Here is a 72,089-nt window from a genome sequence, read left to right on the forward strand (position 1 = left end):
TAGCACAAATGTAATGCTGTTCTGAGTGGATCTTTTTAAGACGTTCATCACCTTGTAGGCGCTCTAATAATTTCTCCGCCAAAACAAAAGGGTCTTGGTTTTTTTCATTTTTTTGAAACACAGAAGACACCGCCTTCAGTTGGTGCTCCAGCATGTACAACAATGGGATAGCTTTTCCCAAATTACAGTCCTCCATGCTGACTGCACGCGTGAAGACCTCAAAAGGACGAAGCATGTGTGTCAGGCTTTTAACTATTTCCCATTGCGCCGCATCCATCCTCAGGTGCTTGTGAGCTGTACCCACTGTGAAGAAATAGTGATCGAGTACTGTATACTGCTCATACAGACGCTCAAGCATGTAGAAGGTTGAGTTCCAACGTGTTGCCACCTCCTGGATGAGTGCTTTCACTGGCATTCGACGTTCATGTAGCAGGCTCCTCAGATGCTTCCGGGCCTTAAAAGAATGACAGAAATGGTTGCACATTTTTCGGCAGGTCTCAACTACCTCGTACGCTGGACTGTCTTTATCACTCAAGAATTTTTTAACAACCAGGTTTATACAGTGCGCCAAACACGGCACTCTGAAATAGTGACCCTGCTCCATGGCCTTAACTACATTGGCGCCATTATCCGTGGAAACATAACCAACCTGGCGTTTTTTTGGGGACAGCCAGTGAAGGACCTTTGTGTTAAACTCATCCAAAATGTTTTGTGCTGTGTGACGTTTCTCCAAGCGAAACATGGCTAGTGTTGCATGTTTCCGAGCAGCTTCAAAAACTTGGTCCGGGTCAACACCTGCGTTTAGCTTTGCTTTAACCCCTGAAAAAGAGACCCAGTGTGCAGTGATGCACATGTAATCAGGGCCTGCACCACTGGTCCACATGTCTGTTGTCAGATGTATAGTGTGAACAGCACTCTTCTGCAAAGCTGCCCCAATCACCTCCAGCACATCTTCATGTAGTGCTGGAACCGCAACTCTGGCAAAATAGAACCGGCTAGGAACCTTCCATTTAGGGCAGAGCGCTGCCACTAATTCTAGAAAACCAACCAGTTCTACAAAAGAAAAAGGGAGAAGGTCCAGAGCTAGCATTTTAGCCAGCTTAGTGTTATACAGACGTGTCAGTGGGTGGTTGCGTTCATATTGCGCTTCTGTAAACAACATCTTTTTAATGTTGCCCTGGACCAAGCATTTACGGGATGATGATGATGATTTCTTCGACCCAGTTAAGCTCGTTGATGAACTTTTTCGCATTGGTGTCTCACTCTCTCCCACACTCTTAGTGTGGCTCACATGGGGTGTGCTGCTGACAGGGGTACTGGGTGTAAATGAAGTGTTTGACACGTCTTCTTCCTCCTCGTCATCATCAGATGAAACATCAACGTTTTCATTACGTGCAATTCGGGCTTCCTTGATCGCCTGTAGGTGCGCAAACCATTGGACAGTGTGCTGTCTCCTAAGATGACCTCTCTGGCCTCCGGTACCATAGTTGGTACCAAACTTACCACGACTAACTGCAACCTTACAAATGCTACAAATGGCGAAGTTTTCCTTTTTTGGGCAAACACTAAAGAAGTCCCAAACTGCGAACTTGAAATGTCTTTGGGGGCCGGAGGAGGCGGCGATACTGGTGGTGGTGGTCCTGCTGCTAATGCCAGATGAAGTGGAGGATGTGGATTGCCGAACTTCAGTACGTTTTGCACTTTCACCACCACTAATTGAGGTCGAGGTGGATGGAGGTCCCTTCCGGCGAGTAAGAAATATGGAAGCGGTAGGTGTTGGTGTACTAGTTAACTCCAATGATTGTGGTGTTTCTTCCATTGCCTCCTCGTCGACAACATCATCACGCTCAGCAGCTTCTCGGGCTAGGGTCAAAATGTCTTTTTGCTGCATGCCCGCTGGGGCTGCAGTGACCTTTATGATGACTGGTTCGTCGTCGTGAGAGCCTTCATCAGCAGCAGTATCCGCCACTTCTTGTTGAGCCTCATCACACTCCATAACTATGAGTTTTTCGACGACCTTCCTTTTACGCTTAAGTACCTTTGTCAGATCATGGTGTGCCTCACTCTCAGACGGCCGTGGTGGTTCCCAATTTTCATCCATATCATCAGAAGGAGGTGGGCTTTAAGAAGATGTAGACCTCACCCTTTATCTCTTACTTGCTAGGGGTGTGGAAGACAATGAATGATCATCAGGAGGAGTGGCTTCCTCAAATGATACCTCGCCTTGATTGTCGATTTCCTGATGTGCCCCTACTTCGGGAGGAACAACTATTGTGGGCACTTGTGACCTTCCATGCACCTCTGCTTGCGCATCTCCTTGCGCTGCCTCTCCTTCCACATGTACTTGGGCTTGTACTTGCACATGTGGTTTTTGTTGCGGCTGTGGTTGTTCAACACTCGTCAGATTAGTTACAACAATCTGTGTTGATTCAGGGACATTGCTGCTACTTTCCTGCGATGAGCCAACATCACTGGTCGATGGTGATTGAACAACTAGACTAAGTGCCTCTGCAGCACTCAAGGGCTTGGACTTAAGCTGGCGTGGTGGTGGTGGCACTGAGTCCAATGGAGCGGGGGTGCTGCTCCCAGCTTGGTCCCCAGCAGATCCCGCTGCTGCTGCAGGCGTACTTTTTTTTTACTCCCAAAAAACGTGGCGGGCGGCACACCAGTCTCCTTGGTAACTTGCTTCTTCTGCTCCTTACTTGCAACTTTCTTGCTAGAGGAGCTACGGGGAACTTTTCTGGGGGCCATCTTCTTCAGAGCAGGTCAGAACAGCAGGCCGCAGTTGCACAAGTTGCAGAGTTGTCTGTGGCCAGACGTGACGTCGCGTGACGTTATGCTGCGCACAGTACCGCTGCAGGACTTCTTCCTGGCACTGGTGGTTCTCTTGAGTCTTGTGCACCTAAAAGCAATGGAAGACAGAGGAACATCAGTTCAGTTATACACCCCAAAAAAATTGAAAAAACACAGAAAAATCAGCACAATCCCATGCCCTTCATGATGTTTAAATTCAAGACACCCCACAGAAAGACTAGGCGCATGCACCACTCACTACCCCTGGTGAAAAGGGCCACAACAACAGCCCAAAAAAACGAAAATCACAGAAAAATCAGCACAATCCCAAGCCCTCCATGATGTTTAAATTCAAGACACCCCACAGAAAGACTAGGCCTATGCACCACTCAGTACCCCTGGGCATAAAGGTTGAAAGCTAGGCAAAATGGTTGCAGACCTAAGAACACTGCCTGCATTCAAAATGGCCCCCTCCCTCCCAGCACATGGCCAGGGCCTGTAGCAGCACTCAAAATGGCCCCCACCCACATGGCCTGTCCCCACTAACACCCCAAAAAATCGAAAAACACAGAAAAATCAGCACAATCCCATTCCATCCATGCCCTCCATGATGTTTAAATTCAAGACACCCCACAGAAAGACTAGGCCCATGCAACACTCACTACCCCTGGTGAAAAGGCCACAAGTACAGCCCAAAAAAACGAAAATCACTGAAAACTCAGCACAATCCCAAGCCATCCAGCCCCTCCATGATGTTTAAATTCAAGACACCCCACAGAAAGACTCAGTCTACCCACCACTGAGTACCCCTGGGCATAAAGGTTGAAAGCTAGGCAAAATGGTTGCAGACCTGAGGACACTGCCAGCATTCAAAATGGCCCCCTCCCTCCCAGCACATGGCCAGGGCCTGTAGCAGCACTCAAAATGGCCCCCACCCACATGGCCTGTCCCCACTAACACCCCAAAAAATCGAAAAACACAGAAAAATCAGCACAATCCCATTCCATCCATGCCCTCCATGATGTTTAAATTCAAGACACCCCACAGAAAGACTAGGCCCATGCAACACTCACTATCCCTGGTGAAAAGGCCACATGTACAGCCCAAAAAAATGAAAATCACTGAAAAATCAGCACAATCCCATTCCATCCATGCCCTCCATGATGTTTAAATTCAAGATACCCCACAGAAAGACTAGGCCCATGTAACACTCACTACCCCTGGTGAAAAGGCCCCAAGTACAGCCCAAAAAAACGAAAATCACTGAAAAATCAGCACAATCCCAAGCCATCCAACCCCTCCATGATGTTTAAATTCAAGACACCCCACAGAAAGACTCAGTCCACCCACCACTGAGTACCCCTGGGCAAAAGGCCCCAAAACAGCCCAAAAATCGAAAATTCCAAAATTGTAGTTGCAGCAACTGTAATGCCCCAAAAAAACTTAATTGTGAAATTTCTAATCCAAAAGTGATCCAAAGAAAGTCAAAAAGGCCTCAAATCCAAATATCCAGCAGCATCCACAAAAAGTAATCCTTCCAGCTCCAGATCCAAATAAAAAGTGACCAGGAGATGGACAAAGCACTGGGAGGAGCCTGCTGGACAGGAACAGCAAGTTGAAGACTGTGGGGCACTTCCTTCCTCCCCCCCCCTCCCCAAAATGGACTCCTCGCAAAAAAAGTGCAGGCAAATGTCAACCTGAGGAGTTATTCAGATAAAAATCATCATTTCCAGAAGGTTTATGCTGCTTGCTGGTGGATTTCTTGTGCAGAATTGCAAATTTTGTATTTTCGCGAGTGCGAGATTGTTACTGCTCGCCGCATCTCAAATCTCGCATCTACAAGGTCGCACTTGCGAAGTCCCGCGATACGTGATCACGGTGTACTCGCGTTGACAAACTCTCGCTGTGCAAGTTGGCAAGCCGCGATGACGTAATCGCGCTCGCCAAATTCCCACGGGATCCCGCAGCAAGATCCAAAATGGCGCAGCACTCGCAAAATATCGAGAAAAACAACTCGGCAAATGCTGAATGACGGTAAGTAAACGCCGCGCGGCGCAAAATTGTATCACCAAGAAAAAAAAATCCGCTGCGTGCGAATTTGCGGATTTTCGGTAAATTCACGAGCGTTCGCGGATTGCGACTTTACCGAAAATCCGCAAAATCCGCGAGCGAAACGTATTTTCCGCCCATGCTTACTTTTAACTTTAGCAAATGTGACATTTTTAGCATTTGTAATGCCACATGTTTTGTATTGACGTGACTTAGATGTATTACAAATAACAATGGCTTTTAATTTTTTTAAATAATTAATACTTAAATAAAAGTGATTGTAATTTATAATGGCAATGGTACGTTTTTGCCAGAGCTATTGGCTTTGGCAATGTATGTAAGCTATGTTCAAGAGCAGCTTGGCTGCTGTGATGCATGCCATAAAGTTATAATAAAAAAAGTGTTAAAAGCATTTTTGTTACCTTATTTATAACCAAGAAGACATAATGTAAAACTGAAAAATGTTTATGCAACTGAGTTGAGGCCTGTTAAACTACCCACAGGGTAGCGTTTTATCAGGGTTTGTGTGGTATTTGAGCAAAGTATTTCCTTTCTGTATAAGGTGATAATCAGTTTCACATTATCGTGTTTGATAATAAGATCAAGGAGTGAGAAAATGAAAAAGCATACGTAATGGTGGTGAAGATCACTGATATTGCGTGGCCAATGCGTGCAAGGGACTCAAAAGTGCAAGTGAAAAAACACGGGTTCTTAATCACGGTCCTAACGAGATTGTGAGGTAAACAAACGAATAATGTGTTCAGTGCCCAAAGGAAAAAAAACATGCAGGTTCTTAGTCACGGTCCTAATGAAGTTGTGAGGTAAACAAACGAATAATGTGTTCAGTGCCCAAAAGAAGAAAAAACAAATAGTCATGCCTCGCGGAGAATGGCGGTTCGCTGGATAACATGGTGCATTCAACAGTGGTAGAGACGATTTACCATGATATACGGGATAGTCCATTAACAAAGTGCAAAGCGCGTAAAGGAAAAACAATGTGGCAGCATGCATGCGTGAACACCGATGAAAGCTGGGTCCGTTACTGAAAATTCCAGCGAGTTGTCAATCTTACCGCATAAGTGGAAATCACAGGTCTAACGTTCCGATAGTAAACTCTGGTGTCATCACTCTGGAGAGTGTAACGTGCATGGGTGTCTGAAATGTTCGTAGCGTCAGGGTTGGAAAAAGCGAAAAAGGACTCATACATGGCGGCCATGTTGGAACGGGTGACAATGCACCGAATCCCAGTGTGCATAAAGTTTTGGTCGAGAAGAAAAATGTGTGGTGATGCAAGTAAGGGTGAAAGAGGTTAAAAAACTGAAAATTGTTACAGAGCACACAGGAAGGTACCAATGTAAAAAGTAAAAAATAAACAGAAAAATGAAAGAGAAGGGAACACGGCCTGGGGGAAGCTGGCTGGGGAGGGGGAGGAGAAATCCAAGTAAGGCTGTGTGCGGGGAGAGAGATGGGAGGTGCTGGAGCTGGGGAACAGATGGCCGTGAAAGTTTAAGGCCCAAAAGCGTGTGCCTGTGGCCACGTGAACTCGAAGAAAACCGCACCAAAAAACCCTTGGTTTCACGAGTATTTTGAGTACTTGAATTCTCTCCATTTCCCATTCCTTCGGAATGGAAAAGGCGAGGCCTAAAAAACTACAGAGATTATGTATTCCAGACACTCTGTTACTTCTGATGATTCAGATTCAGATTCAGATTAGCTTTATTCGATTTTTGAATTTAAAATCATAAAAGCAACAACAAAACATAGATAAATACAACAATATTTCATTGTATATCAATTTCTAAAACACGATTAAATTGATAAGAGAGGACAGCTAATCAATAGAAAAACAATTTAAAACAATACCCTGTCAAATGGAACACCTCTAGGACACACAGTGCTATTAGGTCGGAAAGTGTGTTTTTTGAACAAAGGTTCGAATCTGTTAAGAGCTAGGAAGCTAGGGGCACTAGGTACACATGGTCCCCCACCCCAGACGTTATAATTGTTTACTTCTGTTCTTGATGACGGAATAGGTGGGATGCTCGGATAAAAGTCATGTAAATCCCAGATGCGAATTGGGCCATCCCACTCTTTGTGCTTGCATGATCGTAAAAAAGGGACTATGTTCATGTACTTGAATTTAATTAGCACCAAATCCCCAGGGATGGTTTTTGGCAGCGCGCCCAGCCACCCCACCCTCCTGACACTTAAAATTCCACCATCTAAGTTAGGTGGCAAGGGTCTGTTGGTCTGTAGCCAGGGCATGACCTTGTTTAAAAGGTCTTGACGTGTTTCATATTTTCCCTGGCTTGAAGGTGGGACCCCAGATATGACTGACACATAAGGGGCGGCTTCAGGTGGCAAGTCAATTCGTAGCATTTTAACAAGTTCGGGTTTGGCCTCAGTATGTTTTATCAGCGGGTGAATTTTGGCCGGTGTGAGGCCTGTAGCAGGCGACAATGTTTGCGAGGAGGCGTTCTTACGGAAATTTGATTTAGGTATTTCCGGAATAGTGAGGGGGATAGGACAGTTGGAAAATACCGGTTTTATACTTGGTGAAATGTGCGTTTTCATTGTTTGTTCAATGCTGGATAACCTGTCCCCCAAATCGTTAATTTTGGTCACCAGTGGTGATATGAGAGATGTTGGCAAATGTTCAAGCTCGGCCAACAAAGATGGTTGAAGGGGTGATGCACGGTTTTCTATTTTTCCATACACCGTCTCCCCCATCGGTGTAATTGGGTTGGAGGGGAGAAGAGCAGGACAAGTACGTACAATTGGATTTTTGGCTTGCTTCTCTTTAACAATATTGCCATCGCGAATGTTAAACACCGCCGGAGGTGTATTGGCTAAGGTTTTGTGTTTAGTCAAGTGAAGCAGTGGATCCAGCAGGGTGGCGTTTACATCATCTGGACTGGTGTCCTTGCTTATGGTGGGCAGTATGTCCGGTATATAATTGGTTCCACATAGTGCGTTCAGATCCTCCCAGAAGGACACAATGAAAAAGCAGTATGGCTAGGAAAATCACAATATGGAAAATGAAATTTCAGTACCTCTTCAAAGGAAATGTCAGATGGGTGGCCCGTCCCGTCCTCCTTTGGCCTCCGAGGGCCACAGAGGGCCCGCCCTTTGCCTGGGCTTAGCCCGGCTGGTCCCGCTCGCGTCCCGCGAGGCGGGAGGGGCGGCTGCCACTTATGCGCCTCCGGGCGCTGCAAAATGATCCGGCGTTTCGGCGCCCCCGGTGGCAGTGAGGGGATGCCGGGATTTGAAGTCTTTGGTCTCTCCCCGCCGCGACCGCGATGTCAGGAGCGGCGTCGGTGGGGGGGGAGAGCGAGTGCAGCAGCAGTGGGTGTGATGCAGATAGGTGAGGAGCTGGGCCCCCACAGGTAAGAGCCCCCGCCAGCAAATGACCCCCGCTCAGCAGCAGGGGCGGCTGCCACTTATGCGCCTCCGGGCGCTGCAAAATGATCCGGCGTTTCGGCGCCCCCGGTGGCAGTGAGGGGATGCCGGGATTTGAAGTCTTTGGTCTCTCCCCGCCGCGACCGCGATGTCAGGAGCGGCGTCGGTGGGGGGGAGAGCGAGTGCAGCAGCAGTGGGTGTGATGCAGATAGGTGAGGAGCTGGGCCCCCACAGGTAAGAGCCCCCGCCAGCAAATGACCCCCGCTCAGCAGCAGGGGCGGCTGCCACTTATGCGCCTCCGGGCGCTGCAAAATGATCCGGCGTTTCGGCGCCCCCGGTGGCAGTGAGGGGATGCCGGGATTTGAAGTCTTTGGTCTCTCCCCGCCGCGACCGCGATGTCAGGAGCGGCGTCGGTGGGGGGGAGAGCGAGTGCAGCAGCAGTGGGTGTGATGCAGATAGGTGAGGAGCTGGGCCCCCACAGGTAAGAGCCCCCGCCAGCAAATGACCCCCGCTCAGCAGCAGGGGCGGCTGCCACTTATGCGCCTCCGGGCGCTGCAAAATGATCCGGCGTTTCGGCGCCCCCGGTGGCAGTGAGGGGATGCCGGGATTTGAAGTCTTTGGTCTCTCCCCGCCGCGACCGCGATGTCAGGAGCGGCGTCGGTGGGGGGGAGAGCGAGTGCAGCAGCAGTGGGTGTGATGCAGATAGGTGAGGAGCTGGGCCCCCACAGGTAAGAGCCCCCACCAGCAAATGACCCCCGCTCAGCAGCAGGGGCGGCTGCCACTTATGCGCCTCCGGGCGCTGCAAAATGATCCGGCGTTTCGGCGCCCCCGGTGGCAGTGAGGGGATGCCGGGATTTGAAGTCTTTGGTCTCTCCCCGCCGCGACCGCGATGTCAGGAGCGGCTTCGGTGGGGGGGAGAGCGAGTGCAGCAGCAGTGGGTGTGATGCAGATAGGTGAGGAGCTGGGCCCCCACAGGTAAGAGCCCCCGCCAGCAAATGACCCCCGCTCAGCAGCAGGGGCGGCTGCCACTTATGCGCCTCCGGGCGCTGCAAAATGATCCGGTGATGATTACATTGCATTCCTCAACATGTTGTCAGGTTTTCTTGGGGGGAGAGCAAGGACTAGCATCCGTTTTCCCCACAAAATATAGATTAAACTGCGCTGTGCATGCTTTCCTCTATACTATTCTCTCAATACACTCCTGAATTACCTTCCCACTGGGTGGTTAAAAAGCGATTAACCAAGAACTTTTGAGCTGCATCTACCCTTGCTTTATGCGGATGGCATTGTCATACTTGATCTAACTCCGTGGGGTTTCAATAAGCAGGTATTAGCACTAAAACAGTTTGTTCCTGAAAGGTTCTAGAAAAAGATTTTTTTCATCTTGAAGTGGAAACAAATCTGAAATTATTGTTGGTACCTTGATAAGGCTGAACTGGATGTTGTTAAGACATGTGTAAATACCTTATTTAAAAGGGTACAGAACACAATTACATATTTAGCACACATTAGATTTGGTAAGTGATGAGAATTTTTAGAAATCCAAGCTTAATTCAAGTTTACAGACTACGTGACAAATTGAATGGGTAAGTTAAATGTTGTGCGAATAAAGCAAGGCGTGTGCATCTGACCGAAAGTCTAACCAGAAGGGCAGCAGGGAATCATGGCTGTCTGCCGGCCGCGCCTGACGTCATCCTCCAACCTCCTAAGTCTAGTGTTTGCTGCTGGAGCACAGCACAGGAGCTGAATTATGAATGAAACAAATGGGCATCTTGAAATTGACATGCCAGCAAGGTGGCGGGTAACCAGATACTCTATGGCCGCCCATACTCCCATCACCCCCCGCGCGCATCTACACAAAGCTGTAGTCTACTGTTGCATTATGGCACCTCATGCTCAAGGGGAGGTATGTATAGTATTTAGTAGACCATCACACACACAATCACAATGGAGCTATATAAAGATATATGTACAATATTTAACAAATACAGACCATGCTGTAACCTGCGTCCAGGCACGAATGGGCATTAATGGCCTTGACAGATGCCACATTGAGCGAGCTGGAGACAAAAGGGCCCTGTGGCATTGTAGTCAACTCACAATGCCTGCTCGTGTACATGGGGTGTGCCTGTGTGTGTGTTGCATGCGTATGTGTTTTGCGCGACTGTGTGTTTTGTCTGTTAGTGTATGCTGCTTTTGGTTATGTGTATCAGTGTGTGTTGAATGCATGTATGTTGGATGTGTTAGTTTGGTTGACTGTGTCAGAGTGGCTAACTTTCCATTATCACTTCGAAGAACACTTTCCGTGTGAGGAGAGACTTTGTTATCTCAGAGAAGTTGGAAGACATTTGCTAGGAGGGGGTGGGGAGGTATTGCGAGTCACGGAGCGCATTTTTTGTTTGGGTCTCATTTCATAATTCCTCCTTAATATCGAGCCATTTTAAAAAATATAGTTCATCAGGATATTGAGCATTTAAATGTCATCCTGTGTACGAGTTCACATCTCTTTACAACCTCTTGGAGTGAGCCTTGACTGCTCGCTAGTTTTGTTCTGCTGCCCAGCCTGTACTTCACACCCACGTCTCCCTGATCGGAGACATTAGGTGCTCTAACTTTTACAAACATGAGACCGATAACATTTGAACTGTGCGTGTTAATTAGTTGCCCTGTGCACAAATTGCTACACGGTCCCACTGAAAAATGGTATAACGTTAGAAGTGTTTATTCCTCGTGGAGACGCAGATGATGTTGCGGGATTTTGATGCTACACCCACCTTACAATTCCACGAGTTTTCGCTGCTGACGAGTGTCTATATCCTGCAGGGTACAGATTGGAATCGTTGCAAGGGATACTTAGAGATTCATACTTAAGAAGTATATAGATTGGCCGTAACATGTGTTTCAAGTGCTAAACAAGACGGAGGGAAGGCATAGAAGGGGAGGGGGGAGGATAAATGCGACACGGTGGGCAGGGGAGGGGGCCGAGCGGGGAGAGCGGCGATGAGGGTGTGAAGCAGCAGGGGCCTTTGAAGTGAAGCCAAGCTTCACTTCAAAGGTGTGGGAGGAGTGCTGCTACGGCCTGGGGGAAGCTGGATGGGGAGGGGCCAAAAGCACGTGCCTGTGGCCACGTGAACTCGAAGAAAACCACACGAAAAACCCAGTGGTTTCACAAGTATTTTGAGCACTTGAATTCTCGCTCCGCTCAATGCGCATGCGCATTGATAGGTCGTGAGACCTAAAAAATCAAATCCTTTACATTTAACCTTCTCCTTGTGAACAGAGGTGTCCCCCAAGGATCCGTTCTCTCCCCTCATCTGATCAATATATATATGGAACCACTCACCACCATTCAGAAAAAAGCCAACATCCCTTTCCATCTATATGCAGATGACACCCAGATCTACTTGGAAACCTTCCCCTTTAACGACATTCTAAGACTCGACAGTACTCTCAGAGAAGTCCAAGAATGGCTATGAACTAACCACCTTAAACTCAATCAGGAAAAAAACGAGATCCTCCTCATCTCCAACAAGGAAGAAAACCCGCAAACCGTTGAATGGCTGAAAGCAATCAATGCCCTCAACGGGAATCTCACCCTGGCAAACTCGGTAAAATCACTTGGAATCACCCTTGACCACAAACTATCCATGACCAACCACATCAAGAACTACGCTAAGAGCGCCTTCCTCAATCTGAAGCTTCTCAATAAAATCAATCCCCACATTTCACCTATGGACCTCAAACAAGCCACCCAATCACTGGTGTTGTCTAGATTGGAATATGGGAACGCAGCGCTCTCCTGTACAGTTCTCTACCACCTAGCGCCACTCAAAACTACCCTCAATAAAGCTGCCAGAATGGTCACCGGAGTCAAAAACATTGACCATAAATCTCCCGCACTCAGAGATCTAAAATGGCTCCCAGTGGAAATGCGTGCCAGCTTCAGAACTGCCTGCCTTACACGCAAAGCCCTGCACACAGGGTAACCGGAATACCTAGCTTCTTGTCCCAGGGGGGGAAGGGACGTAGGATAGGAGTCTGACACAACGGGTACACCTGAGGGGGTAGCAGTCAATAGAGAGGCAGACTCCTTAAATAGTGTTTTAAGCGAGGGTTTTATTTTTATTTATGATCTCTTCCTGCGACTGGTGATCCGTTCTCGGGCAAAGCAGCCGGGCCGTAGGTCGACTTCTTGTGTGGCTCCAGCTTGCTTCAGGGTCGGGTCTTGGCTTCCCTCCGGTTCCGGAGCGTTGGGAAAGAAGGAGAAAGGCTATGTCAGGTCACAGTATGGGACCACGCTAGGTGATCAGGGCTGGGAGTGAGGGGAACCGGTGCATGGGTGCAATATTTACAACTCGTGAGAAGGAGGAAAAGGTATCAGGACTGTACAATGGGCTATACAACTACTCGGGAGGTTGGATCCTACGTCTCACTCAGCCCGCCACTCTGCCCCGTACATGTTGGAGCCACGCTCCTCCCGTGGGAGCGTGGCGGGGCGAAGCGTGAAAAGTTGGCCTCCTGTCTTCTGCAAAGCTGCTCCGGACTCTCCGACCTCGGTCACTTCTCTCGCCTCAAGTTCTCCTCCCATCTTCACTCCGCTCTCGCTACTCCAGTCAACTCCTTTCGCCTCCAGGGAAACGCCGTCCGTCGCTGCCGGGTTCCGTCTCTCTTTTGACGTGCTGTCCACGCTGGTTGGGGGAGGAGTCTGGTCATTGAGTTCCCAGTTAAAGGGACCGTGTATCCTTGTCTCGATCGGCCAGCATGATTCCTCTTCCATGACGTCCCAGTGGGAATCAGGTGGCTGTTGAGAGTTAATGGAGGAAGGTAAAAGAGGGGTGGCGGACCACCAGTCTGCTTCTGTGTTCTCTTCCACCCTGCGACACTCTCCCCGTCACATACCTCCCCCCCTGGCTTCTCCCGTTCGGGGAGAGGAAACACTCTGGACAGGAAGTCCGCATTCCCGTTCTCCTTCCCTTTTCGGTGGACCAGAGTAAAGGAGTACGGTTGTAGCGCCAGGAACCAGCGTAGGACCCGGGGATTATGGCTGCTGCTCTGATGTATCCACTTCAGGGGGGCATGGTCTGTATGGATGATGAATGGTTTTCCCTCTAGATAGTACCGTAACTTCTCCACCGCCCACTTAATGGCCATTCCCTCCCGCTCAATAGTGGAGTACCTGCATTCTCTCGGGAATAGCTTCCTACTAATATACGGCACAGTTTGTTCTAGCTCATTCTTGCCTATCTGGGATAGGACAGCCCCTATTCCCACGTTGGAGGCATCAGTTGCAAGTAAGAAGGGTTTACTGAAGTCTGGGGACCCTAGCACTGGGGCGGATGTCATAGTGTTCTTCAGAAGTCTGAAGGCTCGTAGTGCCACCTGGGATGGCTATGTAAGTTCTCGGGTTTTTGCTTCTTTGCGCAGTAGGTCTGTCAGGGGTGCGGCTACCTCCGCGAACCTCGGTATGAAGCGGCGGTAATGGCCTATTAGGTCTAGGAAGGCTCTCAGATCTCTTTTGTTGGTAGGAAAGGGGACTTTGTCGATCGCCCTTACCTTCTCACTTTGGGGAGCGATGGTTCCATCCCCCAAGTTGTACCCCAGGTAATTGACACTAGTAAAAGCAGCTCTGGATTTCTTAGCATTGATGTGTAGTCCAGCCCTTCGGAGGGCTATCAGGATAATCCTAAGGTGGTTCATGCGTTCTTACCAATCATGGCTGTAGATCACTATGTCATCTAGATATGCCGAGCTGAATGACAAGTAAGGTATTAAGACAGACAGTGTTCATTAGGCGCTGGAAGGTCGCCGGGGCCCCATGGAGGCCAAAGGGCAGGACTGTGAATTCGTAGAGTCCTTCGTCGGTGACAAAGGCAGTCTTCTTCCGATCCTCCGAACGAAGGGGCACCTGCCAATACCCCTTTGTGAGGTCTATGGTACTGATATACAAGGAGTCTCCGATTTTTTCAAATAATTCGTCGACCCTAGGAATAGGGTAGGCGTCGAAATTTGAAATCGCATTAAGGGCCCTAAAATCCATACAAAACCTTTTGGATCCATCCGGTTTCGGTATCATCACAATGGACGAGGATCAGTTGCTCTTGGATGGTTGTATCACTCCCAACGCTAGCATCTCCTGGACTTCTTTCCTTACTGCCTCTTGTCAGGCAGCGGGGATCCGATAAGGGCGTTGCTTTATTACCCTTCCTGGGATGGTCTCAATGTGGTGTTCTACGAGTCTTGTTCTCCCCGGTAGATCCGAAAAGACGTCCGAAAACGAATCCAGGACGTTCTGTAACTCTGCTCTCATAGGGGCCATCAGGCTCGGGTTTACCACGAGACGTTCCAGTGTTGAGGGGGTTTCTCGGGCTGATGGGACAGCCAAATGGTTCCCCTTTGGAGCTGGTCCCAGCCACTCCTTTAATAGATTAATGTGGTAACATTGTGTTTTCGTGGAGGATAGACGTAGTCTGTAGGTAGTCTTGCTTATTGTTTCGATGATCTGAAAGGGCCCCTGCCATTCGGTTTTACTCTTGCCACTCAGGGAGGGTAGCAGCAACAGGGCCCACTTTCCCACTTCTATTCTTCTTAGTCTCTTCCTTTTATCGTAGTTCCTCTTGTACCTTTCTTGGTTGTGCTCCAAACTGGAGTGTGCCAAGTTCCTTAGCTTGCCTAGTCTCGTCCGTAGTTCGGTGGTATATTCTAGCATGGTCTTTTGTTCTTGGGCCTCCTCGGTTTCCCACATGTCCCTGGCCATTTCGAGTAGCGACCTTGGAAGCGTCCCTACAGGAGTTCAAAAGACGAACAGCCTAAGCTGCTCTGTTTTTGTGCGCGCAAGACGTATAATGCCAGAGGCAATAACCGGTCCCAGTTCTGTCCTTCAGATGATAACATTTTCTTCAGGGTGGACTTGAGAGTCTGGTTATATCTCTCCATGAGGCCATCTGTCTGGGGGTGGTATACAGAGGTCTTCAGGTGTTTTATGTCCAGGGTTTTGCACACCTCTTTCATGAGCTTGGAAGTGAAGGGGGTGCCTTGGTTTGTCAGCACTTCTTTGGGAAACCCAAGTCGGGAGAATAGCTCTACGAATTTTTCTGCGATAGCTGAGGTGGTGGTGGTCCTCAAGGGAAATGCTTCAACGAACCGAGTGGCATAGTCCATGATGACAAGCGCGTAGAGATGTCCTTTCGCTGATCTGGGCAGAGGTCCGATGAAGTCCATGCCGACTCTCTCGAAGAGAACGCCGATGACAGGCATCGGTTGCAAGGGAGCGGCACTGGGACGATGAGTGTTTTGCCTCTGGCAGATTTCGCATTTGGTACAATAGTCCTGCACATCCCTATATATACTCGGCCAAAAGAAATGCCTGATGATACTATCGGTAGACTTTTCTTTTCCAGCATGTCCAGCAGTGAGGTGGGCGTTTGCAAAGAAGAGCACTTGTTCCCTGAAAGAGACTGGAACCAGCAACTGGAGACTGCTGCTGTCTTGAGCCTGCCTATATAACAGGTCATTTTTGACAATGAACCTGGGATACGTCTGTGAGGTGGTCGCCTGACTGGCATGAGCGCTTTCCCAGGCGTTATACAAGGTCCTGTCCTACCCCTGGGCGAATCGGAAGCTCCGATCCACTGCCCATGGTTCTGGGGTGAGATAGGCTGCTGTGGGTCCCTCTAACCTAGGGATGGGAAAGGCTAATCTATCCCTAAAGAGGGACAAGAAGTCGGGATTGTCTACTCCCAGGATTATGTCTTCCGGAAGGGAATCCACCACCCCCACCCGTACCGTACATGGAGCCCTATCCTGGAGAATAATGGTTATGGAGGCGAGGGGGTAGGGTTTCACGTCTCCGTGTACGCAGCGTATGTGTACCACTGTCTGGGGTAAGTATTGGCGGGAAGGACAAATCGTTCCTGTACTACGGACTGTTGACATTCCGAATCGAGGAGTGCCCTCACCCTGAAACCATTCATCCTCATACTTACGTAAAACGAGGTGCGCATTTCCGCGGAGTATAGGACAGTCTTAGGAAGGTACCCCGCTTCCATCGGTTCCTCCGCGGGATGCTTACAGGGGCACATCCTCGCTATGTGGCCCCACTCCCCACACTCAAAACACTGTGGCCTTTCATCAGAGGGGATAACATTCCGGGAGGTCTGGGTCTCAGCACTTCTACCCCCGATTTGGGCTTTTTCTCCGGTTTGAGGGGTGGAAGATGTTTGTGTGTTTTCTCATTCTCCCCGCCGCTGTTTCTGGGCTGAGCTCTGGCATAGTTCGCAGCCATCTCAATGGCCTGTTCTATGTCTAGCCCGGCATGTTGGCGCAACCACTGCTGGGTGGCGTAGGGGAGGGTTTCCATGAACTGCTCCAGGTATATTTTGTTGAGGATCTCTTCTTTAGTACAGGAGTCCGGTCTTAACCATTTATAAGCGGCCATTCTCAACCTAAAGAATAGCGTCTTAGGGTTCTCTCCCGGAACCCCTCGCTCTTTCCTAAATCTTACGCGGTATGCCTCTTTATCCAGTCCAAGGTGATCCAGTATTACCTCCTTGAGGACCGTGTAAGGGATGTTCCCCAGGGGATTAGCAGCCTGGTAGGCGGACTGGGCTTCCCCCGTGAGGAGGGGAGCGAGAAAGAAGGGCCACTTCTCTTTAGGCCACCCCAACGCCCGGGCGGCCCTTTCAAAATTTAGTAGGAATGCGTCCAGGTCTTTGCCGTGCACATATTTTTGGAGTGCAATGCCCGATGGATGTGGGGTATGAACGCGGACTTCTCTGGATACTGCCTGAGGTGGAGGCGGCACATTCTTCAGGCTTTCAATGTGGGCAGTGATCGTAGATTTGAATAGTTCTCGATCAGCCTGGGCCGAAGAGAATTATCGTTCCACTGCCCACTCGAGCTTCTCCTGGCCTTTGATATTGTGCTCAATTAGGGTGTCCATCTCTTTGCTGCAGAGGAGCTGTGATCCCACTTCTGAAACCACTTGTCCCAGGGGGGGGGGGGAGGGACGTAGGATAGGAGTCTGACACAACGGGTACACCTGAGGGGGTAGCAGTCAATAGAGAGACAGACTCCTTAAATAGTGTTTTAAGTGATGGTTTTATTTTTATGTATGATCTCTATCTGCGACTGGTGATCCGTTCTCGGGCAAAGGCAGCCGGGTCAAAGGTCGACTTCTTGTGTGGCTCCAGCTTGCTTCAGGGTCGGGTCTTGGCTTCCCTCCGGTTCCGGAGCGTTGGGAAAGAAGGAGAAAGGCTATGTCAGGTCACAGTATGGGACCACGCTAGGTGATCAGGGCCGGGAGTGAGGGGAACCGATGCACGGGTGCAATATTTACAACTCGTGAGCTAGGTGCTCGTGAGAAGGAGGAAAAGGTATCAGGACTGTACAAGGGGCTATACAACTACTCGGGAGGTTGGATCCTACGTCCCACCCAGCCCGCCACTCTGCCCCGTACCTGTTGGAGCCACGCTCCTCCCGTGGGAGCGTGGCGGGGCGAAGCGTGGAAATGTTGGCCTCCTGGCTTCTGCAAAGCTGCTCCGGACTCTCCGACCTCGGTCACTTCTCTCGCCTCAAGTTCTCCTCCCGTCTTCACTCCGCTCTCGCTACTCCAGTCAACTCCTTTCGCCTCCAGGGAAACGCCGTCCGTCGCTTCTGGGTTCCGTCTCTCTTTTGACGTGCTGTCCATGCTGGTTGGGGGAGGAGTCTGGTCATTGAGTTCCCATTTAAAGGGACCGTGTATCCTTGTCTCGGTCGGCCAGCATGATTCCTGTTTCATGATGTCCCAGTGGGAATCAGGTGGCTGTTGAGAGGTAATAGAGGAAGGTAAAAGAGGGGTGGCGGACCACCAGTCCGCTTCTGTGTTCTCGTCCACCCCCGCGACACTCTCCCTGTCACACTTCTAAACTTAAGAAAGCCGGCCAGTCTAGAAGTCTCAGGAATTCCAACTCCCTCCTACTCATCCCCCTGAAATCGTGCAAACAAAAAACTGCAGTCCGCTCTTTTGCAGGCAACGCTCCTAAAACCTGGAACTCCATCCCTCTTGACATCAGAACTACCCCCTCCTTTCCAAAATTCAAAAGCCTCCTTAAATTCCTTTACCTCAACCGTGCCTTCCCAAACTCAATTCCGTGACTCACATGCTTCCACCTGGCAGTCACTTGACATTACGCACCCACTTCCTACCTCCTCCCCTCTTCCCAACCCATCGCCTTGGTTCATCGCCTCTAGGTGAAAATTTCAGCATAAAACTTTGTCTATGCATCAAGAGTACCTCTTGACCTCTCTACCTCAATGGCGCACCTCGGACCCCTTGTCCTCTCTACCTCAACGACGCACTTCAGATGCTCAGCACAATTGTAACTTTTGAACACTTATGAATACGTATATTTTGTTCTATTATCCTGTATTTGACTTCTCTCCCTCCTGCTGTAAAGGCCAGCGCTATAGAAAACTACTAAAAAAAAAACAAAAAAATAGTGGTATGGCCGACGCGTAGGGGACTAGTCCTCTGGTAATGTATAGGCAGCCGCGGAAGCATTTGTGAGCCACTAATAGAGGGGAGCCGGCGTTGGCATCTTAGCAGCCGGGTGAAAAAGCCTAGTGATACAGTCCAAAGAGAAAGGGGGAGCTGTGGTCACTGTATCATCTCGACCTCTGTCCGCGAGCCATCGGGCTATCCACTGCAATTGTGCAGCCAAGTATAGTGTTCGAAGCAGGGTGCAGCTAGGCCCCCCTGGTCTGTGGGCAAGTATAACTTTGCCAGCGCTATCATGTGATGCGTATTACCCCAGAGGAAGTCTCTAAGAAGTGTAACAAGTTTGTTAAAAAAGGCCGCCAGGACATACAGTGGTAGGTTAGCGAAGTGATACAGGAGACGCGGAAGAATCACCATCTTAGATAACGCCACTCTGCCCGTGACTGTTGGCGGAAGCGTCTTCCAGAAATTCATTTGTGACTTGATGGCTGTCACAGCACGGCCCATATTGCCATCGATGAGGTCAGCCGGTTGACGGTATATCTGGATTCCATGATAGCGGAACGTATCAGCCTTCCACTGCCCCCGTGTGCCAGCCAGAACATAGCCCGGGTCTTGAGTGTCCCCCCCAAAATGCGTAAAGACAGGATATATTGGTGTTCGCCCGAAGTCCAGAAAGGGCAGCAAAGTCATGCAAGATGTGCTCTAGTTAAGCTGGAACATCTCCTACATCTCTCACGAAGACTAGAAGGTCATCCGTGTACAGTGAGACCTGGTGCGTTGCCTCCCCTAGGGGTATTCCATCTCCCAGCGTTGCTCGCAGAGCCGCTGCCAGGGGCTCAATTTCCAGCGCAAACAGGAGGGACGACAGCAGGCATCTCTGCCTGGTTCCCCTGAGTATCGGAATGGCATCGGAGATGTATGGCCCGAGCCGCACCCGCACTGTGGGATTTTTGTATAACAGGTCCACCATTTGTAGAAACTCCCAACCCAACTCATAACGCAGCAGCACCGCCCCGAGATAACTCCTCTCTAAGCAGTCGAAGGCTTTCTCGGGGTCTAACACCAGGCACCCCGCTCTAGGTCATTCCCTCCCACAGTCTGTCGACACCTGAAACAACCTCCGCAAGTTAAATGATGTACTGTGCTTGGGTACAAATCCATTTTGGTCGTTGTGGACCAATTTGGGGACCACCGGCGCCAGGCGTTCCGCCAGTAAGTTAGCGAATATTTTGTAATCTGCATTCAGGAGAGCCAAAGGTCTGTATGACCCTAAGTTTTCGGGGTCTCTGTCTAGTTTGAGGAGGGACACCAGGTAGGCCTCTTGCATCGAACGGGGGTAATGTGTGGTCTGTCAGGGCTGTGGAGTAGAGAGTATGTAGGTGCTGCGTCGGAACTTCCCGGTAAGCCCTTTAATATTCAGCAGGCAGGCCATCCGGTCCCGTCGTTTTCCCGGACGCCATGGACCCAATTCTCTAGGTCGGGTTTGGAACAACGCCACCTGGATTGATACAGTTGTGCATAATGGTCTGCCATCATTTTGTGTATCTCTCTTTGTGTGTATACTAGAGAGCCATCTGGTGTGCATATGGCTCCGATTGGTGCATGCTTACTCTCTTGTTTCAACAGCCAGGCCAAAAGTCGGCCCGCTCTGTCTGATTTGGCATGTGCGAGCTGTGTGGGCAGCGTAGTTATGGCATCGCAGTCTCTCCATGAGGTCCGCATGTTGTACCCTGAGGTTCTCTAGCTGGCCTGACTGTCCACCCCCACCCTTCCCATCTCGTTCATAATGGAGCAATTGCGATTCTAGGCGAGTGAGCGCCGAAGTCAGTTGTTTGCGTAAATTCCACGTGGCCCCAAGGCAGTGACCTCTAATGGCTATTTTGTGGGCGAACCACTCCACTAGTGCAGAGCTCGCCGTCCCCTCGTTATGCTCAAAATATTCCAGGACAGCTGACCCCAGGGATGCATGGAATTCTGGGTCTTCCAGTGTAGAAGGCTGGAGGCGCCAAGTGGTTATGGGGGGCGGCCAGGTTCCCAATTCAGTTTTAGCCATAATGGATAATGGTCAGAGTGCGTCCTTCCCAGGTATTCCGCCACCTCGACCAGGGGGAGTAGTGACTGCGAGCCCACCACCCGATCCAACCGCACATGTAAGCCATGAGCTGCAGAGTAATAGGAGTAAATTCAATCTGTGGGGTGCAGGACACGCCATATATCCAGTACTGCCCAGTGTGACAACCAGTCCGCGAGCGCCTGTGCATTCGAAGCCGCCATCATTATCCGGAGTGGCGGGAAGGACCTGTCAATGTGCACATCAAGTACTGATTCGAAATCCCCTCCCAGCAGCCAGGGTAGCCCAACGTAATGAGAGAGTATTACGGACAATCGCGCCAGGAACGAGGATTGATCTGTGTTTTGGGCACATATGGAGCCTAATAATATCTGTTGGCCATTAAGTGTCCCCTTCACTAGAGTGTATTTGCTATCGGGGTCTGTCACTGTGTCCTCGCAAATGAATGGGGTGCCCCCTCTCACCCACATTATAGTGTCCCTCGCGTGCGCTGAGTATGTTGTGCCATATATATGTCCCCTCCAGCAGCTGCACAGCCTGTCAAGCTCCGGCTGGGTCATGTGTGTTTCCTGCAACAAGGCGATTGCAGCTGAGTGCCTCTGGAGATATTCCAGACAAAGAACCAAGTACTTAGCTGAAGGGAAACTTTGCGCACCACCGAGTATTTGGTACGGTCTAAACAATGGTTGTTCTAGAGTGGTGCTGCTAGGAAAAGGGGTGACCTGTACAACCCCTTGACAATGTAGTGTGGAAACACTTACATATAATTTAGTGAGGAGAAAAACCTGCGCAACCACAAATTGATACAGAACTATAATAAATTCTTTGGTCTTGATTTCACAGCAACAACAAAGGACAGTTGGTAAGTGCAGCAATAATGTTTATTGCGCCAGCCGACACGTGTTTCATTGGAGTGAATTACACTCCAAATCTTCAGGGCGGGTACAAAGGATCTTCAGGTCCGGCGCGCCAGTTGAGCGTGGAATACACTTTTCTATTGGTTCATGAAGAATAAAAATTGTGCTTTTGGCATCAAGGACTGCCAAGGTAGTGTTGTAGTCAGTGGCTTATAAACGAGCAGTAATCGTCCGGGAAGCCTCGATGGGCCAAAGTAGCCAGCACCGCCCTTAGGCGTCGTTCCGCTCTCGCTTGCACTGGTGTGTTGCTCTCTCCGGGTCTGGATCCAGACCCGAAGAGAGCAACACACCAGTGCAACGATGTCTAAGGGCGGTGCCGGCTACTTTGGCCCATCGAGGCTTCCACGCTCAACTGGCGCGCCTGACCTGAAGATCCTTTGTACCCGGACTGGGTTGGAATTATCACCAGTCGTGGGGGATTATTCCTCCTTTTTCCATTTGGATTTGGCCCTGAAGATTTGGAGTGTAATTCACTCCAATGAAACACGTGTCGGCTGGCGCAATAAACATTATTGCTGCACTTACCAACTGTCCTTTGTTGTTGCCTCTGGAGATATGCAAAGATGGAGTAACGGCGCGCAGGCGTGTACATGCCACGTATGTTCCATGTGATTATGTCAGCTCGTGTCATTTCTGATTGTGGTGATCGACAGGGACGCCAGGGACGAGGCGTCTCGCAGGGTGTGGAAGCTAGGGACCTGAATGGGTGTGTCGAAATGCTGCATGGGATACAACAACAAAAAACAAACTATGAAAATCATAACATCTGGGGCGGTCATTTCGTAATGGCCGTCCAAACTTCAGTAACACTGACGGATTTTGAACTAGGGCAATGTGTTGCCTATATGGGGTGCATGGTGGTGATGTTATATTATAGCCTTCCCCTTTATAGCCAGTGTGGTTAGTGTGCCATCTACCTAAGCTCCAGAAGCGTCCCATTGGAGCCAGCAGTATGCGAGTCTGTCAGCCCAGACAGGCGTGTATGCAACCTCTAGTGTAGCCATGTTTTGGCCAGTGGCGGGCATCCTACTAAGGTATCGTCTCAGTGTGAGGGTCGTGTGATGTGTAACCCAAGGGGGCCCCACCCCCGAATGTACCAGCCAGCAAGACTATAGATTACAGTAAACAGCGTTCTACTTGCGTGAGCTGCTTATGTTAAAGTACATCGTGCCATTGCTTCATCATATAATGCCATCAGCAGTTTGTGGGGTGATCTCAGGCAGACCAAGATCGTCCGAGATTTTTGTGGACGGCCACGAAGAGCCACTGATCACCAGCATAGCTTGCGTGTAACAGTCTGACCGTTCATGGAGGTGTGGAGATCCAAGGGTCGTAACTGCCTCCAGTGCGTCCCGCCTTTCCTTCCTCATGTTTTCAGGGGTTGGAGCTGTAGCCCCTGGGCTTCTGGCCTTCAGGTTCCCCCGTCTCCGTCGTCATTTTGTTTTCCTGCTCAATGTGTTGTCACCGTCTGGACCCGAGGGCCGCACGCCTGTCCACAATCCTCACTGCTCTAACCAGTCCCATGCCTCCTCAGGAGAGTCGAAGAAGCAGGTCCCGTCTTTCGTGACTCGTAGTCGGGCAGGGAACAGCAGCGAATTAGGTAGCTCCAGGGACCGGAGTTGACACTTCACAGCTGTGTAGTTGCTCCTACGCCTCTGCACGAGAGTAGTGTAGTCTGGGAAGAGCCTAACTTGGCTGCCGCACATTTTAAGGGAGTCCATCTTGCGTGTTTCACAGAGCACTGCATCTCTATCTCTATAATTGAGTAATTTAAATATGAAAGGACGCGGTCTGGCACCTGGCTGCGACTTCTGTGCTGGTATGCGAGGAGCCCGTTCCACCACAAACTGCACGGACAATGTTCCCTGGGGCAGAAGACTGCGCAGCCATCGCTCTGTGAATTGTTCCTGATTTCTACCTTCCTCGCCTTCCAGCAGACCCACCACACGAATATTGTTTGGCGTGGGCGTCCTTCCGTATCCTCTGCCCGGTCTTCCAGTATGCGGACAAGGTCTATCAAATCCTGCAGTGCAGCTGTATGGTTTTGCGTCACAGGTGTGAGCTCCTTCAGGGTTTGGTCGTGTGCAGTGACTTTTTCATCCAGCTTCCGGTGATCTGCGTGAAGCAAGGTAAAGTCCGAGATAACTTTATCAATCCTGGTCTCCAGGTAGGTCCTGGTGTGGTCCAGTGCGTCACCAATCCGCTCCACTGCCACGAGGTCGGAGTCCATTTTGGCCGCCAGGGCTGTGGTAGTTATTTCCGGCATCTCCCCCCCCACAGTCCCTTGCATAGGGTCGAGGCTGGTGGCCCGCAGGTGTCCTTGCTGTGTCTTGGCCCCTATCCGGCCCATTACAAGCTGCTGCGCCGTGGGCATTCGCTGGATACAAGAAGAGAAAACAATGTGCCGGCAACGGTGTCACAGTCAAAAGGTCCTCGTCCGAGGAGATCACTTAAGAGGTGTGGTCAGTAGGGTACTGTATGCTGCTGCCTCGCCGCTCTGCACCCCTTGTGTGTAGTATTCCTGGCACCAGACTATGGGGTCCGTGGATCGCCTCTACCAGATGTGCTCACCAGCAGGAGGATACGTTCCGTCTGCCAGAGGTATTGGCACACTCGAACCCAGTGGCGCACATGCTGCAGAGTGAGGGAAACTCCGCCAGCATCGAGTCAATAGTAGCCGTTGGCCCGTCAGCAGCGGCGACCTAAAGGTGTGGGAGCGGGGCACTCTCTCTCACTACCAGTATCTCTACCATGTGCCCATCTGGTAGTACGCTGTTTGCTTATCTCTCAGGCTCCAGTTGGGGGCTTTCATGAGGGCCTTCAAGTTTTACAGACTCCCGCCAGCATCAGCCAAGGACCCTACAGGCCGCCCACAGGGAGCACCGCTTGCACATCCACTCTAGCCTCCTCACCGGTGTGACACAGACTTCCTTCTCTGGGGGCTCCTGATCTTGTTGCCCGTTCACCATAGACCACTTAAGCTCCCCAGTAACAGTCTAGGCCCGGGATCTCGGGGGTCTCAACTTCGCCTCTGACTGCACTGCTGTAAGGGTGGCGGTGTTTCAGGTGATCCCACCGGGACCGACTGCTATGCCTGCCACATTCATTCACGTTCCTGCGCACCTCAGGGGTTCCAGCTCCCAGCCGCCGGTCGCGCTGCCTACCCATCTTAGTTGGCTGCTTCTGAGGCAGGCGCCTATACCGTGCAGTCCTCAGGTCCCAGGCTCCTATGAAGGGTTGTGTTGCGCTGCCTGCCATGCTCCTCTGCCTCTCGAGGGGCCTTGGGAGATTCCTGATCCCTACTCCCGGTGGCTGCCTCAGCTCTGGACAATTTCGCGCCACTCAGCTGCCGGCCCCACGCGTCCCACAGTACCTGGGTCCTCTGGAGGTGTGCCCAACAGCGCTTGCTGTCTTGGGCGGCAGAGGAGTGTGGGAGGGGGTATGCTGCCGTCACTAGGGCGCCCGTACGCATGGGCGCTCCGAGCTCCGGCACAGGGGCCTTTTCGCTGCTCTCAGCCACTGCCACCCCGCATGGGTGCCCTCAGTTGTGCACCTTATCCTCCTCGCCTGTCCCAGCTCACTGGCGATGATCACGGGGGGAAACCGCAGCAAGGCACCAGTTCTCCGTTTGCATGGTAGCGTTTCCACAGCCCGAAGACGCTGCTGTTGGAGACTCCGCTGCAGCTACAGGGCGGACACTCCACAGCAGGTAGCCATCTTCTTTCACAAAATGTGCGTGCGCTGCCCAACGGTTAGCAGGGCCGTGCGTTTGCCGCTCGCACCGCCTCGTTCCCAGCGGGTCGAACTGCTCAGCACAGCACTCCACAGATGCAGCGCGCCTTCCGACGCCCGGTCCTGGACATCGGTGTTGCAGATGGCACTCTCAGGAGAATTATTGCGGATAATAGTGGATCGATGGACGGAGCACTAAAGATTTGCGTCCGCCATGTTGGCTGGCTGGCCACGCCCCCTATCGACTCATCTCCTATTCCCTTGCCTTTTTTTATTTCCCCTCTTCCCCCATTCCCTCTGTGTTGGCCTTGACATTGTTGGGATAGCTCCGGTAGGTGTGAAAAGTTAGGACCCAGCATCAGACCTTGCATATCGCTCCTGCAGAAACAACCGGTGAGCATTTACAATAAGCAGTGCATGGCGGAGTGCAAGTTACAGTTAGCTCAGTAAACTATAATTGGTAAATTTCAGGGTTATTATGTTTTTTCAATGTTGGTTTTTACCTCATTTCAACACCTAAATATACAGTCATTCTAAACCTGGTTTATTCTTTCTGTGAGTTTCTTTAAAGATAACATACTATTTTATTACCATACATAACTATAACTTCACTTTAACCTTTGGTATACAGCCAGCTTCCCTACTATGCACATCCTTTGGCAGGTTGGTGGCAGGGTCTGGCATGTGCCCAGTTCTCTACTGGCTGCCAACCCCCTGTTACAGGGCCGCAGGGCCTGGCCAGAGGGTATTCACGGTGGCCAACTACACCGTGGACACCCCCCAGCATACCCAACCCACCTTTTGTTTATTTTTTAAATAATTTTAGTAAACAGTTTTCGCAGGTACCACTGTACTGTGAAGCTTGTGTGACATCGTTGGCAGGAGTTCTGCAGTACATCACAGGAGGGCAGTTCTGGATCCAGCAGGAGTACCGCAATACTGGTGCCACAATGTTTTTTTTTTAAACTTTTGGTCCGGGGGGTAAAAATGTTTTCCACAACACAAGGACAGAGTCCCTGAGTCCTGTAGGGATTGCCACAACATTTTCTTCCAAGTAGCAGCTGATCAATCAGATCACAAGGGATCGGTACTGTGGGACCTACTGTCCAGCTATAACTAACTTTTTAACCCTTTCAAGAACAGTGGTGCATCTCTTTAAACGCACATTTCTTTATAAAACGTCTGAATGGATTTACACCAAATAATGAAATGCAGGCTTTCTGAGTAAAGTTCTAACTTTCTGCCCCATTTGGCGTTGTTCTGTTCAGCCATTTTTTCTGTATCAGAGAGCAAGGTTACCTATGGTAATTAATAAGCAAAATCCACGTTTTGGGATCCCTTCTTTTTCTTACTTCAGTATCAGTATTTGTTGTCAGACTGACTCCAGACACTTTTCAATAGCTATCCATGCTGGTAGGGAGTGCTGGCTCCACTTTAGAGGTGGAAGTGACACCAGAGTGAATTAACTGGAGCCAGAAAGTGCCTCCACTGGCTTCCTGACATGTTTCCCATTCATTTTTATGTGCTTTCGCAGCGAATGAGATGAGAATGATATCAGTTAGTAACCAGCCATAAAAATGAGAAGGAGGGTGAGGACAGTCAGGAATCTGTAGGTAGATAGAGTATTCCACATAAAAATTGATTGCAAAGCTAAGTAACTTTCCCTTCTACTGGATACTTCTACCTGCAGATTTCACACCTTTGAATAGATTCCCCAAAGAGTACCCAACCAGAAGGTGGGTTGAACGGCTGCTTAAACTAAAAAATCCCAAAAGACAGTGCATGCGAAGTGATCTTCCTTCCATACATCCCAGTACAAGCAGGATGTGATACGGCCCCGCGGGTTGTGAGCCCCTTATTCACCCGCCAGGATTGCCGCCCCTCCGATGCTCACCCTTCCAGGAACCATGACCAGAGGCAGCCACGAAAGCGTCCATGACAGCTAGAACCCCGCCCCTCTCTCTGTTGCAGGACCCAATCCGGGGATGCCACGGACCGGAAGCGCTTCACCCTGACCCCGGAAGTCCCGCCTCACCGCCGACGTCAGGACAGAGAAAAGACGGAAGCCGGGATCCAGACATCGTTGGAGTATCGTGGCAGGAGATTTCGACTGGAGCTGCGGAAGAAGACGGGAGCGGAGAAGCAGACGAGTGGTCCGAAGACTGGTGGAGTCCCCAGGAGGTGGCTGAAGAGTGGCCACAACTCGACGGAGAGTTGCGGCAGAGCGCGTGAGTACCAGCTACCCTCCTTAAAGCACGCTAGGTGCTCTGTATAACTACTCCACCCCCCTTTGTAAATACTCCCTCTATCCTAGGCACGTTCTCCTTAGTAGCTCGGCGCCATGTATAAAGTGTACAGCTCCTCGCACTGTAAAAAGACTCTCCCTACACGACCCTCATTGGACACCCTCTTTTACTTTGCCTTCCCCGTCATCCCCACCCTTTCCTCACGGTCCTTTCTGACTCCTCACACCTTGGTGACGGTAACAGTTGTACAACCTCAAGCCCCAGGGGGACTAACGGCTCCTTCTCTTTTCGCTCTTACTGCCCTCCGAGGACCTTTCCCCACCAACCAGGACATCCCGAAGACACCTACACCCAAGACCCGGACCCCTACCGAGACCTTACATCACCCGGAGGAGGAAGAAGATAGTTCACCTCGTTTTGTACAGTGGAGCCATATCTTTTGTTCACCCTGTTTTGTTACAAGAGCTGCCTCTTGTGCAATAAAAGACCACTATTGCCGACTATATCCGGCCTCCTAGCCAGCTTTTCCAGCCCGCTGACCGCCCACGTTCACATCTGGTGTCAGAACTGGGATTTCCTGGAAGCATGGAGGCCGTGATGAAAAGGATGGCCGAGTCCCAGGAACAATTGGGGAAATTAATGGAGCGGTTCCTGAAAACTGCAGAGGACGACCGAGGCCAGCTACACGATGTCCTTAAAGGGCAGGGAGACACACATGAACAGGTTATGGGGAAATTGACCGACTCCCTGGGACAACAGAGACCGATGGCCTCCCTACCTTCCGTGGTTCTCCAGAAGTATGTGCCGGGGGACGACCCGGACTACTTATTTACTAACTTTGAGAGGCTAGCACAGGCCGCCTCTTGGCCTGTCGACCGTTGGGGCCAATACCTTGGGCCCTTGTTGACTGGCGACTTGCAAGCCGCATACCAACAGGCTAACATACAAGGCAACACCCCTTATGTGGACATAAATAAGTGTATCCTCTAGCGTCTGGGCATAGACGATGAGACATACAGAGTAAAGTTACGACAGGCCAAAGAAGGTCCCCAAGAAACCCCCAGAGCCCTCTCTTTCAGGATCAAGGATTTAGCCAACCGATGGCTTAGACCAGATGCCTCCACAAAAGAAGAAATCCTTGAGAAGGTATACCTGGAGCAGTTCCTGGCTTCTTTACACCCAGGCACCCTAGGTGGGTCAGACAACATGCCCGTCTTACATTGGAAGCCGCTGTTGAAATAGCAAGTGCCTACAGCCGAGCGCAGGACCTCCAGCGAGGCAAGGAGGAACACCCACATAAACCACACCCCTCCACAGGCATCCGACCCCACCGACCCCCTCTACCGAGAAGACCAGAACCACCCACTCTCTTACCCACACCTGTTCTGTATCGACTTACCAACCCTGAGCCCCAATGTTACAGTTGTGGGGGTTTTGGACACATTGCTCGGGTGCGCCCCCACAAGGAAGAGCCCATGGAGGTAGGCCTTGTTCAGAACTATGTCTGGTCTGTTCCAGGTACTGCACCACCCCCGTTCTGTTGTCCAGTGAACATTGACGGACAGACAGTCATGGCTCTAGCAGACACCGGGTGTCGACAGAGCGTCCTTAGACCACAAACCTGGCCTCCTCTGTTGGCCCTCCATCTGGCATGGTTGCCATACAATGCGTCCAACTACCCGAGTACGTGTTCAACACCCCAAGGACCCAGGAACTACCCTCACAGTGGGTCTCGTACCGGCTCTTCCAGAACAGGCCATTTTGGGGAGCGACTATTCCGGACTGCCTAGGCTTCTACAGGACACGACCGATTCCCTGACCCGGTGGTGGGAAGAAGCGCCATTCCCTCAGGGTCTGTCTCCTCCAGCTATGGAGCCTAAACCCCACAAAACCAAAACTCAGAAGAAGAAAGAAAAGAGAGAGCACACCTGTGTATACCCAGTGATTCCGGAGGAGCATCCCTGGCAGACCGACAGGGAATTCAGGGCATCACAGCAAGATGACCCTCTCCTGCAGGAGGCGTGGGGAAGAGCCCTAGACAACGAGGACTCCCTTAAAGTAGGTCCCTACTTTTTCAAGGGTTGTTATACCGAAAGGGAGGGACCCAGCAAAAACCCCAACTTCTGATCCCTGGCCCCTTCCGAGACAAAGTCCTGTTCCTTACCCACAGTCACCTCCTGGGGGGTCATTTTGGCGACGAAAAAAACAGTCAAGCGATCCTAGAGAAGTTCTACTGGCCCAGTGTTTATCAACATATCAAGACTTATTGCAGTGAATGCCCTGTGTGTCAAAAGCATAGCAGGTATCGGCCCCCTTAGGTACCCCTACAACCTCTTCCTGTCATTGATGTCCAGTTCAGCAGAGTAGGGATGGACATCATTGGGCCCCTCTTACCCTCCCGAAGTGGCTGCCGCTATGCTCTGGTTATCGTGGACTATGCCATGCTCTTCCCTGAAGCCCTACCCCTGCGTCAACCCACTACACAGAACATCGCCAAGGCCCTAATCTCCGTGTTCTCCAGAGTGGGGTTTCCCCGGGAAATCCTGACCGATCAGAGCACCCCTTTTGTCTCAGCCCTCATGAAACAGGTCTGCTCCCAACTAGGGATAAAACAGATCAGAACGTCGGTTTACCAGCCGCAAACCGATGGTTTAGTCGAGCGATATAACGCCACATTGAAACAAACCTTGAAAAAGTTATTGAGTCTAGAAGCCAGAAGGTGGGAGGAAGTGTTGCCACTTGCCTTGTTCGCCATTCGATGTAAAACACAGAGCAGCACAGGCTATTCTCCTTACGAGCTGCTGTATGGTCGACCCCCTCGTACCCTGTTAGACAAGGCTCAAGAAGCATGGGAAGCAGAACCAGTCCGCACATGTCCCCTTCCTGAACACGTAGACAACCTGAAAACACACCTGTCCATGATCATGGACATAGTCCGACAAAACATGGAAAGTGCACAAAACAACCAAAAAGGGCAATACGACAAGGGCACAAAAACACGGGCCTTTGCCGTTGGTGATCTGGTCCTCTTGATGATGCCGTCATCAGACCAGAAGCTCCTAGGCCAGTGGCAGGGACCATATCCCATCCTCCGACAGGTGACCCCTGTCACATACGAGTTGGAACTAGACCCCACACAAGGCACGACACAGATATATCATGTGAATCACCTGAAAAGATGGGAAGGACCTCGCCCTGTCCTGTCCGGCTCTCATGGTCATGTTCCCCTCACCTTTGACCCCTGTTCAGATTCAGTGTTGGCAACTTTACAAATCCTAGAGCTCATGAAAATCCTATACCCGCTACGGCAGGTGTTTTCCTCCTCTCCCGGTCGTACCACCATCACCGAACACGTCATACAAACGGAACCTGGGAAGGTCGTCCGACAAAGACCGTATCGGGTCCCTGAAGCCCGCAGGGCGGTTATACGTCGGGAAACGGAATAAATGCTGAAGATGGGTATCATAGAACCCTCGGTGAGCGACTGGAACTCGCCGATAGTCCTTGTGCCGAAGCCTGATGGGTCAGTCAGGTTCTGTATCGACTTCCGCAAGGTCAACAAAATATCCTCGCGTCGACGAGATGGTCGAACGGATAGGGAAGGCCCAGTTCATCTCCACGCTAGACCTCTGTAAGGGGTATTGGCAGATACCCCTCAGAGAGGAAGACAGAAAAAAGACAGCGTTCTCCACCCCTGAGGGATTGTATCAATTCATTGTTCTGCCTTTCGGTCTTCATGGCGCACCCACTACATTCCAACGAGCCATGAACCACATTTTAAGGCCCCACACCCTGTATGCAGGGGCTTATCTGGACGATATCATCATATAGAGCGATAGCTGGGCACAACACCTAGAACACCTCCACAATGTCGTCACCGCCCTAGGGTATGTTGGGTTCATGATAAACCCCGCCAAAACCACCCTAGCAGCCCAAACGGTGAAATACCTGGGATATCTCCTGGGTGAGGGCCTGATAAGGCAGCAGAAAAGCAAAACCGAAGCTATCCAGTCCCTCCCGTTCCCCCAGACCAGAAGAGACCTTCGAGCATTCTTAGGCCTTTTAGGCTATTACCAGAGGTTTGTCCCCACTTCTCACAGAGAGCAGCCCCACTCACTGACCTTCTGAAGAAATCCACCAAAACAGAAGCAGCCCTACAAAACCCTACGCCGTTGCTATGGCGTGCCTTCACCGACCTAAAAAATGCCCTGACCTCCAGTCCAGGGTTTAGGGGCAGTCCTGTCACAAAAAGACCGCTTGGGGAACGAAAAACCCATCCTCTACCTCAGCAGGAAACTATTCCCACGAGAAAAAAACTATGCCGTAGTGGAAAAAGAGGCCCTTGCAATCAAGTGGGCGGTAGAGAGCCTCCGATACTACCTGGAGGGACGAGACTTTATCATTTATACGGATCACGCTCCTCTGGAGTGGATGGCCCGGAACAAAGGGCACAACGACGAGTCCTCCGCTGGTTTCTGTCACTGCAACCCTTTCACTTTAAAACACTTCATCGGAAGGGTGTAGACCAGGGTAATGCTGATTACCTCTCCCGCTACCCCATGTCCCCAACCCTTACAAGAAGGACAGCTAGGGGAAGGGGATGTGATACGGCCCCGCGGGTTGTGAGCCCCTTACTCACCCCGCCAGGATTGCCGCCCCTCCGATGCTCACCCTTTCAGGAACCACGACCAGAGGCAGCCACGAAAGCGTCCATGACTACTGGAACCCCGCCCCTCTCTCTGTTGCAGGACCCAATCTGGGGATGCCACGGACCGGGAACGCTTCACCCTGACCCCGGAAGTCCCGCCTCACCGCCGACGTCAGGACAGAGAAAAGACGGAAGCCGGGATCCAGACATCGTCGGAGTATCGTGGCAGGAGATTACGACTGGAGCTGTGGAAGAAGAAGACGGGAGCGGAGAAGCAGACGAGTGGTCCGAAGACTGGTGGAGTCCCCAGGAGGTGGCTGAAGAGCGGCCGCAACTCGACGGAGATTTGCGGCGGAGCGTGTGAGTACCAGCTACCCTCCTTAAAGCACGGTAGGTGCTCTGTATAACTACTCCGCCCCCCTTTGTAAATACTCCCTCTATCCTAGGCACGTTCTCCTTAGTAGCTCGGCACCGTGTATATAGTGTACAGCACCTCGTACCGCCCACGTTCACACAGTAATTCTTTGCAAATGTGTTAAGGGAAGCCCGAGTAGCTGCTTTGCAGATCTATGCAATGAGAACTCCACTTGCCAGAGCTGAAGGGTAAGATTTCACTTTGAAGTGAACCGTGTTACCTAAACGGTAGGACTGCAAACTGGCAATGTGCTGATCTCACGGTAAAGTGTGTGACTGCAGAATCAGTGTAGGAATATACACCTCTTGCAGGTTGAAAGGAACCATCCAGTCTCCCACTTCCAGCGCAAGCAACAATTGTGCTAGGGATATACCTTTTCGCAGGAACCAGTTCAGAACCCTGAGTTCTAGAATGGGAAGAAGACCTCAGTCTTTCTTTGAAACCAGGAAGTACCTGGAATATCACTCTTGGCTTCATTCCTGTATTGGCACCAGTTCCATTGGCCTTTTCTGTAGTAAGATCTTTACTTTATCCTGAAGGATAAGAAGGTGGTCTACTTGGGAGGCGTAGAGGGGGCATGGGTGGAGGGGCCTGGCGGAAGGGTAGGGCATACCACCTTTCCACAATCTGATGTGATGGCCCTCCAGGCATGTGGAAAAGAGGATATCCTTCCTCTAACAACTGCCATTCGACAAGAGAGAATGAGGGCTGCTTCCCTGTGGAGGTGAGGAAGATGAGAAAAAGAAGGGAGGAAGGGGCGGGAAACAGCTTCTACCTTTGCCACATCCTCTAGATTGGAGATAGCATGAGATGGCTTGCTGCTGTTGTTGGGAGCTTTGAATTTGCTGTTAACCTTGAAAGGAGAAACATCTAGAGAAGGCCAAAATATCTGGTATTGCTGGTAATCCCGCTGTAGCTGAGTCTGTAGGCCAAGTGACCAAGCAGTGGCCTTTTTCCCTTTAATTATTTTGAGAGTAAAATTTGCTTTTGTCCCAAAGAGGCAAGGCCCATCAAACAAGAGATCCATTAAGATAATTGTACATCTTGTGAAAATCCAATTTTTCAGCCATGAATGCTAACACAAGGATATTGACATGCCCATGGCTCGTGCCACCGAATCTGCTGTATCCAGATCCAGAGTGAACGACTTATTTTGCAGCTGTTTGTACATCTCCCACTAATTTTGTGAAGTTTGGTAGTCTTGTAAGGTTGAGTTCACCAGCTGTGCACTGTCCCATACAGTGTGTCACATTAATAGATCTGAGGGCCATGCTGCCAGCCAAAAAGGACATCTTTGTGACCAGGAGGCTGGAAGGGTGGGGGTCGGTTTTGTTCCCAGAGGACGGTTTGGCAGTAGTGCTGCAATATCTGCCTCCGGTAACACAAGCAGCAGTGCAACACACTTGCACCCCTCTAACCCACCGAGGTGTGGTCCGACAAAATTGCCGGGACTGCTTTGGGTTCCCAGACCGCCCTGATGTCTGTGGGCTTAGTAGGGAAGGCTCCTGGTGCTAATTTTGAAGAGCTGAAAGCCTGGACAACAAAGGTCTTGGGCAATGGATGTGTGGAGAGAAATGCGAGTCTCCTGAAGCTGGCCTATTTATCCACTTTGTTGACCGCAGGAGAAGTGGCGGGCTTCTCCTATACCACAAGGATGGGCTCCGTGAGAGCTTCATTAAAAAAGTAAGACAGGATATGCTGTGTAAGTTGTTGGGTGTAACTCTTCAATTAGTAGGAAAGCCTTAGTCTCTGCACAAGGGAGTTAAAGGTCAAGGGCTTTGGTATCCTGTCTTATGACTGCATGTGAGGAGGACCCCTCCAGTGGCAGAACACCAAGGCAGGGACGAGAGTTCCCATTCAGGCGAAGTATAGAGGCCACTTGCTTCCCTGAGTGCCATGAAGTCGGTGTCCATGGTGCTGGACTGTCCATCACCATCATTATCACTGTCCATACTTGGTGTTTCTGGTAGGTCAGAATCTCTGAAGAAATAGCATCTCTCATCCATGAGAAATTGTGCCTCCCTTCTGGATCACTGCTGTGGAGTAGGCATTTCAATTAGAGGTAATGGATCCCAGACAATACCTGTTTTGGTGAGTTTGTTGTGGCCCGTCAATTGTGGCGTTCGTAGCAGTGATGAGGGCTGATCTGGTGCAGAGGGTGAAGCTGTTGGAATATGGAGATGCATTGGTCATGGTACCGAGGTTGAAGCCAGCGTTATGGGAAGCAACAGTAGGAACGGCACAAATTGAGTGGGAGCATCGGTGTGCTGGCAGTGTACCAACTGCATACCCCTTAGGGCCAAAGGTGCTCAAGAAGAACCAAGACCCTGCGGAAGACATGAAACATAGTATTCATGAAGGAGGCAGGGCCTGTTCCAATGGGTATTGCTGACATGGGGCTTGGGTAAGGTGCCAGATACTCTAAGGGTACCTCAACTAGCTTCAGCTTTGAGGAAGAGTTGTGAGGAGGAGGGGGAACATCGTTATTACTTACCCTCTGAAGATCACTGGAGTTCTGAGTTATGGCATTGTTTCTTCTTGTGTTTCCTCAAAGAGACACTTCAACGACAACATGGCGACTCCAGCGACCTTTTCCAGGGCCTCAAATTACGTTTGGCTAGGTGACCATCGGGCACCCAGTCCAAAATTAGCTTGGCCTCCCTCTCCAGTATGGCCATGGGGTGCATGCTTCTAGATGAAGCACAGGCCTAGACCTTGTGATCCAACCCCAAACATCACAAACATGTTGTGCGGGTCTGTGAGGGGAATCTATCCAACTTAGTTTCTGCAGGGTTTAAAACCTGAATGCTTAGAGAAGACATCAGTGTACTGCACCTGTATGAGGAATTCTTTTGAAACACAACACACTGTTGTGAGGGGATTTCCCAGAGGAGATCAAAGTTATGTCACAATGGCGTAGTTTTCAGTGCCAAAGTGAACCCATCGCCCTGTACCAACATGGAGAGCTATTCAAAAGGTGAATATCTGCAGGTAGAAGTATACATCAGAAATATACATTTTTGTGGCTTTTTGGGGGTGGGAATACAAGATAGATAGATAGATAGATAGATAGATTGATAGATAGATAGATAGATAGACAGATAGATAGATAGATAGATAGATAGATAGATAGAATAGATAGATAGATAGATAGATAGATAGATAGATAGATAGATAGATAGATAGATAGATAGATAGATAGATAGATAGATAGATAGATAGATAGATAGATAGATAGATAGATAGATAGATAGATAGATAGATAGACAGTCGCCACTGGGTAGTTATGTCATAGATAGGTTTGTGTATCCATAGGAAATGCCTTTTTGTGTTGCTAATAACTTTGGTTCCGTTTGATGAATCTCCCTAAAACTTTCCAATGCCTCCCTCACAGAGCCTAATTAGTCCCCAGGCCCTCATCCCCCCAGAGTCGAAATGTGAACAAAAGGGGAGGTAGGCTGTACAGTCCTCTGCCTGAGCCTTACAAAGGCCCCAGGACCCCATCCTCAGGGCTGTCATGCTAATTAAAAGGGAGGGGGGCCACACAGCCTTTAATGGCCCCTGAGACCCCAAATACCAGGGAAGCTCACTAAAAGTGTCCTAGGGAGCCTACCCTTGGAACACAGAAGTTTCCGGGCAGGGAAACATATGTTTGCTCCCACCTGGCAGATGCATTTTTAAAACTTCTACCAAATGGGAGCAAACTTGGAAGTCTGCTCCCAACCGGGGGGAGATTTAAACATGGTCTGGCTGGAGCAGACATCTGTTCTGTTTCCCTGCCCGCACTCCTGTCGGCAGGAAAACAGAACACATATTGCTTGCATTTAGAGGGAGCAAGCAGAAATCGGCTGCTCCTTCTGGGCAGAGGCAATGCCAACTCTTTACTTTATTAAGTAGGTTATTATCATCTATTTCGAAAAACTTACTATGTTAGCTAATTGTCTATTGACATAAATATAGATTCATATTTTTCACCCTACAGAACGTTATTGATCGTTAATGTTTTCAAAAATCCGAATGTGATCGTTCAATTCAATCCTCACAGTATTACGTACAAGTAAGCGTCATTTTTTGCTTCTCTATAATAATAAATCTCCCTTCCCCCTCCTGACCTCTCCTATTGTTTTTTTCTCCTTTTTTTCTCTCTTTTCCTCTCACTACCTTTCCCGTTTCCCGCTTCCAACCTTCTTTGTCTTTCCTGTCTCCGCCCCCCTCTTTCCCTCCCCCTACCCCTTTCCAAATCCCAAACCTCACCCAAATCCCCCTTACCCTCCTCCCTGTACTAACCCATCCCAAACAACCTCCCCAAATTCCTTCCCCCCTTTCCCGCCCCCCTTCTTCCTTTGCCCTTCCATTCCCCTCACCTGCTATCTACATTCAGAATACCCAAATCAAAGACATAACTATCAATCTAGATAAACAGAGTAGGATATATATATATATATATATATATAGACATAATGATGACAACCTAATCTCTTTGCTCTTTTTCATCTAACTTTTTCTCTGTTCATCTAATGCTTTAATAAACGTATAAGTGTATTCTTTCTTTTTTTTTAAAAAAAAACATGTTTCGGCTCTCCCTTGCAATGGAAAAAATCTTTTTTAAATTTTTTTTACATTTAAAATAAAATAGAAAAAATAAAAAAAGGAAAAATTCTTTATTGTTTAGTATTAGACTGTTATGTCATGTGTTTATTCATGAATGTCTTGTTACATATCTATTGCCATATGTATTTAGAAGATTAGGTACAAATTCTAGAGCAGATAAAGATATTATGTAAGATAATCTGCAATGTATATTGAATGAGTTCTAAATATTGTTGTAAATTAATTTTAGATTATTTGGTGGTAATTTCCCGACGAAGGCACTTCCTAGTGCTGAAACGCGCGTCGAAGAAACCATCTCTACCAAATATAACTGTTTATGTTGTATTTTTTAAATAAGGATTTTATGATATGTATCAAAAAAGTAATTGGTGATGATTTTAAATTACAAATGTATTTGTTTATGTAATGAAAACGTTGTTTTTTAACTCTTGTTACTCCTTGAACTCATTTCCTGCATTGCATACGTTTATGATTGCCTGGGAACTTTATTTTCCATTGTATGCCAGCTCCTTCACCATGCGGAGAGACGAATGGGGCTGCGGGGGCCCTAGGACTTCCCCCTGGGTCTTCAATGTGTTGCTTGAAGGGTGCACAGAGGCATCCACAAATTATAATGGGAGACCCTGGGGGATGGGGTCCCAGGGGCCATGAAAAGGCTCGGGGGGGGGGGGCACCTCCTTTTTTAAATAAGGTTCTGCCCGGGGATGGGGTCCCAGTGAGCTATGAATGCTTGGAGGCCAGGCCCTGTGGCCAACCTCTCAGTATGGGATTGGCTGCCTGCGGGTTGGGGGGGGTCGGAAACAGAGCCTAGACACAGATTGGTTTACATATGGTAACAAAATATTACTTTACTTTAAAAATAACCTAGAGATTCACTGACAAAACCAAAGGTTAAAGTAGGGCTATAGTTAGGTGAAATGTTCAGTAACAAAGTAATATTTTAAACAAACAAAACACATCAATTCACCAGTTATAGTTATCTCAAGTACCTTCACTCACTCATAGACCCACTGAGAGACACATGCACCCGTTGTCAGACCCACCCAGACACTCATGCACTCATTCACTGACCCACTCAGACACTAAAGCACCCAGAGACTCATGCACTCACTCACAGATCTACTGAGAGATTCATGCACACACACATAGACCCACTCAGACACCCATGCAGCCTCTTAGAGACACATGCACCCACTCATACACCCACTCACAGACCTACTCAGACACTCATGCACCCAGTCACAGTCCAACTAAGACACTCATACACCCACTCACTCACTCACTCACTCACCCACCCATACACCCACTCACCAACCCAGTCACTCAACAAAATTGTGTTATTCTTTCTTTAACCCCTTCACTGTGGCGGCTATTCCGCCGCAGTGCTAAGGGGGTGGGGGGGCCGCGTGGCGGTCCCGTGCTCGTGACGGAACCTCTCCGTCACGGCACGCGGGTGAGCTGTGCTTGTGATGGAACGGTTCCTTCAAGACCCGCCCGCGCTAGAGAACGTTCGCGCAGGCGCGGAATTCGCGCCGCGCAGGTGCGGCGAGAGGGCCAAGCCGGAACCGTTTCGTCACCAGCACAGCCCACCCGAGGCTCGTGACGGAACGGTTCCATCACGAGCATGGGAGGGGTTAAAGCAGATAAGGCAGTTCTAAAAAGAACCTTTTGTGTTTTTATCTGAGTTTTTTCGTGTTTCTGAACTTTTTTGTTTCTTCAGACAGGAACTATAAAAAATGAAACAAAAACAGACACAAAATCTGAACAACAGGTTCAACAGTTCCTGCAATTTTCTTTTAAAAAATTAACAGCGGTGGCACTTCTTTGCTTCAAGGATTGCTGAGAAAGATTATTCCCATAGCAACAACACCTTATTGTACTTACAGCAAAAAAGTGCCCTTATCAGCAAAGTCTGGAATGGCAATGGTTCCTGGCACTGGCAAGGTGTCTCCTGGTGCCAGCAGCCCCACACCAGATGTTAGTGTCGCCTCTCTCTCCTTTTGGGCGACAAATAAATGGTGTGGGTGAAAGGTCTGGATATGTTTTAGAATAGAGGTGGTTCCATAACTGTACTTCTAGGTTGTACCCACAACAACTTCTTCTTGCACCGTCTGCACTCCAACACCTTGCCACTCCTTTTTTCTCCCCAGTTCGAATGGTAAAAAAAACTCCAATGCAATACTCCCCTTCCTCTTGAGGATTTCCTCCTCTTTACTAGATGAACCATGATGCTCTGGAGCCTGGCTTGAGGTGGAGCAGGTCACCATATTTCAAGTGCAAAGTGTTACTGAAATTCCAAATCAATGGTAAAAAACAGTAGCATCTAACTTCCTTCCCATCCCCTAACACTCCCCTGGCACGCAATCCAAACTTCCCACCAGCGTTGAGTTACAACCGCACCCCTTCCAGGCGTGGTCAGAGGGAGACTGCCGGGTAATTCAAGACCTTTTGAGGGCGATCAATTAAAATCTTTCGATCAATGAAAAAGGGAATTTTGTATCCCGGAGAGTGCCCGACTGCAATATCTACAAATGTGGCACTGGTTGCAAGCACACCCTAATGCTCAGGGGGCGACCTGGCCCCTTACCCCATTCGAAACACTAGTCCGATTCTCTGACGGGTCCAGGGGCTTAATTTCCCAAACCTACGATGTCTTACAACATTCTGCCCTGAGCAACTCTCATAACTACCAAACATACTAACAATTACATAGTGATACGGAAATCTCTTCAAAACAGTGGGAACAATTGTTGTCGGGATATCCCTACCACTTATAGAAGCATAGCACAACGAGAGACGAGGTACACAGTCATGACTCAATGGTACTTTACCCCCCAGCGACTACACAAAATGTTCCCCAACACCACGCCCAATTGTTGGAGATTTAACAGTGCAGTCTGGGATTTCCTACACATATGGTGGCACTGCCCGCTGCTGGCCACCTATTGGAAGGAGAACCTTAGCCATATTAAGGATGTCTTGGGATTTCCTATACCAAAAAATCCAGTGGTTACAGCTCTGGGGCTCAAACCCACGACTTTCCTCGACATGACCCAAGCTGATTGGCCTATAATACTGCACATGCTCGGTGCGGCCAAACACGCTATATTGGGAAAAAACATACTCCCCCCATTGCCATATGGTTTACCCGTCTCTGGCACACAATGGCCATAGAACTCGTTACGACCAGCATCACTCTCACGGCCAAAAGATTCACAACTAAATGACAGCCACTGTTAAACCATTTTTCTAAATTGGAATTCACTTGCTTAAATCCACCCAAACTTAGGGTGTTGCAACTTTTTGAAGACGGCTCTGCTTTCACACTGGAAGATGGGCACCCTAATGCTAGTCAGGTACCCTGCTGTAGACAGCCCACCACCTACTCACTAGCATTTCTACTTATGCTAGGCCTCTCCTCACCTTCCTCCTCCCGCTTTTAAATGGGGGTTCTTATTCTTTTTTCTCGTGTTCGCTGATATGCATCAACTGGATCCATGAATAGGCTTGCAAGAGAAATGTTGAAATGTTAAATATCATGTCACTCTAGTGATTCAGTCACAAAAACTGGACGATATATGCGTGACAACCAGAAGATTTTTTTAGCAAATGTCTGATATCAACACCGTATGAGGTTACACCCCTCCCTTTCGTTTCTCATATATTGTTTTAATGTAGATAATTCTTTTACTGTTAATAAAAAGAATATATACAAAAAAAGTAGCATCCAACACAGCTGGGAGGGTACTTCCTCGGCATAAAAATGAAAACTGTTTTAACCAATCAAATCTCTTTATTCATGTGTCACATGCGTTTTGCGGTGACGTTGTAATAATCTCGCAATGCCACTGCAAATACTGAAATATGTATTAAAACATCTATATAACATTAAACTAGTTATTACTCAAGGATTTCTAAATAATATTAGTAAATCCCTTACCTCAAGCTTAAGTTAAGTATATCATTTTAAGTGATTTTATAAAATCACGATGTTTCGCGAATTTTCAGCAGTACCAAAAAGTATGTATCAGAAAATTTCAAAAAGCATTCACGAATATTTTTAAAAATAAATACAAATCATGTGAATTTGATACAAGTATAGCATTTATTTATTGCCGATAGGCTTTTGGCTATACCCTTATTTAAATAACTTAAACAAAAACTCTGAATATGTCCCCTTTTATCAAATCTTGCATTTATTAATTTTAAAATATCAACAATGAAAAACAGCATTTACTGCGCGGTCGGAACCATGCCTGCCATTACTACGCAAGCTTTACCAAGCATTGGCCTTTACCATGCATGCTGTTATCATGCTGAATTTCACAAAAAATATATGCCTTTATCACGCATGCCTTTTCAACAAAAAGTATCTTGCAGGTAAGTATAAAGTGTTTTTAAAAAAATATATTAAACACACAATTAAAAAAAACATTATATAGGACATTTTAATTAGGAATTATTATTTAAAAAACCTTAGAAATTTACTGGAAAAAAACAAACATCACACGGATGTTATAGTTAGGAATTAAAATTAAAAAAACCTTAGAAACTCACTGAATAAAACCAAAGGTTACAGGAACATTACAGTTAGGCTCAGATTTCACTTGTGTGTGAGGGCTTCTAGTGATGAGGTCATCAGTGATGGCATTTGAGATATCATCAGTGATGACACTCATCATGTCATAAGCAGTGCATTGTGGGGAATAAGTTATAGTTAGCTCAGGTAACTATAACTGCTGAATTTCATTGGTTTTGTACGAGTGAAATCTGAGCCTAACTTTAAAGGCTGTGTAACCTTTGTTTTTTTCAGTGAAAAGATATATATATATTTAAATTAATCTAAACCCTCCTCCCAATCCCACTACCCTTAAAACCCTTTACGCCCCTTAAATAACTTATTTAATATAATTAAAAGAAAACATTTACCTGCTTGGAAAAATCTTGCATTGTAAAGTGCTAGAAAATGGCATGAGTGGTATTTACTTGCATAGTAATAGTTTCACTGCAAAAACAATGTGTGGCAAACTCCATGTTATAAGCATTATATACCATTCCACATACATTGCCACTTCCCCTTCCCTTTCTCTACTAGGATGTGCCCTGCTATAAACACATGACTAGCTTGAAGTCTGCTCCAAAGAGTAGTCGAGGGGGTGACCTGTCTCAGGACACCCCCGCGCCGCACAGCCACCAGCTGCTGCGTGTGCTTCTCGCCCCGCTGCTGCCCGCAGCCTCGCTGAGCCTGCCTTCGTATTGCGTGTTCTGCCGAGTATTTTGTCTCCTTTTTGTCTCCCTGCATCTTGGTATTCCACATTTTGTTTTTGTTTCCCATTTGCTGTCTTGATTATTGTCATTGCCTGTGTTGTGCTGTTTCACCATATCTCCACCCCTGTGCCTGCCCGCCCCGCTCCCCGCTTCCCGCCGCCGTGCTAGCGGCCACGCCCCCTTTTCCTTCTGTGCCCTCCCCGCTCCCGCCTCCCAGCTGCTCCTCCCTCCCTCCCACTTCGTCATATATGGCGACTGCGCGGACGCGCAGCGGGTGCGCCGATTGTGCGCCGAAGGCGCGCCAAAGGCAAGCCCGTCTGTGCCCGTCCGCGCCTCGACCGCGCCCAGCGCCAGGACCCCTGGCCCCCACCGACGCAAGACGACCCGACAGACCTACGACGCCGCCACCCTCAACGCCCCCGGCCGAAACCCCGCCTGCTGCCAGGCCGCCCCGAAACGCTTCCACGGACCCTTCACCTGCACTACCTGCAAGTTCACCTGCCTCCGAACATGCACCGCGCCCGCCAAGCCAAACCCCAGCCGCTACCTCAAGTGCATCCTGCTCAACACCCGCTCCGTCCACAGACACGCCGTCGAACTCTGGAACCTGCTCGACACAACATCTCCAGACGTCGCCTTCCTCACTGAAACGTGGATGAACGCCTCCTCAGCCCCCGACATCGCAATCGCCATCCCGGATGGATACAAGATCATCAGAAGGGACCGCATCAACCAGACCGGAGGAGGCATCGCCATCGTCCACAAGAACACCATCCGCATCACGACCGACGCCGACGACACCTACACCGCAGCTGAACACCTCCACTTCCAGATTCACACCGACCCAAAGACGGCCCTCAGAGGCACCATCATCTACAGGCCCCCGGGACCACGCACACAATTCAGCGAAGACATCACGGACTTCATCAGCCCCCACGCCCTCCCCTCCGCCGACTACATCCTCCTAGGGGACCTCAACTTCCACCTGGAGAACAACAAGAACTGCAACACCGTCACCCCCACCCACTACGCCGGCCACACGCTTGACCCAGTCTTCTCATCCAGCAAGCACATCGCCTTCAGCCACTCCACCGGACTACACTGGACCGACCACAGCTGCGTCCACTTCAGCTTCAGAAAAACCACCACCCACCACTACCCGCAACAGGTTCCTCACAGAAGCTGGAGCAAGATCACCGCCGACCAGCTCACCGCCTCCCTCAGCCAGAACCCACCTGCCAGCACACCGGACCCCAACGAAGCAGCCCGCAACTTCACACAGTGGCTGACCACCTGCGCCGACGACCTCGCACCTCTGAAGAACCCTCCCAGCAAACCCAGAAGCAAGAAGGCCCCCTGGTTCACCGACGAACTCAAGGACTCCAAGAAGACCTGCCGCACCCTCGAGAAAGCCTGGCTCCCCGACCGGACCACTGACAACATGACCGCCCTCAAACACGCAACCCGCAAGCACCACCAGCTCATCCGCACCACCAAGAAGAAATCTCTGAAGGATCGACTGGACAACAACGCCCACGACAGCAAGGAACTCTTCACCATCGTCAAGGAGTTCTCCAACCCCTGCACCGGCAACAACGACATCACCCCCTCACAAGACCTCTGCGACTCCCTCGCCTCGTTCTTCCACCGCAAGATTGCCGACATCCACAACAGCTTCGGCACACCATCCTCGCACTTAACCGTCGAACCAACGCACCCCACTGCCACCCTCCGCACCTGGACCACAGTGACCACCGAAGACACAGCCCGCACGATGAACACCATCCACTCCGGATCTCCGACTGATCCCTGCCCCCACCATGTCTTCAACAAGGTTGACTCCACCATCGCACCCCAACTCCAAGACGTCATCAACACCTCCTTCAACACCGCAACCTTCCCGGAGAGCTGGAAGCATGCCGAGCTCAGCGCCCTACTGAAGAAACCAACAGCGGACCCCACCGACCTCAAGAACTTCCGCCCTATCTCGCTCCTCCCTTTTCCTGCCAAAGTCATCGAGAAGATCGCCAACAAACAGCTTGCCTCCTTCCTCGAGATGAATGGATCCCTCGACCCCTCGCAGTCCGGTTTCAGAGCCAACCACAGCACCGAGACCGCCCTCATCGCAGCCACGGATGACGAGCCCTTCTCGACAACGGGGAAACAGCGGCACTCATCCTCCTGGACCTCTCTGCCGCTTTCAACACTGTCTGCCACCGCACCCTAGTCCAACGCCTGTGCAACACCGGCATTGAAGTGGATCATCTCGTTCCTCGCTGGAAGAACACAGAGGGTCCGCCTCCCCCGTTTCGTTCTAAGGCCACCGAAGTCATCTGCCGCGTCCCGCAAGGATCATCACTCAGCCCCACCCTCTTCAACGTCTACATGAGACCTCTTGCAGCCATCGCACGCCAACACAACCTCAACATCATCTCCTATGCCGACGACACCCAGCTGATCCTTTCCCTCACCAGAGACCCCGACACTGCCAGAACCAGCCTCCACGAAGGGATGAAAGACGTCGCCGAGTGGATGAAGGACAGCCGCCTGAAACTGAACTCAGACAAAACGGAAGTCCTCATCCTTGGGCCATCACCCACCGCCTGGGACGACTCCTGGTGGCCCCCAGCCCTGGGCACCGCTCCAAGCCGACCAACCACGCACAAACCTGGGCTTCATCCTGGACTCCTCCCTCTCGATGACCAGACAAGTCAACGCCGTCTCCTCCTCATGCTTTCACACCCTCCGCATGCTCCGCAAGATCTTCCGATGGATCCCGATCGAAACCAGGAAGACGGTCACCCAGGCTCTCGTCACCAGCCGGCTGGACTACGGAAACACCCACTACGCCGGAGCCACAGCCAAGCTGCAGAAAAGACTACAACGCATACAGAACGCCTCCGCCCGTCTCATCCTAGACATCCCTCGACGCAGCCACATCTCCGGCCACCTAAGGAACCTGCACTGGCTCCCCGTCAACAAGAGGATCACGTTCAGGCTCCTCACCCACGCACACAAGTCCCTCCACAACCTGGGCCCCAAGTACCTCAACGACCGCCTGACCTTCCACACGCCCACCCGCCAGCTACGTTCTGCTAGCCTCGCCCTCGCCACCGTACCACGAATCTGAAGAGCCACCGCCAGAGGCAGATCCTTCTCCTACCTCCCCATCCACCTTCGGCTGACCCAGGACCACCTCGCCTTCAGGAGACAACTCAAGACCTGGCTGTTCGAGCAGTAGCGGCCCCCCTCCCCCAAGCGCCTTGAGACCCTTCCGGGTGAGTAGCGCGCTATACAAGTGCTATGATTGATTGATTGATTGATTGATTGAGAAGCCTAATGTACTACCGTCTACATGGATTGTTGTAAAAATACCCCCCATCTTTAATTGGGATGCAAAGGATTCCCTCTGTACAACCCATTGGTCTCCGGTCAGTATCTCTCTTGTCCCTCCTGACCCTTGACCTAACAAATGGAAACAGGGATCCCACCAGCAACGCCACTCCCATCACCTTCTTCGGTGCAGAGATGTATTGCTTAGGAAGCAACCAAGGCCCACGTTTCTTCTGATTAGTGTTCAATAGTTGCATCTACTGAAGAAAGGAGCGATCTGTTTCAGGGCAGTTACCTCCTCCAAAATACTAAAGGCGCTTAACTGGACAATTTAGGCCCCTGACAAATCGTGTAATTATAAATTAGTATGTTGTGTCTAAATGCTAGTATTCTTTCTTGGGGCTAGTTTGGCTGGCCTCCCATCCCTGCTCATGTCACTCTGATGGAAAGAGAAGCAGAACCTTATCCCAGGTGTGTCGCTGCATAACCCACTGCTTCAACTGCCTAGCCCAGCCAAAGAACCTTAGCATTCATCAAGATATCCTATTCCCATTGAATGCATATCTGTTAAAGAATATAAAACCTTAAGTTTTGCAAAAGGAATGGGGGTGTTAATTACTACTTTAATTAGCATATCTAGCAACCTGCCTTGACCATAGAAACCTTGATGCCCTTCTCATAAAAGCAGGCTCCTAACACATCTTGGGCTCAGCCAGCCAAAGCTGCCCCCACGAATATTCATCCACTATGTCCAAGCTTCAGTCAATCTTGCAGAGCTCTGTATGAGCCCTAACTCACTTCTACATAGATGTTGGGTCACTTTCTATTGCTTGCCATGTTTTCGGCTAAGTCTGGGAAGTTTCTGTTTTGACACTGTACAACTTGCTGCCATCTTCCCCAAGACTCAAGCTAAGCCTAGCCCGATTTGGAGTATGTAATGACTTCCTCGTTAAATGCCAGTTTCACAGTGGATTGTGCGTCCTTCAGTAAGTGTAAAGAATCTCTTTTGAATTCTCATTCAGAGATGAGCCTAAAGTAGTGACTCCATCTGGAGCTCTCTTGCCACTTAGTGGTCAGTGACTAGATAGAACAAGTTGCTTACCTTAGATAAGGCAGTTTCTGGTATAGATCTAACCACAGATTCCTGACCTTTTGAATATTACTCATGAGTCCGACTGGATTCAGAAACCTTTTCAACAGTACCTGTGCACGCTGATAGATGGCGCCATTCTGCACCTCCCTGCGGCCCCTCCCTCCCACGGATAGTAGAGAGCTGACCCGCCTGAGCCTCCGCTGTGACCAGCCTGACTCGTGCAGCATCGGTCGCTCCCCCAGGCTCCCTGAACACTGGGTATCGTAGCGCTTGAATTGCAATTGCCACCATCAGTGTTTGTGCTCTGCATTTTTGTAGCGCTATTTAGCTTAACTCTTAGCCCACATCGCGCGAGTGATTTTTATTCCTGTAGCGCAAGTTAATACTAAATTGCCTGCTGCGCTATTCACAATTGTTGGTTCTGCCTGCTTCTAAGATTATCTGTGCCTCTGCCCACATTTCTGAATTAATTCCCTGCTTGTGCCGATCTCGTCGTGTTTGTGCTTTGAATTTCCGGCCATTTTGTTAGTTGTTGTGCCTGCCAGCCTGCCCCTCCACCCCGATCACACCTCCCTGCAGCCCCTCCCTCGCTCCGCCCCCCCTCCTCCATCCATTTATGAATGATGGACCTACGCGAAGCGTCCTCGCGCAGCGGCCGCGCCGAAGGTGCGCCAAAGGTAAGCCCGTCTACGCCCGTTCGTGCCTGGACCGCGCCCAGCGCCGGTCTCCCTGGACACCCAATTAATCCTTTCCCTCACCAAAGACCCCAACATCGCCAAAACCAATCTGCACGAAGGCATGAAAGAAGTAGCCGAATGGATGAAACATAGCCGCTTAAAACTCAACTCAGACAAAACGGAGGTGCTCATCCTAGGATCTTCCCCCTCTGCCTGGGACGACTCTTTGTGGCCTTCCGCTCTGGGCACAGCACCCACACCCACAGACCATGCACGTAACCTTGGCTTCATCCTAGACTCCTCTCTCTCGATGTCCAGACAAGTCAACGCAGTCTCATCCTCCTGCTTCAACGTACTTCGCATTCTCAAAAAGATCTTCCGCTGGATCCCCCTCGAGACAAGAAAGACTGTCACCCACGCACTGGTCACAAGTCGACTGGATTATGGTAACACACTATACGCCGGAATCACAGCAAAATTACAGAAAAAACTCCAACGCATCCAAAACGCATCAGCGCGACTCATATTGGACATCCCTCGCCAAGATCACATCACCGGACACCTAAAAGACCTCCACTGGCTTCCCATCAACAAAAGAATTACATTCCGTCTTCTCACCCACGCACACAAGGCCCTCTACAATCTGGGACCCGAATGCCTCAACACTCGAATGTCCTTCTACAAACCCACCCGCCAACTAAGATCGTCCAATCAGGCCCTCGCCGCAGTCCCGCGCATCCGAAAATCCACCATGGGAGGAAGATCCTTCTCCTTCCTGGCAGCCAAGACCTGGAACTCACTCCCCACTCGCCTCCGCCTTACTCAAAACCACATCTCCTTCAGAAAAGAACTTAAAACCTGGCTATTCGACAAATAATGAACCCCTTCCCAAGCGCCTTGAGACCCTCTGGGTGAGTAGTGCGCGATATAAATGCCCGAACTTGAACTTGAACTTATGTGAGGAGCCTTATTAAGCTCCATTCCACTATGCCGATGTCAGCTACTTTCGAGGCTGTCTGCGCCTAAAAACACAAAGCGCCAAGAGCAAATTGGCTTTGACCTGTGTGCAGATTCCTTGACTTGGGATCCTATGAATGGAGACAGCCCGATTCACAGAGCTGAAAGGCTGGTGAGTGTCTCTAAAGGTAAGTAACCTAATCTTTTCAAAAAGACTTCTAACCACAGACTCCTCTCCATTCGTATACATACCAGAGCAATACCTATTTGGAGGTGGGTTTGAGAATGTGTCTCCTCTCTTTCATGGCTTCTCATTGGTTCCTGTACGTACCACCTACCTTTCCTCCATTTCTACAGGCTGTAGTATTTTTCCTGTATTTACAAATGCTTATTCTTCGTCTGCTTCTTTTATCAGTTTCCCGCCACCTAAATACTGTTAACATTCGCTTTGGTGGAACTATATTTTCATAAAGTTTTGCCTTTTACTATTGCAGCCTATTTATATTTATACAATGTATCACCTGGAGAGATTAAGTGATATAGAATCATAGGATTAAGAGCAGCGCCACTGACACTCGAACCGGGATTCCCAGCTCTCGAGTTAGCAGCTCTAGCAGCTGCGCCCTATCCTCCCACTCCCGTGTTATTTGTCAGGGAGCTCTTTCCTTCTCCCGGATGATGATTGATGAAAACAGCTCTTTATTCATTACATAGGCGAAACCAATGCATTACCAATACTTGTTAATACATGTAAGTCACCCCAGGGTAGTGAAAAGCTTCTAAAATAGTTTTTCACTACTGCAAGACATTGAGCCCACTCTCTACTAGTAACATTGAAGTTATTGCATTATATGTAATAAGCTGTAACTTTTATTTGGGAATAGGATGCGTTTAGAGTCTAATAAATTGTAATTGAAAACCCTCCTTAATGATACACAATTCTTAAAATGCCACTTTTAGAAAGTCTCAAACAAAAGGGGTCACATCCATTACGGGGGCCTGGTAGAACGTAATAAAGTTTACAAAGAAGGGGTACCTGGCCACCAATTTACAGTACTACTTATTTATTTCAGCAGATTAAGGTGCAACGCATTCAGTTGCTGTACCTTACTTCATCACTTGAAATCATTTTGAAAAACTTTTTTTTTAAACAATTTTTATTGATACAAAAATAAACAATGGGCATTTTAAAAAGACGTTCAGGGCATACAGTATTAGGGCAAATCAAAAGACGAGTAAAATCAATTGTAGTGACACATTTTGGAGATTGCAGTACAGTTGTGGCATTACAGCAGCCCCTCCACCTCGTTCCCCAAACCTCTCATCCCCCTCCCCCCCTACTCGGAGTCACTATCACTATCCAACTGCGGTGGTTGGCAAATAAACCCTCTATACTCATTCCACGCTCCCCAGATCTTGGCCCACTTCCGCGGGCATTTCCGATTTAACTACACCGCTTTTTCCGCTACCATCACAGAATCCAGATCAGCACACCAGTCCCTGAGCGCCGGCACTGAAGGGGACCCCCAAACTTTGGCTACATTCTGTTTAGCATACATAATACCTAGCGTGGCCCAGTCTTGCATGGGGTGAATAAGGTCGTTCGGCTCCCAAATGTTCAGCAAGCAGCATCGCGGTTCCGGAACCAGTGGGACCTTAGTTACTTGTGATATGGTCTGCATAATCTTGGCCCAGAAAAAGGCAACTAAGGGGCAGTTCCAAATAGTATGAAAGAAAGTTCCCTCCTCCCCGCAGCCCCTCAAACAATATTGCTGTGCAATTCTGCCCATCTAGTGAAGAGTGACCCTAGTATAATAAACTCGATAAAACATTTTCAGCTGTATCGATCGGAGCCTAGATAACACAGCGACCTCCCGTGGAGAGGAAAGTGCGGCCTGCCAATCTGACTCATCCATATCTCCTACCTCCGCCGTCCAGGCTGTCTTTAGCTTCAGAGTGGGGTCGGGCATATTATTGACAAGCTTACGATAAACCAACAAGGTCACCTTTTTGGGCATATGCTCCGTAAGCAGTCTGTCTTCCAGTGGGGTGGAGTCAGGTAGCTCTTCACCAGAGGGAATCATTGACCTGGGGCATGGCTAACCTGCAGATACCGGAAACGCTCCGTAGGTGCTAAATCGTATTTATCCACTAGTTGGTTAAATGTGAGGACGGCATCCCACCTCCAGAGATCTCCAACTGTTGAGATACCAATCAAGTCCCAGGCCTCAAATCCCCTACTGTTGCGGAGTCGGCCGAGTCGACGTCATGACCAGAGTGGCGTCATCTGCGTTATCTTATCTTTACATTTAAGGCGAGCTGAGGCCAAGTACCACAACTTCACCGTATGGGCCGTAGGCCCCAGTAAGGCTGTCGCCCTTTTTACGTCATAGAGCGCTGCCAGCACCCCTCCGCCACCTAGGTCGTACCTGTCCGCTTTATACGCCGGTTCAGTCTGTGGAGCATGAAGCCAGTGGTTTATGGTCTTTAACTGGGCGCCCAATAGTATAATTGAATATCAGGAAGTGCTATGCCTCCATCGAACCAACCTAAACTAACTTATGTCGGGAAATGCGCGCAGGTTTGTCCCCCCAGAGGAGACCCGAGACCAGTGCGTTTATAGACGTGAAGTATTTCAGAGGCACAAGATACGGAGTGTTCTCAGGGATATACAATAGCCGCGGTAAAGTCATCATTTTGAATAACGCCGCTTTCCCCAAAAGGGTCAGTGGTAGGGTGTGCCAATGCTTCACATCGTACGGAATCGGTCCAGCGGGGGCGTCAAATTATGGCGAAAAAAGGCCTCCTGGCTAGGCGTCACCCAGACCCTCAGATATTTAAAGGGCCGATCAGTGATCACCAATTGGCAATCAGCCGGAAGCAGCGGTGGGGGTCCCTTAATAAATAAAACCGATTTGGACCAGTTGATAGTGTATCCCGAAGCCCTACCAAAAATTTCACAGATGTTAAGGAGTACTATAATTGACCGCCTGGGTAGGGTGAATATCATCAGCATACAGAGATATGCGGTCTTCCCACGTCTCTGTCCAGCTAAGTCCTTTGATCATGGGGTCCCACCTTAATCATGCCGCCAGAGGCTCCAGGATCAGTGCGAAGAGCAGGGGCGACAAAGGGCACCCCTGACGTGTGCCACAACCAAGTTGAAAGTCCCTGGAGATATGGCCATTAGTCACTACATGTGCAAAAGGCTTTGTATACAGTAACTTCACCGAAAGCCATGGGGGCATCCAATGAAAGAATCACCGCTGGTTCTGAAAGATTAGGTATCTGTGCCATTACAGCGTGAACCTGTCTCAAATTAAGCGCAGTATTTCTGTTTGGCATAAACCCGAATTGGTCCGGGTGGATGAGCGTCTCTAAGTGCGGGGTCAGTCGATTAGCTATCATTTTTGCCAATATTTTCGCTTCCGCTTTTAACAATGAAATCGGGCGATAAGACGTGCACTCGTTCGAAGGTTTGCCGGGTTTTGGTATAGCGATTATTGTGGCTGTCAGCTGGTCCCACGGTAATTCCCCCTTATTCAGGCTATCTATAAACATCTTCAAAAGATGCGGAGCCGCAAGGTCGGAGACGCGCTTGTAGAGTTCTATAGGGACTCCATTCGGTCACAGGGCCTTACCCGATTGCAAGGAGTGTATCGCAGTCAGGACCTCATCCTTCGTGAAGTCAGATTCCAAGAGCGAGGCTTCAGTGTCTGATAGTGAAGGCATTCGTATATCTTTGATATAAGTCTGCGCCTCTTCTGTTGACTTGTGGGCAGCGGGGGTATATACTGTCTCATAATAGTCGGCTAAGGTATCTACGATGTCCGCGGGAGCAGTGACTACACCGCCGTCTGGGGTGCGGAGTTGCGCTATCGTCCTTTGGGCCTGTTCCTTTCTTTCCAGCCAGGCAAGGAGTTTCCCCGCCTTATCCCCAACTTCATTGACAGTATGCTGCGAGCGCAAGAGCCGCTGTCGAACCTGGGTCCGCTGATATTCAGTGAATTCAGCCTGTTTGAGGCGCAATTGTTGTGTAACCTCCTCAGTAGGGTCTTCCTCATGTCGGGACTGCAGCATAGCCAAGTCACCCTCGATCACCCGGAGGTCAGCGTTCACAGCTCGCTTGTGACCCGTTATAGAAGCTATCGCTTGGCCCCTAAGCACCGTTTTATACGCCTCCCAGAGGACCCCAGGCAAGTGGATCGAATCCGTATTTTCTTGGAAATAATATTTCGTAACCGTGATCAATTCTTTTCTGATTTGCGGGATCTGTATATAGCCAGGGGAGATCAGGAAAATACGCCTCCGAGCTTTAAGATAAGAGGAATAGGTCAGGGAGACCGGGGAATGATCGGAGATACCTCTTGGGCCTATCACTGCCTCCGTTAAATGGGGCAGACTACCAGCTGAGATGAAGAAATAGTCGATGTGTGAGAGACTTGTGTACCCCTGAATAAAAGGTGTACCCGCGTTCCCTGGGATGTTTAAACCTCCACCCATCCGTGAGGCCTAGTGCCTCTGTAAAACCAGCCAGCCGAGACTTACCCAACCCCGGCGCTCTGCAGGGATGGCGGTCAAGCCCATCGTTTATAACCGCATTGAAATCCCCCTTATTATGAGTTCACCCTCTGGCAATGTCATTAAAAAAGCACTAAGGGCGGGGAGTGCAACAGCATGTAGGGCTGGTGGGATGTATACTGTCACCACATTGAACTTCCTCCCTTCCCACAAACAGGAGAGGGCTGCAAATTGCCCCTGTGTATCCTTCCATACCTGCTGTACAATCAAAGGGAAGCGTTAGCACCCCAATATGCCCATCCTCCTAGAGCCAGTGGAAAATTCAGAGTGCACTACCATTGTGTATCCCCAACGGTCTAAGGCCCTACAGGTCGACCCCACCAAATGCGTCTCCTGAAGCAATACAGGTTCCGGGCCAGTATGGCGTACATATTGCAGTACTAATCCCCGCTTAATTTTGTCCCCCAACCCATGCACGTTCCAAGTAAGCAAGGTCATAGGAGGCACCGGGGTCATAACCGAGGCGCCAACGTCCATTATCGTATCACCCAATTCCTCGTTTGCCATCATAATCAAAACAACCCGTGGCAATCACATCGACTATAAGAGAATACCGCTTATCATTTAAAGACACAACCTTTAGAATAATATCATAACATGTCTAAGAATATCGCAAATTTGGCCTGTTACATAACCGGAACATCGAGCTCAGGCACCCCCCAAGGTCCACTCCTCCGTCAGGGAACCCCACTCCACAACACATCCCCCCACCCGTTACTTGTGAATGTCATCAGAAGTCGGCACAACAGGTGGTCAAGAATGCCGCTTATTCCTGCTCCTCCAGTCCACTTGTCTCCATCCCGGCCTCCGTCGCTGGAGCATCAGGCTCTCCACCTTCCCGGAGGTCCGTTCTTCCCTTCTATTTGTCCTTGATTTTTTGTCTGTACACAACAGGTATTGTACCTGGACCTAGTGAAGTGGTTTTCAATCGCTGTACACAATCTTTTTTTGTCAAAGTGGTCGGGTACCTAGAGGATTATAATGAATTGTATAACTCATCAGGTCTGGCAACCCTTACTTCGTGCTCACTAATTTATCAAAAGGGGCTTACTTGGCCGTTAACTGTTTAGAGGACGTGTATTCAAACCAAATGTGGGGTCTCAATGTGAAACGTCGTTGTTCCTGTGCTCGTGTGTGGCCTCCGGTGCTTCTGCCCTGCAAAGTACATTTAAAGAAACTTTATATTTCATTTATTTGCGTGCTTGCAAGCTTTTCAAAGAAGAGACAGCCATGTTATGTGCTTACTTGAAGGGACTTCTTTTTGTCCGTTATCATTGAATTCTCTCTCCTGTGTAGTCAAATTTTATTATCGACCTTCGCCCCTTTGCAAAAATTAACATGGTCAGCGACTGGCTGCCGCCCCCTCCCCAACTGACCACACCAACCCCCGGACACATGAACATGAAACATGGTTATCTTTGGAAGGCGGGAGGTCGCAAGACCCCCCGGCCGTATTTATTAAGATATAAAAATAACAAATTTTTAATTGCATGGTAAACAATTTATACAAAAATCAGCAGGACATTAGATACAATATTGTCAACAAGTTTGAGAGACTAACTTTAACAGAAACTCTAATACAGATTGTTTCCTAACCGAATCTAACATCCTCATCTAGATTTTTGTATACTACATTTCTGGCCATATGGCAAGGTCGCTAACCGGTGTCAGGTCCTACTAGCTGCGCCTTACCTAGAGATGTGATCATGCGCATCCAGGCCCGGTAATTACCCGGTCCACGCCGCGAACTCCATTTACCCACTAAAGGAGGGCCCTTACTCTGCGCCATCCGGTGACGTCATGAGTATGCGCGCGCGGGGTGGCTACCAGCCTAAGGAAAGCGTGACTACTCCAACCCGCGCCCCTTTGAAGCACCAGTTACCTTGCCCCTGAAGTTCTAGGAGGGGCCAATGGCTCCCTCCCCCTGGGTCAGACCTTAAAATAGCTGCTCACCGGTCATGACCTTACCGCCACAGGCCAGCATTGTTGACCGACGATCTGGCCTCCCCCTCACCTCCTCTAGAAAGGTCATACTCACCCTGCAAACCCTTCCAACCATGCCAGTATATTAGCAGCCCAGAGCACATTCCCTGCCTCCCTCCAGAGCACCCCATTCCACTTCTATCACTATTCGCCTCCCCAATTTGGCTGAGCCGTTTCCCCCAGGTGAAGTATCACCACTGACGGGGGTGTGGTATGTTGGGAGAGTGGTTCCTATAATAACCCCTAACTGGCTGCTGCATAAGCTCCCCCCCTCCCACAGAAGGAAATGGAATACCCGCCCTGCTCTGTCCTTCTCCTACCCGCCCCAGCGGGGCAAACATGTTTGGCGCACTTCGCATAGGAGCTGCCCACAATCCAAGTTAAGTGTCCAGTTATGTGCCAGCCTACCCTCCTATGATGTATGCTCCTTACTCCACGCAGAGTTATTCTTAACAAAAAGGGGGGGGCACCTGCAAGCACAGGCGCAACCATCTCAATATCCGTCTTCCCACGAGGGAGTTGTTGAGACGCCTTGTCCATACTACTCCTGCCCCTGGGCCAACCATGGTAGTATACCCTTAGCACCCCACCTGGATGACAATTCCCACTCCCACCTTAGGGAGTGGGTAGCACTTACACCTGCCAGCACCACTTGAGCCCTTGGGTGTCCTCTTGATCGATCGCCACGACACTTGAAGTCGCTGCTTGCGGTCGCTGTGCCTGACGTATGCTTCCCTTTTGTCGTCCACCAGTTGCTGATGTTGCGGTGTGGAGCACCTCTCAGATATCCGCCATGGACCCAGCCGTGAATACAAAGATAGACAAACACAACAATTAGTGTTTCTGGCTTCGTTGTGAAAACTGCATTACACAAGCCTGACTTACATTGCTCGTACAAGCCATGTCTTAGCCAAAATTAACGCCCAATGTATTCCCAGGGACACTTCCCACTGCAATAGCAACAACTTCATTCAGCCTTTGGCTAGCACAATGCTCTCCGTGCCGAGCTGTAAAACTGTCCCTTTATCAGTCCAGTCATCGCTTTGGCTCTTAGTTACCTACCGTCCAAACTAACCCGACGTTATTCAAACCACCCCTGGCCTGTGATCCCTGCCATTACAAACCTCGGTGAGGTACGGCTCTGTCCTAGCCCCTGGGAGCATCCATTCCCTTGCTTAAACACTTGTTTTAGTTCCTTATTAGGCAGAGGGTCAGGTTCCAGGGTCTGTGCATTGCTCAAAAAGCCTACTTTGGAATGGCACTCAAAGTCCTATGTGCCTAGACGGCACCCCCAATCTGCCCGTGTTTCAATAGAACCCCCATGGGAGGACGGGCTTTCTCAGTTGTGATCCCCCAACCCCAAACTTACCACCATCCTGTTATGTGGATACAGGCAGGCATGCAATGGAGGAATGGGCATGCCTATAGCTCGCCAGATGAGGCTACAGGCGGCCCCGTGTCATGTTCATGTGGATTTAAATTAAGTGAGGCCATGGCTATTTGTCTGACCTGCTTGCAAAGGTGAGTCTATATTGCTCATCATTGTCAGTTCATGCATTGTTTCAAGCATTGACAATGCTGTGGCTAGCCAAGTTTAACATTACTGCCTATTACAGAAATGAGACACTATCATGTAACATTTCAATTATCTTCACCTAAACGAACATACAGCAGTGGGGCCCACTCATCTCTAGGATGTTAGGAGTTAATATCACAAACCCATGCTAGCGACTAAGCATACCACACCTAATAAAAGATGTGCTTCCCAAAATTGCAAATGAGCCATGGACAGGAGAGGCCTATCGGCGTGGCAATACCATCTTCTTAACTGCCTTCAAGCCCCTATTTAGGTGTGACCTTCCCTAACAAACAACCCATGGACCACAGTGCCATGATGACGCACCTTGTATGTGGTATTACCAACCGGGGTATCGCATCATAGTACCATCCGCGCTCCCACGGACTGAGCTTTAGGTGGGATGCCATGGTCACTCCTTTAGAGTCAGAACTTTTGGCTTTGCCAAAGCTTGTACCCCTCGCATTCTGTTTGACTTTGATACGTGCCCAAATGCCACCATTGCCTAACGTAAGATTTTTCTTGTGCCTGAGTGTTTAGCATATATTGCAGTATTATACCTCCAATTGTACTTTGTCCTCTCTTGTAATCTGCACACTTCTTTTGTAGCGAACCACAATATATCGTGCATATATCATATATAAACCATCTGCAGGGATCTAAGAGGTTTGGGATCACATTTTGTTTTGATTAGAGTTCAAGTGGCTGTTTTAACTCTATGCAGACTAGGTATCCCAAACGGGGATATGGAAAGAACATTTAAGCTATATAACTAATGTAAGTCTGTTGTAGACAATGAGGAAGACTGTACACCAGTGTCGTTTGGGTTAGATGCTTTAATAAGAGCAGACGTAGAAAACCCAACCAGCAAGACCGGGACCAAACGGGCATCTAACTGCCGTTGGACCGAACGCTCAACTCGTTAACAGAATGAGATAGCACGAGCTCAGCGCGAGACACAAGCTGAGGCAGATAAAGGCACAGGGTGAATATAACACATCTCTTTTCCTTAAACAATAAATAAACAGAAAGAAACAAAATCAAGTTAGGCAAGAATTTACATCAACATACTGTAAAGATCAAATGAAGCACGAAAATTACGATACTATATTCAACCCTCAGTTTTCCCTTGAGATCACAATGGACCATGTAACCCCACACCCTTCCTTAAACAAGCTATATTATACAAAGTCTTTTAAATAAGCAGGTGCAACCCTTTTACGAAGTGGTCTGCAAATCTTTTCTCCAACAACCTTTTTAGTGTCCGGCACTGAAATTGTTAGCTTGTCTCTCTTTTGGTAAAGTGCTACCCTGCGGAGATTCCAAGTTTGTCCATTCTGTAACTTCATGTAGTTACCAACAACCGATTTAACTTGGTAAGGCCCTCTAAATTTGTTAAACATTCTCTGATTTCCGCCTGGTTTCACTTTAACCAAGTCCCCTTCAGCTATATTAGTTGAAGTACTGTGATTTTTCGGGATGTTGTAACCCACCTTCACCACTTTCTCATGTAGCCAAGTAGGAATCAGTTACGTACCCGCTGATCTCCCCCTCATGAGTTCAAAAGGCGTCATGGACATGTTGCTATGTATCGTTGTGCGGTATGCCCACAGCATTTATTTTATCTCTTTCTGTACAGAACGACCTGAGGCTAAAGCAAGCTGCATAGTGCCCTTAACCGCATCGCCGCGGCGGCTTTTCCCGCTGTGCGCGGCATTTTTAAAAATCCCGCGTAACGTGACAAAGCCAGCTCGTCATCCGCGCAGCGCAGGTAACGCCCATGACGAGCTGGCTTTGTCATTAGCGTCGAAGGGGTTAACAAGCCTGTTTACCCTCTCGCATAGTCCATTTCCTTGTGGGTTGTAAAGCGAAGTACGCAAATGCTTTAAACCCCAAAAAACAAAATAATCCTCCATAATAGCAGAAGTAAGCTGTGTGCCATTATCTGTCAAAACCATAGAAGGGATCCCTTCACGTCTAAAGATCTCATCAAGAACCTTGACAGTGGACTCAGCAGTGATACTTTTCATAAAGGCAACCTCTACCCACCTAGAGGCCGAATCCACTAATACCAAAGCAAATTTCTCAGAATCCAATAGGTCATGAAAGGGACCTATGAAGTCGATGCAAACCTTCTACCACGCGCCATCCTCAAAACAATCTGTCCCATAGTATCCTTGCTTGCACGAACCTGTAACCTCTTCTCAGATTCTTTGCAAGGCTGACATTGCTCAACCCAACTCTTTACCTGTGCATCTATTCCCGGCCACCAAAAGTCAGCTTTAACGCATTTGCCAGTAAGGGTTTGGCCTAGATGGCCCTCATGCGCCAAGGCAATGATACGGGGTCTAAGAGATGCAGGTGGTATATATTTTTCACCCCGCACTAGAATGAACTCGCCCTGTAAAGAAATTTCATCCTGTAACTGAACATAAGGCCTAAGAGTAGGTGAGACCGTACTTTGCCTGGATACTCCTTCCCTACACATCTTAATTTAACTTTCCATGACAAGATCCTTTTTCATTTCTTCCATCCACTCCCGCTTAGATATAGAACAGGGTAAATCACTTTCCAAGTCATCTAAAACGCGACCACACTCTCGTCACCATCTCTTTAGGCTCTACCTTAGTGTCTGGCAACCTTGATAAACAGTCGGCAACACTGTTGCACCAACCAGGTAAGTACTCCACATTGCATGTAAACTCTTGGACACTAACTGCAAGTCTTGCCAACCTCCCTGAGCAATTTCTAATCCCCCCCGGGGCTAGAACCTTCAACAGGGGTTTGTGGTCAGTTCTAAGTGTAAATGAGATTCCCCATAAATACACTCGGAAATAGGGGGTTGCCCATGCAGCCGCTAATGCTTCACGCTCTATGACCGAGTAATTTCTTTCGGTTTCAGTCAGAGAACGCGAAGCAAACGCAACCGTGTTTTGTTTACCATGACCCTTTTGTGTCAGAACCGCTCCGATCCCAACAGAGCTTGCATCTACAGTGAGAATGGTGTGTAGTGACTGTACAAAACTAGAAAGTATATTAGCATCCAAGATATTCTGTTTGATCAATAAGAATGCATTTTTCTGATCAACTCCCCAAGTAAAGGCCTTCCCTTTTCTCAAGATGATTCTCAAAGGTTCTACTTTCTCTGCAAATTTTTTTACGAATTTTGCATAGTACTCCACCATGCCCATAAAAGATCTCAATTTGTCTTTATCATCAAGTTCAGACACATTACATATTGCACTGACAAGATCTTGTTTGGGTTGTATCCCACGGCCAGACACATGATATCCCAAATAATCTACTTCCTCAACAGCAAATACACATTTCTCCCTTCGCAACGTTAAACCAGCCCTTGAAAGAGTGGTTAGGACTTTATCCAAAATTACATTATGATCATCAATGTTCAAACCATGAATCAGGATATCGTCCTGGAAAAATACTACTCTTTCAATGTCTTTGAGAACATCAGTAATGATTCTTTGAAATGCACTCGCTGCTGAACACAGGCCAAAAGGAAGTCTCTTGAATTGGTAATTTCCTTCCGGAGTGATGAACGATGTGAATTGCTTGGAGTCCGGATGAAGTTTTACCTGGTGGTATGCGCTGCGAAGGTCCAATTTAGAAAAGATCTTTCCTCCACCCAAACTTAAGACAATTTCGTTTATATTGGGAAGCGGAAAGTTATCCATTATCACAGCCTTATTAAGACTTCGCATGTCCACACAGAAACGCAAAGATTTGTCCGGTTTCTGAGTGATCACTACTGGACTCAACCACTGTGTAGCCTCTACAGGTTCAATTATGTTATCATCCAATAACCGTTTAATTATCTTTCTGACCTCATCCCTAGCGGATAAAGGTATTTTCCTCGCGGTGTGTTTTACAGGTGCAACGCTCTTCTTGATATTTATATTATGTTGGTAACCAACAGCCTCTCCCAATTTCTCACTAAAGATGTTCTCATGCCTTTTGAGAATAGTTTCTAAATCCCCATGGACGCTATAGCATTCGTTTTCACCGTCTACACACATTACTGGCGGATCTGCCCTCGGATTCACTCTAATGTTTAATTCGTACTGATGTAACCATCCCAGTATTGCAGGACCATGTGGGGATACATAAACCTTACCTTGAGTAGTCCTCCCCTTAAACTTAATACTGGCCTCAAAGAACCCAAGAACACCAATGCTCACCCCTTGATAACCTCTCAGAGTGATATCAGATTTGATTAGATTAGATTTGGTGCATGAAGAATCATATATTTCCTTGGGATAATAGTATAAAGCGACCCGGTATCCACCATTAGGTTCACTATGCTCCCATTCACTTCAAATTCTGCTTTAGGTCGAGACAGAATAACTCCTTCTGTTATCTGTTGGCTCCCAGCACCTGTAATCATCATTACCTCCGCCTCATCATCTGTGGTTTCACTCTCAACCATAGCAATCTTTCTTGAACTATTGGTTCTACACATACGTGCAAAATGCCCTTTTTTTCCACATTTCAAACAATCTTTAGACAAAGCTGTACACTTCTTGGAATCGGCTAGGTGAAAAGGGCTACCACATCTGTTGCAAGAACGTGTGGTCTGTCTGAACTTGTTTGTTGTTCCACTTTTATTAAACGAGGTTGTGGCTTTCCCCCCTTTATTTGCTTGCCTCCCTTGTATTAAACCAATGCCTTCTGAAGCATCTCCTTGCAAAGTTGCAATTTCCTGACTATTTGTATGCCCATGTTGTATTCTCTTAAGCTCTTTCATACATCTATCACTCTCTTCAGCAACTTTAGCAATAGTAATAGCCTCTGTCAGAGTGGGGTTTTTAGCTGCCCACAATTTTGCTTGTGTTTTCTTGCTAAGACATTGCACAATTAACTGATCACGGATCATTTCATCCTGTATGTTTCCAAACTGACATTTCACTGAAAGTTCTCTCAACCTAGAGACAAATTCATCAATTGTTTCATTTTCCCTTTGAGGAGCAGTGTAAAATTTATGTCTGCGCATTACTACTTTTTCCTGCTTAGCAAATCTTGTATACAATCTAAACAAAGCGTCTTTATAAACATCATCAATGTCTAAAGGCGGACTTGGTAAATACTTAAAGATTCTTTGTCCCTCCTTCCCTAAAGCACCCAGTAGCAAAGCCTTCTTCCTGACAGCAGAAAACTTTGTGCCATCTAACGCTACAATGTAATTCTCAAACGCCTCACACCAATCATCCCATTCCATGGATGGTTCACCCGGGGCACTTAGGAAAGGGACAGGGGCTTGGATGGTATTATTTACATTCATTATGAACACTTAAGACTAATCCTTACAGCAATATAGTCAGTTTAAGCAACAATATTAAGACAAAATATAAATTAGGATGAAAGTCTCTTCACAAGTGAGTGTATCACTGTTGTAGATCTATAATATTCGTGATACACCAATTTAAAGTGTGTGTGTCACTGTTGCCATACTGTCTGTAGTTATGAATGCGTGACACACTGTGTAAAGAAATTATTTTTAAAGTGTGTGTGTCACTGTAGTCTAAGTTTAATTTCGGTTGTAGCCGTTTTCCTCAAATGACGCTAGTATTAATATTAGTGATACTGCATTTCTTCAGTTGGAATACAGCTCAAGTACGTTTCCCTTTTAAATTGTTTTTTTCAATAGTGGGGCCCGCTGATAGTGCGTTTCTGCTTTAATGTTATTTCCCTTTTAACTGTGATGCACTAGGGGCGCTGTTGTCTGCGTTGACGGGCTGAAGGTTTATAATCAGAGCTCCGTCACGCTTCATGTACGATAACTCTTCTCCCGGTGAGTAATTTTAACACGTACCTTCTTGTAAGGCTTACGTTACTTGTCTTTAAGCAAACGATCCTTCCTCAAGAGATCGCAGGCGCTTTTGCCGTGGTCGGGTTTTCTTTTCCTGTCATCCGTCAATTTCTTGACGCGTCGTTCGTCTGCCTCTGCCTTCGTTCTCACTCCGATGTCGCCATAAATGTTGTAAACAATGAGGAAGACTGTTCACCAGTGTCGTTTGGGTTAGGTGCTTTAATAAGAGCAGACGTAGAAAACCCAACCAGCAAGACCAGGACCAAACGGGCATCTAACTGCCGTTGGACCGAACGCTCAACTCGTTAACAGAATGAGATAGCACGAGCTCAGAGCGAGACACAAGCTGAGGCAGATAAAGGCACAAAGTCACACGCATGTTATTCATATATTGAGCGGTTCACCTGGTGAATAATTAGTTTTAGTGGCTGTTTTAACTCTATGCCAACTAGGTATCCTAAACGGAGATATGGAAAGAACATTTAAGCTATATAACTAATGTAAGTCACATGCATGTTATTCATATATTGAGCGGTTCACCTGGTCAAGTAATTTTTTTTACGTTTTAAAACAAGGAATACACTTGCTTGGTGCATTTAAAAAGGAGGCAGGTTTCAACACGTAAAGTATATGCTATGCCTTGAATGTTATGTTTGAATAGAGAAATAAGAAATGGCATAAATTGCAGCCTCATGTGTCTCTAAAAACCCACCTTAGTCCCCTTTAAAATTCTGGTAACTATTTCACCTCTAGTCTTTCTGAAAGCACCGCCTGAAAGTGGCTCATCCTTGAGCATGTTCACCCAGTAAACAATGCGAAATGTTCTGGTCCAAACCTTGTGCCCAGTTTTCACAAGCCATTATAACGTAGTGCCTGTGTGCACAGATGCAACCTTGTGGACACTTACACATATTTACAAACCATTTACGTACTCCTCAACTAATATAAACTGCAGAATTCCCACGGTGGTGAAACTCAACACTCTTAGCGTGAGTGAAGGAAAATGTCATATCAATTATGTCAAAAATAGAACATTTTTTGACTGAGCACAAATCTGTGCATGCTAATATTAAGGCCGGGTGAAATGTTTTCATGGGTTAAAGCTCCTGACATTTAATATGTTATGTTACCCCAATTTCATGGACGCCACGTCTTGCACCCTGATGCTGCGTCACATGACTATGTGTAGCTGGCAATTGGTCTTTGTGTATTGCTCTCAGACAGTGAGACAAAGGGAAGACTGATTTACAGGAGGGGGGCATTCTGAGTTAACGAGGGGGAGGAGCTGTCACCTACCACACTTGCACATCACAAAGCTCTGCTAGAGCACTCTCACAAAGGGTTTGTCACTGTTCCTTTGTAACCCTAGACAAGCTGGGGCCAGGACACCGAGAAGGGTATGCCTGACAACACAGGGGGTGGAACCCTCCAGAAGCTTCCTCCAATCCAAAGTGTACACCAGCTATAAATATTGAACCCTTAGACCCAACACTCCAGTAACTTCTGGACCTGTGCACTCTGCCAGGAACAACTGCTGTGCTGTTGAAAGGAATGCTAGTCTGCTGGACTGCTGCCCTGCTGTGCTGTTCTGGAGCCCTCTTGCCTGGGTAAGCAGGACTGGACCTGCCAGGACCCTAGAGTGACTCCAAGGGCTAGTTGGCTAGATTCTTTATCAAAAGCCTCAGGGACATATCAGGCATCCAACAACCTTAACCCCATGACCTGGACTCTGCAATCTGTGAGTCCTACCCTGCCAAGAGGTGCCACTCTAGTCCTGGATCCTTGAAAGTGGGCCTAAAGGTGCTCTGCCAGCTCATCTGTAGGCCCAGCAGAACCTACACATCTCTCCTGCTGCACGGTGCAACCCCGAGCTGGACCGACATATCGCCTCTGCTTCGTGGACTTTCACGGTGCAAGGACTTCGCAGCCAGCAGTCTCCCCCTGGAACCAATGCTGTGTGATACATCTCCAACACAGCCCCTCACATTGCAAGCCTCTCGTCAATGACTGCCTCAACTATGATGCCGGACTCCACATTGCAAGCACTGCAGCTACTTCGGAACCAGCTGGTGCGCGACGCATCTCTTTGAAGCAGGACTTAGCATCACAACCCCCCACGTCAACGGCATACTCGACGATGCCATAGGGCCTCGCATCGCAGCGCCTCTCTGACCAGACCATCTCCTCAGTTGTGGGACGCAAACTCAATGCAACAGTTTCCAACTAGGATTTAAAGTACTCTTGCTCAATTGCGCTGGCCTGAACTTGTACTTTGTCTCAGTCTAGCGTGACCAGATATCCACAGTTGAAACTTTGTGGCACCATTCTCAATTAAATCTTTAAAACTGCATATGTTCGGTTCTGCAGATTGGATTTTGTTGTTTTGGGCTTCATTTATTCATTAAAATGTACACTAATTGACTAAATTGGTGTGGGATGTTCTGGTGTTGTGTTTTCACTTTAGTACTATTTGAAGTGTTTGCCACATACTTTACACATTGCCTCTAAGTTAAACCTAACTGCTCTGTGTCAAGCTATCAGAGTTGAGCACAGGTTAATTTGGGGTTTGCGTGTGACTTCAACCTTACAGGGATGGATTGTGGTTCCTGCTTGAGTGGGGGTTTACTCCTACCACCAGTAACCCAATTGCTTACACAAACCTTTAAAAAAACACATTACAACCCAACCTTTAAACAATGAGGGCTGGTCCGGCAACTGTAAAAAGGCTGAAAAAGCCAAAAGGTACTGTTTATCTGTGACCAAAGCAAAGGCTTGCCAGTGACAGGAAACAAAAAGAATGTCAAATGACACTGCCTGAGGAGGTCAATCGAATGTGTGCAGCACCAAAACATACATTTTTCTCAACAACAGGCGAATACAGTTTTTGTCAAGGGAAGCCTGGATGCCAGGTTGACATCCAGCACCTCTGGGGAAAGGTCAAAGGTGCTCTGCTGTAGCCGCTCAATCTCCGTGCATGAAGGTGTAGATTGAGAAGGCCCGATGTGTGGAACTCTGGCCTGTTGCTGCAGCAGCAAGTCCTCCTGGAGGGGCAGCCTGATCGGAGGACAGATGCTCAAGCCCATGAGCTCTGGATAACTCAGCCTGTGCCTAATCCGGGGCCTCTAGGATGACCTGGGCCCGGTCAGTCCTATCTTCTTCTGAACCTGGGGTAACAGACGAGGTATCAGCGGCAAGGCTTAGAAGAGTCCCCAATGCCACTCTAGGTGGAAAGTGTCTCCTAGTGATAGACGCCTTCCTTGGAAACTCCAACTGCTGTTATTGTGCGTGCTCTGCAGTGGCAAATAAATCAAGCCAAGGGTCTCCCCATTTGAGAAAGAGACCTTACAGCACCTCTGGGTGCAAGTATTACTCATTATTCGCTAGGCATCGCTGGTTGAGTCCATCCACCCTGACATTCAAAGACACTGCCAACTTGTTCCCCACTAAGAAAATTCCTTGATGGTAGAATCATTCCCAGAGGAGTAGTGCCTCGTGTCACAAGACAAGGTCCCCATTCGGAGTTTTTTGTGGCAATACCAAATGGCAGTGGTGTTGTCCATGAGCACCTGTATTAGTCTCTTCTTGATGTCCAGAACCAAGCGGATGGCTCGGAGATCCAGGAGATTGATATAGAGCTAGGCTCCACTGGGGAACAGGAACCTCTGATCTCCACCTCTCCTAGATGGCCACCCCAAACAAGAAGTGAAGCATCAGTCACCACTATCAGCTCTGAGTGGGATAGGGGCCACTGACCCAATCACAGTCCAGTAACCACCACCGCAGATCTTTCGCAGTCTCCTCCACAATCTGAATGTGATCAGAGAGGTCCCTCTAATATTGGGCCCACTGAGTCTGCAGATGCCACTGCAGAGCCTGCATATGCTAAGTGACATGCTTGGCCATGAGGATGCAGGAGGCCATCAATTCCAACAGCATCAACTCCAACTGCTATTATTGTGCGTGCTCTGCAGTGGCAAATAAATCAAGCCAAGGGTCTCCTCATCTGAGAAAGAGACCTTACAGCACCTCTGGTAGCAAGTGTCACTCATTATTCGCTAGGCATCGCTGGTTGAGTTCATCCACCCTGGCATTCAGAGATACTGCCAAGTTGTTCCCCACCAAGAAAATTCCTTGATGGTAGAGTCATTCCCAGAGGAGTAGTGCCTCGTGTCACAAGGCCAGGTCCCCATTCGGAGTTATTTGTTGCAGTACCAAATGCAGTGGTGTTGTCCATGAGCACCTGTATTAGTCTCTCCTTGATGTCCAGAACCAAGCGGATGGCTCGGAGATCCAGGAGATTGATATAGAGCTAGGCTCCACTGGGGAACAGGAACCTCTGATCTCCACCTCTCCTAGATGGCCACCCCAAACAAGAAGTGAATAATCAGTCACCACTATCAGCTCTGGGTGGGATAGGGGCCACTGACCAATCACAGTCTAGTAACCACCACTTCAGATCTTTTGCAGTCTCCTCCACAATCTGTATGTGATCAGAGAGGTCCCTCTGATGTTGGGCCCACTGAGTCTGCAGATGCCACTGCAGAGCCTGCATATGCCAAGTGGCATGCTTGCAAAAAAACACACAAATGCCTAGACCACTCTTTTTATAAAATAAAACAAGAACAATTAATGAGAGTCAAGAATACTCTTTATTGAATTCTGACCATGTACTTATATTTTATACCTTTGACTTCTTTTTTACTTTCAAAGTTTTTTTACATATATATTCATTAGCAAAAATAGGACAAACTGTACATATATTTACAATACTATACAAACCAATGTATAAACAAAACATGTCACAATGTATCCACACAAACTCAAAAAAAATCATCACAACAAAAAACACATTAAATTGATGTGTACTTAATCTCAATAAATGAGAGACAAAATCAAAAGGAGGAAAAGAAAGGCAGGAAGGAAGGAGAGCGAAGGAATGGAGCCAAATTAATGATACTCTTTCATGGTGTTAAAGCTAACAAATAGTTCTTGTGAGTAAATTATTCCTTCAAATGTGCCTCCAAGTGTGCCTGTGCCTCCAAGTATGCCGACGCGTTTCGATTACAGGAAACCAGTTCCTGGAATCTCATCAGGGCCTTTTTTCTTTTGTCAGATTTAGGAGGTGGATTGTGGAAGACTCTCTTGTTATGCTCAGAAATTTTTCTTTCTTTAATTCCCCAACATTTTAGCAGGGGGTTTTGTATTCGTTGTTGGCAGATTCCTTTCTGATTCTTCGCGTTGTATGTGGAGTTTACTCAACACATGTACACTTTCAAACACTCCATGTCGTGAAAATACAGAGCCGATCATCTAAAGTGATTTATACGGCGTTTTTCTGCCACACACGTTCGAGTACTATTTCTCGAGTAACTCTGGATGTAACACACGTCCCGGTTGATCTCAACAAAACAAAAAAGTGGCATGCTTGGCCATGAGGATGCAGGAGGCCATCAGTTCAAACAGCATCAAAGTCTACCTCCCTGAGATCCAGGACAGAGGCTGAAAGATCTGGATCATAGCCTTAATGTCCTGAACTCTCCTTTCAGGGGGAAAGGCATGAAACTGGACCATGTCCAGAATGGCTCTGATGAAGGGGAGTGTCAGAGTCAGGTGATACTTCAGCATGTTGATAATAAACCTCAAAGAAGACAGGAGGTTCGCTGTACTCTGGTGGTGGTTGAGAACTTCCCAGGGTAAGCTAGCTTCCAAAAGCCAGTTGTTGAGGTAGGGGAAGAATGGGACTTCTGACCTCCGAAAGTGTGCTGCGACCACCACCATTACTTTCATAAACACCCGAGGTGCACTGGTGAGACCAAAGGGGAGTACAACAAATTAAAAATGCTTCTCACCCACCACAAGCCGCAGGTAGGGGTGTCGAAGGGCCTGGAGGACAGGTATATGGCCACAAGAAGCAGACAGAACCTCTATCTGGGATACCCTCATCTGGTTCACTCTCAGCACAAGTTGGACCCCCTGAATCCGCCACTGGGCCTCCCCTGGTTCCTGAAGTGCCTCAGGTGCCGCACACCATGCTGGCTCATGGAGCCTCAATGCTGATGCCAACTCCATTGACACCAGAGTACGAGGTGCCCATTATGCTCTCCTACTCAAAGTTGGCGCTGCTACAACCTGAAGTTTTGCTTGATTTCCATCAAAATGCAACCTCCCCACTAGAATACGCACCTTCACAAGGAAGACAACATATGTTGCATTCCTTATTTGATTTGGATTTGGACAACATTTATGGTGCAGGTGATGGGATAGAGCAACCATACCAAGAAGAAAAGTGGTATGATGACTTTCAAGAAGCCAGTGGCCTTGACACTGCTACTGAGTCTGTAATCCTATTACCCTCAGGCCCTGTCACTGAGAGTGCCTCTTATGCAATGGTCAAGCGTAGGGCAGCTGAAGTTCTAGACCTCCAGTTTTCCACCTAAAAGGTCAAAACCATTATCTTGACGGAAGTGCTCCAGCTGGGGAAAATAACTACTGGGCCCCTCCTCCCCTTCAAAGAGGCACTGGCCCTGGGCCAAATCTTGCTCTGGCTCCCCCAGTCAATCTCCAAATTGTAAGATGCTACCACCGTCCCCCTGGCGACCCTGCATTTTTGCCAGAACACTCCCCCCCAACCCCCTGAAAGCCTGGTGGTGCATGCATCTACTAGTCAGAGGAAGCCTTCCAACTACTCCACTCAATAAGGAGTCCAAATGAGTGGAGACCTTTGGGAAGTGGGTATTTTCTTCCACCAGTGTGAATCTCAGGTCTGTAAATGCCAGTTGTCTGCTGGGACATTATTCCCATGCTCTTTGAGATTTGGTGGCTCAAGGCTTCTGGGTGTCCTGGAAGATCTTTGACCTGTCCTATACCAAGCCACAGAGGTCGGTTGTGATGCAACCACATTCACAATTTGATGTGGCTTTGACACCACCGATTCCATTGGGCGAACCATTGGCTTCAGTGTTGCCATTCGCCGCCATGCCTGGCATAAGTCATCAGGTTTTTTATGTGATCACCAATTGTCCCTCATGGACATCTCCTTTGACAGGATTCATCTGCTTGGAGACAAGACAGATTCTGCTCCAGAGTGGTTCTAAGTGAGCAGGTCCACAGCACGCTCCCAGAGCTTATCTGCCCCGCCTCGCCAGTCACATCAGCCCTATCATTCCTTTTTTAAGCTTTGGCAGAGATACCTCATACCAGCGACCAATTCAACCTCAGCAGGGAACCCATGTGCGAAGAAATAGGGTAACCCAGTATCCCTCAATACCTGGACATATACACTAAAAACAACAATTAGTTCGGTCGGGTAGAAAACAATTTCTTTGTAGTTTTTATATTTAGAAAGGTGATTGAAATACAAATGAAAAATGCATACTCACAAAGAAAGAATGAGACTACAAGAGGTCAAGCCAAAGGAGCTTAGAGGTGAATCTGGGGAAAATCGCAGCAGTACGTAGCAATAAATGTCAAACCCAGCGTGTCTGTATAGGTTGATGGCATCATTCCGTCTCTGTCTACAGAGACGGAATGATACCTTGAAACTTTACAGACACGCTGGGTTTGACATTTATTGCTACGTACTGCTGCGATTTTCCCCAGATTCATACGGACCACAAGTTGGATGCAACATCACTGCAATGACTGTCATTCAACTTCTTAATTCAGCCCCAATCTTCTAGACATTCAGATACCAGATGGATGACCCCTTTGGTGCCCATCACCTCTAAGCTCCTTTGGCTTGACCTCTTGTAGTCTTTTAATTATTGAAGACTTGGCTGTCCATTGCACCATCCTGTCCTGATGAAGGCCCGCTTCTGACTTCTTCAACTTATGCGGTTTGTCAGGGTCGAAAAGTTGACGGTTTCTCTGTCCATCCATGTCTTAAGACGCCCTTTTAGCAAAAACTATATAATTTAATTATATAGCTAAGGGTGATTGTGTTTGAATTTGACATTGGACCTTGTTCGCTATGCTTTCATTGTAAATATATGTACAGTATTATGTCACTCTTGTGTCTCAATACACAAATCTTGTCACTTTGTCACTACACTCACTATAATATCCTGCTCACATGCGCTGTTTTTACTGATTGAATTACCAGACAGCCCCTTGTACATTTAGTTTCTTCTTGGTAATCTCTGACCCAGAGTATGAATAATTGAAAAACATAGTAAACTTTCGCTCATTTTGAGAATAATGTACACTCTCATTCTTTCTTTGTGTGTGTGCATTTTGCAGCAGGGAACCCAGCAGTTTCTTAGTTGACGTGCCAAACGTTTGCAAACCACTCAGTCCAGTACCCCCAGCTCCACTTTATAAACCCCTTTAGCACGCCCTTAGTGGAGCATGGCCATCTGGTTGGAGGAAGGCTCCAACGACTGTTGCCTGTTTAGCATACAAAGGGGCTATTGAGAGGGTGCCTACACCAGAAGTAAGTTGTTATTCCTGCTACTTTCTAGTGCTAAAGAAGGACATAGGCTTTTGTCCTATTTTAGACCTACGCAACACCATAGATGCATATATTATTCTTCTTTGATCTGTTTTCAAGATTGTTATTTTTCTCCTTTAATAATTATATACTGTACTTCCAGCTGCAGCATGCATGCCTGGAACCACTCACAGTAATGAATCTGTTTATCCATATGTTTCTCAAACGCATTCACTCTGTCCCCCCTAGATCAGATACATAGTTTTGAATTTTCTTTAAATTCCATTTAAAGTCAGTTTTGAACACTATGATTTCATTCTTTAATCGCTTGAAATCTTGGAGCAAGACACCTTTGGTAATTTCATAATCTAGGTTTTGTACTGTGTTATCTTTGTCACTGTAAGCCTTGCTCCCTATACCACTATAGGGAGATTTCCACCAGCTAAAGAGAACTACCATGGTGCTTGTTCTTGGACAAGATGACAGCAAACGCTACATTATGTGATGTGGCAGGGTGAAAAAAGGCAACCATTAGACATAGGTAGGAATAGCAATGGATCCCTTCCTAGGCTAGCCAGCAGGAAGGGCAGTATTCCTGTCGTTTTAATTTTTTTATATCATGTGGGTGTTTCCAAAAGACCCAAACCTCCATCAATCTCTCCCTGGAGGGTTGCTATCTAAAAAGATTGTCTGCACTTTCGATCTCCATAGTCCCCCAGTGGTTCACCTCTGTCTCACTCGATGCCTCTGAAAGGCATTACAATTTATTTACACCAGCATACACTGCTACGAGTTGGATCTTCTTACCTTCACGATCCCAGAGCCAGATACAGTTATTATTATTGTGTCACAGGACAGCAATAGAAGGCTGATCTGTGCTCCAGCTGCTAAGGTTCTTAGTCACATGGTTGAGCAAGTATTCACCTCTGCTTTCTTAGGCATGTTAGCACTGTTGATTTATATCTCTCAGATCAGCAGGGCTCCCAGATATGGTTTCCAATTGCACCACAA

Source organism: Lissotriton vulgaris, chromosome 4_1 (genome assembly GCF_964263255.1).
Source record: "Lissotriton vulgaris chromosome 4_1, aLisVul1.2, whole genome shotgun sequence".
In the NCBI taxonomy this organism is placed as follows: Eukaryota; Metazoa; Chordata; class Amphibia; order Caudata; family Salamandridae; genus Lissotriton; species Lissotriton vulgaris.